This window comes from Dasypus novemcinctus, chromosome 27 (genome assembly GCF_030445035.2).
Source record: "Dasypus novemcinctus isolate mDasNov1 chromosome 27, mDasNov1.1.hap2, whole genome shotgun sequence".
Lineage (NCBI taxonomy): Eukaryota > Metazoa > Chordata > Mammalia > Cingulata > Dasypodidae > Dasypus > Dasypus novemcinctus.
Genome location: NC_080699.1, coordinates 31,127,778 through 31,199,866, shown reverse-complemented (window position 1 = coordinate 31,199,866; position 72,089 = coordinate 31,127,778). Strand labels below are relative to the sequence as shown.

The 72,089-nt window shown below is 37.1% G+C and overlaps 1 protein-coding gene and 1 pseudogene across 1 annotated transcript; both read right to left on the bottom strand.

Annotated features, from left to right (window-relative positions):
• Nucleotides 1–33,947: 33,947 nt before the first annotated feature.
• LOC101413631 (olfactory receptor 8B8-like) lies at nt 33,948–34,998 on the bottom strand. Its single transcript, XM_004475957.3, has one exon. It carries the CDS (start codon nt 34,996–34,998, stop codon nt 34,060–34,062), a length of 939 nt encoding a protein of 312 aa, XP_004476014.1. The 3' UTR covers nt 33,948–34,059.
• A 15,883-nt stretch (nt 34,999–50,881) lies between these two features.
• On the bottom strand, nt 50,882–67,246 carry LOC139437731 (olfactory receptor 8B3-like; annotated as a pseudogene).
• Nucleotides 67,247–72,089: the final 4,843 nt, after the last annotated feature.

Sequence of the window (72,089 nt, the reverse complement as noted above, 5' to 3'; positions counted from 1 at the left end):
AATGGTGGGGAACAGGTAGGGGGAAGAGAAATACAGGTATACACGAACCACAATTGCAACACTATCTACAACAACAACGAAAAAACCCCTAAATAACTGTATAAAAAAGGACTTTGGGGGACACGCTAGAAGAAAAGACTAGGGGATAATGCAATATTAGCAATCAGGGCATCAAAAAGAGTGAAAAATAAGATAAAATGAAAATAAAAACAAAACAATATGAACCAATAAAGATAAAACGCAAACGTTAAAGTCCAGGGCACTCAAGGACCCCAGGTAGACCCCAGCACATGATAGATTCAGGGGTGGAAAGTCTGAGACACTGAAGACTCAAGAGGTGTGAGTCTGGGGTGTCGACCACCAGAGTCCAGGGGACCCAGGCCTGGTAACCTCAAATCCGGTCAACAGGAAGCTTAGGAGCCCCGCAGTGCAACACAGCCCTCAGGGATCCCCGTAGCTGGGTGCCAGCCCCATGGGGGAAGCCAGATCCGCAAACTCTATATTTAATGTCTGAACCCTGCAATTCACCTACTCCTCAGGGTTTCTTTGTGTGGGTGTGTCATCAATTCAGCCTTTGGACAGCTCCCACCCTGTGCTCCCATGCAACGGCCACTTGAGTGCGCCTCTACACCACAGGCAGTTCAATGACCCAGATCCCAAGCCCCGCCGGGTGGGCTGGGCTTCAGCTGGAAACCCCGAAAACAGACTCCAAAACCGGAACTCCCAAACTTCGCAAAATATTCCCCAATCGGCTTCCAGACTTGTCCCCCTCCCTCACTGCACCCTGCAACAATCTCCCAATTGTGTCCCCTTATTGCCAAAAATCCAATTCCGTTGCAGATCAGCAGCCGGACCTGTGGGGATGGGGCTCCAGGTGGAAGCGTTACCACCCCTGTCCGCAACCAAAAATTCCCCCGCTTCACAACAAAACACCGTCTGTCTCCCTAAATCGATCTGCAAAGGAGTCCTGCCCCATCAACCCCTCACCAGCCCGCCCAGGACCCGGGAATTCCTCAGCACTGCAGAGCCTCCAAAAAAAGAAAAAAAAAAAAAACCCTTGCCACGGCGGCTCCCCGAGCTGCAGCAGCGCCCGATACCGCGCTCCACCCACCCAAGGAGGGAACTTTCCCCACCCAGCTGGGACCTCCGTTTATATATTATAGACGTATCCTCTCTGTTACCTTCCCACCAAATCGACGTCCAGACACCTTCCAACCAGCAAAAATTCCCGAAATAGCGCGGTCCCAAAAGCCTTCAATGCTGCCCAGCCGCCCCCTGCAGAGACACTACCAGGCAAGTTCACTCAGCCACCATCTTGCCCCAACTCCAAGAATTTTGTTTCTTAACTAATGGCTTGTAACCAAAATGTTCCCAATGCTCCGACACAATTCTCTTTTGTTTCAGAACTTTATATTTTACCTTAAATTTAGCAGAATTTTGAAAAGCAACAAGAATAATTCTATGTATATTCACTGAGGCTATTGGAAGCCTCAGGGGGACAAACTGGTTTCTCTCATAAATTGCCAATTCTAGGAACACTGACAGTCAAGGCAGGAGACTTCCTTTATTCCCCCAGTTCTTGGAGATAATAAAACTCCAGTGGTCGTTTAAACCCAAGGGCTAAGAATTCCACCAGGCAGCAGTCCAGTCCACACTTAGATTCATGAGCAAAAGCAGGGTTACTAATACCAGTAGGACAGGAGCTGTTATGAAACAACCACAGGTAAAGGCAAGGGGTGAGGCTAGGCTCAACGCAACCATAAATGAAGGTAAGGTTAGTTTAGAATCTACACTTAAATAATAGTTTCAGGCTAAATTCACCCAGCTATAATTTCAGTTATTATTTTTCCACTGTTTTATAATATAAATGCATTTATAAATGATTTTAACTCTTAGTTACAGGTTTTATTAATTTTTTTAACCTTACGGTGAATTGGATACCTTTATTAATTAAGCTACAAGAATTTTATTAGTAACAATTCTTTGAAGTCCTGCCTTTTCTTAGTAATGGAACAAATTCTCATCCTGCAAGTTATGCATTTAATTCACCAGCAAGAGAGTATTGGTATTTAAAGATTCATTTTAAACTACCTTTTCACCGTGAATGCTTAAGTGCCAGCAACTGACAAAAGCCAAACATAGATTTTAAAGTGGGATTTCTTTCCTTTTTTTTTTCTTTTCCCTCTGTAGTCTCACAACCCTGAAGTTCCCAGCCAGACCACTGAAAAGGCTATCAAGTGATTAGTGGTCTATTGTTTCAAGAGATAGCCTTCTTTCTTCAGACGATTTTACAGTTCTAAAACATTCCAAAGTATTTCTACAGTCTTACAGAGAGAGAGATTTTGGCCTTGACACCCTAGGGAGGGAAGTTTACTACATTTATTTTGATTCTGCTTTTCATCCCCTTCACTTCCTCCCCTTCCAGGCAGTGGGTTGCACAACAATCAAATAGGAATGTGGTTTATGAATAGAAGGTGTGGATTCACTGGAAAGGGGCAAGCCACTCCCCCCTTTCCAGCTTTCTGCTAAAATGGGCAGACAGAACTTACTCAAATTCAGCACCCCTCCCAGGGACCCAGCCACTCGGACTAGGGCAGCCCCAACAAACTTGGGTGTGTGGCGTGGACACCGATGGCCTCAAGCCCCGGCAAAGGGGCAGAACAGAGACAAGACAGCAGAGCATGCACAAACATCTAGACTCTGCAAACATCCAAATTCCTCAGTTTTGCCCCATAATCAATTTACCCCCTTGCCAATGGCAAGGGTGGGTTCCAGCTCAGTTAAATTTCACTACTTTACATAACCACACAACTCCAACACCAGCTTTGAGCTGACACAGACAGAAGCACAAAGGTCACTAATCTGACCCACAAGTTTTATATATGTATGTTTTTCAGCATGGCTGCCCCCCACAGTTATCACAAACCTTAGAACACTTAACATTAACATTTGTTATAAAGCGAATTCATTCACAATTCAGCAGCATAACAAAAGATTCCAGCTAGACCTTTTTCACTGTTTAACTTTATACCCAGACCAAACTTCACTAGAAAAGCCGATCCATTTTCCTGTAAACAAGTTTTTTTAAAAATCCAGACCAATTTCCAGGACATTGGGACTTGAACCTATAAACAACCCTTCCTATTATAATCAAGCCTTCACTCCTTCAGTGGATATAAGACCAGTACCAGATTCTAACATGCAGTTAGACAAACCTAAATCACCAGACTTTTTCCCAGTTTTCCTCCTTTTTACAGACCTAGAGAGAATGGCTTCCCCCAAATTTTCTGGGGCTACTAGGATTCTCTCGGGAGGTGATCAGCCTCCTCCTCCTAGCAATTAAAGTTAGGACTTTCCAGACTGTGCTCACCTGGGGAGTCTTACCTTATTCCATATTCAGAGTTCTTTTCTTTCCCAGAATCCTTCTCTTCAGACCTTCCATTGCTCTCAATTTTTGTCAGGAAGATTCTGGTGGAGCCCACATCTTTTCTGGATTAAATTTATTCCAGGGGCACCCAGAATTGGGGTTCACACAAGTCCTTCTGGCTTCCTCGGAGATTTGGAGGGGGCAGCAAAATGCTACCATCTCTGGCCTTCATTTGCAATCCCAGATGAGGCCCCAAAAATGTTGTAGAATTTGAGAGAGGTTCAGTTATTTGCATATAGAGAGGCCAGACTCAGGAATGATTTTGAGAAGGAAAAATGGTTTATTGATGGCCGGCCAGACTCAGGAGCTTTCTGTTTCAATCCCAAGCCCTGAAGAAGATTTTTGAGTCTCTTTTATGCAGAGAGGAAAGGCCAAATGGTCCTTTTGTTTCAGTTCTCAATAGGCTTGAATTAGCATATATCTTCCATATCCTATGTAAGCTTTTAGCATGGACTTGATACATTCAAGATAAGCATTTGCACATTTGGTTTGCATTTCCCCTGAATATTCAAAGTCTATAGATTTCCCATTGATAAACTGTTTCCTGGGACTGGAGTCGTTGCCATGGTCACCAAGGGCAGGACTGCAGCCTCTTACTGTTCCACACCCACAAGTCAAGACAGACACTCTAGGTTAAGGTTATCTCTGAAGAGACAAAGAGCCTCCTACCCATAGCCCACATCAGTTAGGGCATCTGTCTACCACATGGGAGGTCCGTGGTTCAAACCCCGGGCCTCCTTGACCCATGTGGAGCTGGCCCACACACAGTGCTGATGTGCACAAGGAGTGCCGTGCCATGCAGAGGTGCCCCCTACATAGGGGAGCCACACACACAAGGAATGCACCCCATAAGGAGAGCCGCCCAGCATGAAGGAAAGTTCAGCCTGCCAGGAATGACACCACACACACAGAGAGCTGACACAACACAATGACACAACAAAAACAGATTGCCATGTCGCTGACAACAACAGAAGTGGACAAAGCAGAACAAGCAGCAAATAGACACAGAGAAAAGACAGCTGGGGTTGGGGGGGAAAGGGAGAGAAATAAAATAAATCTTTAAAAAGAGAAAAATATAAAATAGTGTATTTTTAAAATTTTTGCATCACATGAATTACTCCTAACAAATGCTATCGCTAATAAAATTTCTAGTGCCACATTACCAAATGCTCAGTTAAAACAATTAAATAAGAGCTTATTTTTCTCACATAACAATAAATATGGAGTCAGAGTGTTGTAACATTGGTTCAGCTACTCAAAATTTTAATGAAGTTATGAAGATCTTCCACTCCACTATCCTCACTTATTTTGTCTTATACCTTAGACCTGTCACTTCATGGTCACAAAATATCAGTCATAGCCCCAAGAACTATGTCTCCACACAAACATATCCAAAGAAGAAAGCAAGAAAATTTTAAAAAAGCATGACCCTCATATGTCTTTCACTGTATATGATAAAGTTTTTACAGAAACCAATACCTGACTTCCCATTATGTGTCTTCAGTTAGAATCATGCCACCTGGGCAATATTTGCTGTAAGGAAAATTGGCAAAACCAGTATCTCCATGTCTAACTTCTATCATGAAAAGGGGATTTTGAGATAGGACAGCAACGGAAGTCACCAGCAGTATAAAGAAGCTTGTGAAATATGTTTGTAATAGAAAATTCTGTTTACTCAACTTTAGGTGTAACATACATGTTATTTAAATAAAGTAAATTTGCTCTTTAAAGCTTTAAATAAATGAACTTAACACTGGATAATCAACGCATCATAGATATATGCATGTATATATGAAACATAAATATAAACATATACATATCTATATTTATACACATACTACTAATAAACAGTGAGGAGAGGCCATCATGCTGTACTTATAAATAAAGAGTTTCCCTGTTAGTCAAAAAGCATCAGATTCGCTGAATCCTTTCAAACTGCTAAAAATAAAGAAATGCCTCCAATCACAAAACAATAATTTGTAATACAATTATGGTAACTTTTTATGAGGGGTGGGAATCCCTGAAGAGAAAGAGTTGGATCAATTGGGCACTGAATTTCTCATGCTGAAGAGTAAAGAGAAAATATTCTGGAATTTCAATTTTAGTTCTTTTTTAAGGGAGGTTCTTTTTTTGAAGCTTTTTCTTTAGCAAGTTCTCAGTATATTTTATATGGTTTTGAAAGTGTTAGACTCACTAAATTAGGAAAGAAAAGGGAAATTCATGATGCAGCTGATTGGATAAGGATCTAAAGTTAAAAGAAATGATGAAAACTGAATTTTTAAACAACCCACTTTAAAAATATTTATTTTTATTACAGAAGGTGTGAAGTTACAAAACAATCATGTACCTGCATAGAATTCCCATACAACAACCCTTCACTTACACACCATACTGCTGTGGAACATTTATTACAGATTATGAGATAATATCAGACTATTACCACTAACTACAGTTCATAGCATATATTTTGCATATTTTTCCATACCCTGTATTATTCATCTTTGCATCTTTGGCATTGAAGCAAAATGTTATAGTATTGCCATTAACAATAGTCCATCGGTTACATTAATTGTATTTTTCCCATGCTTCTCCACATTCCTACCAACCTGCAATAGTGACAAACATTCATTCTCATTCACAGAAGGACATTCTTGCCTTTGGTACTATTAACCACAATTCACATCCAACTGTGGGTTCATTGTGTTATTCAGTCCCTAGATTATTCTCTAGCTTTCTTTCAATTGACATTTGAATCCCTAGACTATGCTTTTCAGCCACAATCCCATTTATAAACCATCTTAATGATATTTAGTCTTCCAATTCATGAGCATGGAATGGTCTTCCAATTATTTAGGGCTTTTTAAAATTTCTTCTAGCCATGCCTTGCACTTTTCTGAATACAAGTGCTTTACATCCTTGGTAAAGATTATTCTTAAATATTAGTATCTTTTAGTCACTATTGAAATTGGAATTTATTTCCTGACTTCCCCCTCAGATTCACATTAATAGTGTATAGAAATAACACTGATTTTTGCATATTGATCATATATCCTGACACTACTGAAATCATTTATTAGCTCTAGAAGCTTTGTTGTAGATTTTTTCAATACTAGGAATAGGATCATATCATCTCTGAATAGCAAAATTTTTACTTCTTCCTTTCCAATTTGGAGGCCGTTTACTTCTTTTTCTTGCCTAATTGCTCTAGTTAAAACTTCCAGCACTATATTGAACAACAGTGGTGATGATGGGCATCCTTGTATTGTCCCTGATCTCAACAGCAAAGCTTTCAGACTTTCAACATGGAGTACAATGTTAGCTGTGCATTTTTCATATATGCCCTTTATCAAGTTCAGAAAGTTTCCTTCATTTCCTATCTTCTATAGTATTTTTGTAAAGAAAGGGTGCTACATTTTGTCAAATTCCTTTTTTGCATAAATTGATAGGATTATGTGATTTTTCTTTTTTGATTTGTTAATGTGGTATATTATGCTGATTTTCTTGTGTTGAACCACTCTTGTATGCCTAGTATAAGGCCCACTTGATCATGATGAATAATTCTTTTAATGTGTTGCTGGATTAGATTAGCAATTTTTTTTCTTTATTTTTTTAATATTACATGATGATGTTTGCATGCATATTCATTAGAGAAATGGGTCTGTAATTTTCTTTTTTCAAAATATCTTTACCTGGCTTTGGTATTAGGGTGATATTGGCTTCATGGAATGAGTTTGGTACTCTTCTTTCTTTTTCAATGTTTTAGAAGAGCTTGAATAAAATTGGTATTAAATCTACTTTGAATGCTTGGTAGAACTCTTCTATAAAACTATATGGTGCTGGACTTTCCATTTTGGGGAGTTGTTTGATGACCATTTCCATCTCGTTACTTGTGATTTGTTTGTTGAAGTCTTCTATTTCTTCTACAGTCAATCTAGGTTGTTTGTATGTTTCTAAGAATTTTTCCATTTCATCTACATTGTCTAATTTGTTGGTATACAGTTGTTCATTCTATCTTCTTATGATCTCTTCCATTTCCATGGGTCATGTGTGATGTCCCCTTTTCATTTTTTATTTTAATTATTTGAGTCTTCTCAAGATTTTTTCTTTGCCAGTCTAGCTAAGTGTTTGTCAATTTTATTAATCTTCTTGAAGAATAAACTTTTGTTTTTGTTAATCCTCTCTACTTTTTATTTATTTATTTATTTTTGTTCTCAGTTTCATTTATTTCTGGTCTGATCTTTGTTATTTCATTCCTTGTACTTGCTTTGGGAATAGTTTGCTGATTTTTTCCTAGTTCCTCCAGCTGTGTAGTTAGGTCATTGATTTTAGATCTTTCTTCTTTTTTAAACATTGACAGCTATGAATGTCCCTCTCAGTCTTGCCTTCACTGCATCCCATAGGTTCTGGTATATTGTGTTCTTATTTTCATTTGTCTCAATATATTTATTGATTTCTCTCGATTTCTTCTTTGACCCAATGATTATTTAAGAGTGTGTTGTTTAATCTCCATGTATTTGCGATTTTCCCCTTTTTCCACCTCCTGTTGATTACCAACTTTATTCTATTATGATCAGAGAAAGTGCTTTGTATAGCTTCAATCTTGTTGAATTTACTGATCTCTACTTTGTGACCCAAAATATGGTCTATCCTGGAAAAAGATCAATGAGCACTTGAAAAGAATGTATATCCTGCTGTTTTGGGGTACAAAGTTGTGTATATGTCTATTAAGTTTAGTCCATTTATCATTTTATTCAGCTGTGTCTTTATTGACCCTCTATGCAGATATTCTTTCCAATGCTGAGAGTGGTATGTTGAAGTCTCCCACTATTAAGGAGAAAGAGATATCTCTATAATAAGTTTTGCCAGTTAAACACCCCCTGCTTACCCCACAAGTATTGGAGATATGTCAAACAGATACTAGGCTCTGTTCATGATAATCTCTGTACTAAACCTGAATCTCCATCTAATTATGATTCCGATTGTAGACAATAATACTTCAAATCATAGTTATGGCACATTGAGAGCTGTCTACTCTGACTGTATTTATCTCTTAGAACTAATATTAGAAAAATAGAAGAGGGATCCATCAACCCATGATTTTTGTGAAAAGTATATTAAACTTCCATCACCTGTCTAATACTATGTTCTCCTTATTTGAATGTATATGTTTACCTAGCTCTCAATTGTTATAGGTTGCAATTTATAAATAGATCAAAAGTATGGAAATGCTGTGTATAAAGTAAAATCAATGACATTTCTGGACAGTTGGACCCAGAAATATGTCCTTGTAAATCCCAAAATCTGGCTATGCATATATTATTTCAAAGAGGTGCAGAAAGATTTTGGTTACACTATTGTTAGCTTTGGCTAGTCAATCAAAGATGCACTTATTGGAAAATATTCTCTGAAAGATTGCAAGATAAATTATCTGCACACCTAGAACATAAATCATGGCAGAGCAGAGGCAACTCCAGATCCTCAGGAAAGGGCCTTCTTAAAAATTGAAATTTCCCCAAAATAAAAATTTCCCTCTTCATCAAAATAACTACAATATAGAGACATTTCTGGCAAGATGGTATCAGAGTAGGTATGCAGGGCACAACTCTTTCACAAAATAGTGGAGGAAGGGCAAAAACCTTATGAGGAAGTTGCTTTGGGGATGTGCTGACCAGGGGAGTGATGCACATCATCCAGGAGGGTGAGAGATGAAGAAACCAAAGTGAAAACCTTAAGTTACTAGCCCGCTGCTGGGAACAGCATCCATCCCCTACCCTCAAGGCCAAAAAAAAAAAAAAAAACAAACCCTGAATAAAACCCATGACTCACTATAGTCAACTGAGGGAGGAATAGATATCTTCCTCCCTGTGAAGAGGGAGGGTGCAGCAGAGGGCAAAGAATGGTTTCTCTTCAGTGAGTTCAGCCAGCAGAGCTCACATTCAGTATCAGCTCTGGCCATACCAGAATTAAGGGAAAGTGGAGGTTGTAAGAGAAAGCTATGTAGAAAGATTTGTCAGCTATCTGCTGGCTGGCATGGAAACTGCAAGGAGAAAAAAACACATTTTGGAGTCTCTCATCCCAGACCCTTGGAGCAGATCTACATCCCATTATTGATTCCTGGTTCTATTTTTATAACTTAGTCTGTGAAATTTAAAAGACTTAGAATAAGTTGAACCAAAACTCAAAGAGGATTCATGAACAAAACCACTTGGCAAGAGAGAGAAATTAAATATCAGAGTAAACTCACCAACATATTTAGATGTCTAAGCATCAGAAAAAAATTACAAGCCACACACAAAAAAACAAGAAGATATGGCCCAGCCAAAGGAACAAACAAAAACACTGATAAGATAGAAGATTTAAGATTACTTATCAATGATAACTCAAATATCTAAAATCAACTCAAGAATTTGAAATAAAATATGAAAAAAAATGATAAAGGATGTTAAGAAGACACTGAGTGAGCATAAATAACAACCTGAAAGCTTGCAAAGAAAGCTAACAGAGTATGGGAATGAAAGACACAATAGACAGATTGAAAATACATTACTGGTTTATAACAGCAGATTTGAATTGGTGGAGGATAGAATAAGTGAATTGGAGGATCAAGCATATGAACTTGAAAACACAGGAGAACAGAAAGTGAAAAAAATGGAACAAATGTAACAGCATCTCAGGGAATTGAATGACAATGTAAAACACACAAACATATGTATTGTAAGTGTCCAGAAGGAGAAGTGAATGGAACAGTGGCAGAAAGAATCTTTGAAGAAATAATGACTGAAATTTTCCCAACCCTTATGAAAGAAATAAATATCAATTTCTAAGAATGACAATACAACCCAAACAGAAAACTGGAATATACCTACTCCAAGACACCTACTATTCAGAATGACAAATATCAGAGAGAAAGAGAGGATGTTTAAAGCAGCAAGATTACAAGAGGACCTCAATAAGCCTAAGTGTCAACCTCTCATCAGAAAAAATGGAGGCAAGAAAAAAGTGGTATGATATATTTGTCAAAAAACAGAGAGAGAGTTTGTTACCAAAAGACGAGATTTACGAGATACTATAGGGACTACCACAGACTGAAGGGAAAGAGTGAGAGACGTGGAGAAGAATGTAAAAATGAATATTATTAGTTAAGACAAGTAAGGGTAAGTTAAAGGATAAAAGACAGACAATAGTAAGGTATGACAATGAAAAGCCAAAGGACAAAATGGATGAAGTAAGTAATGCCTTTACAGTAATAACATTGAACACTAATGGCTTAAACTTTCCAAAGAAAAAACAAAAACTGACAGAATGGAAAAAAATATGAGCCTGCTATATGCTGTTCACAAGAGACTTACCTCAGATATAAGGAAAAATCAGGTTGAAATTAAAGGTTAGAAAAAGATATTCCATGCAAATAGTAAACAAAAAGGTGTAGAGTCGTGATACCAATAGTGGACAAAGATATTAAATGCAAAACTGTTGTAAGAGATGAAGTTGGTTATTATGTATTAATAAAATGGACAATTCAACAAGAAGAAATAACTATAATAAATATTTATCAACTAACCTGGGTGCCCCAAGACACAAGCAGCAAATTCTGGCAAAACCAAAGGGAGAAATAGATGTCTTTACAATCATAGTTGGGGACTTCAATTCACCACTCTCAGGAGTTGACAGAATCTGAATGGAGGATAAATAAGGAAGCAGAGAGCTTGAATAATATGATAAATGAACTAGACTTACTAGACATTTATACAGCTTTAAGATCATAACAACATGATATATATTTTCTCCAGTGCTCACAGAACTTTCTCCAGAATAGAGTATATAGATCACAATATAGGTCTCAATAAAATTAAAAAGTTTAAAATGATACAAAGGATTTTCTCATTTTAATGGAATGAAGCTTTAAGTAAATACCAACAAACAGGAAAACTTCAGAAATATATGGAGATTAAACAACACATGATTAATCAGTGTGTTAAAGAAGAAATTGCAAGAGGAAACATTAAATATTTTGAGATGAATGAAAATGAGAACATACAATATCAAAAGCTATGGGATACAGAAAAGAAGGTACTGAGAAGGAAATTTATAGCCCTCAATACTTACATTAAAAAAAGAAAAAGGAGCTAAAATAGAAGACCTAACTGCGCACTGGGAGGAACTAGAAAAGAACAGCAAACTAAGCCCAAAGCAAGTCAAAGGAAAGCATAACTAATTAACAGCACAGAAATAAATGAAACTAAGAAAAACAAAAATAACCAAAAGAAAAAAAAAGTTCATTCTTCAAAAATTCAATAAATGAAGAGATGAATATAAGTAAAATCTGAAATGAGAGGGGGCCATTACTATTGACCTCAGAAATAAGAGAGATTATAAGAGGATACTATGAACAACTGTATGCAAACTTAGAAAACAGATGAAATGGACAACTTTCTAGAAACACATTAATAATCTACATTGACCAAAGAAGAAATAGAAGACCTCAATTAATCACAAGTAAAGAAATGGAGACACTCATCAAACATATCACAAGAATGAAAAGCCCAGGACCAGATGGCTTCACAGGTAAATTCTACCGATAATTCAAAGATGATCTAATACCAATCTTAATCAGGCTTTTCCAAAAAATTGAGCAGGAACATTACCAAACCCATTCTATGAAGCCAATATCACCCTAATACTAAAACCAGATAAAGAAGCTACAAAAAAAAAAATTTACAAATTTCTCTAATGAATATATATCCAAAAGCACAGTAAAAGAATTATACACCACAGTCAAGTTGGTTTTATCCCAGATATACAACTTTGGTTCAACACAAGACCAAGGTGCTTGTGTAGGAGAGCTGGAGCACAGGGAGGATGTCACAGAAATAATGGTTAATGGTATTAGCATCCCAGAAGGTCAGTTTCAGCATGCATCCTGTATGGGCCATAGCACGAGAGAATGCCATCAAGTATGAACCAAAATTAAGGTTGGAACACACTTAGTCAGACATGGCAATGTTATACAAGAGTGGATTACAAATGGCCACATAGCAATCACAGGCCATTGATGTCAGCACGTAGCACTCAGAGATGGCAAAAAAGCAGAAGTAGAACTATGTTATGCAACCCTGGTAGAGGACAATTTTCTTCTTTAATATGAAGTTGACTAACATTTTGGGTGTAAAAACAGGAGAATAACAGAGGTCTATGAAGGACAAGTTAAAGAGGAAAAAGTACATGGGGGTATGAAGGTGGGAATTCAGCACAATTAGAATTATCAAGCCCTTGTTTCCCAGGACAGTAATAATATACATTGCTAGAAAAACAAAGGGAAGTTGGAGATCTGAGTCAACTGGTAATCCGACCAGTATGAACTCCATCACAAAGGAGCCATTTCCAAAAGCCATTCTGCCCTGAGACAACTGTGCAATAAGAAAATAAGAGTTACATCAGAGTGCAAGCCACAACTTCCCACAAGATCTCCTCTCACAGGAGTGGGCTAAACATTGACCCATAGTATGTGCCTTTATCCCTAATACCAAGTAATAGAAATCTCACAGTATTAGAGTCTTGAGCTACTTATTGTAATGAGCACGTACAACTTACCACAAAGGGTGAAATCCAGTTACACCAAAGGAAATCATGACAGGTGGAAAAGCAAAGGAGAAATCAGAAGAAAAGTAGACTAGTACAGATACATTCTCTCTCATGTCCTCATCATTTTATTCACCTATGGCCCCTCTAACCAGTAAAATGGAGCTAAGTCGTTAACAAAGTAGAGCTGCCCTTTCTTGCAGATTAGAATCTCCTTGGATGGAAACTATGAAAAACGTACCAGGATCCAAAGTAAGGAACCAGGCTCTAGGGGAGTTACAGTAGCTGTCCCAATAACAAAGTAAAGCCATAAATCAACATGAGTTCCCTCCATGAAGAGGCAATACACACACTGAGATATGGGAACTGTGAGGCCACTAATACCTTCTCAAACATGTTCTTCTACCATATTCATTTTAGTGTCAGAACTGCACAAAATGGGGGAGAAAGTGGCAAACTTTAATGTCTGGAATTCTCTCTCAAACTGAGGAGGGTGCAATATGAATAAAATTCAGAAACTCACCCTCCTTAGACCAGAAAACCTGAGTACTTCATAACCTCAGTTATTCTCTGTGTTATTGGAAGGAACTCTGAAGCTGTGAGACTGGTTCCTTTCATTCTAATTGGAAGACTACCAGATAATTTGCACCATGTTGTGGAAATTGTTCTAAGCTTCAGATCATAATTTCTGATTTTATTTATTTATTTATTTTTTATAAGTTAACATTTTTTTTAAAGAATTATTTATTTAATTCCCCCCCCCCCCCCCCCGGTTGTCTGTTCTCTGTGTCCATTTGCTGCGTCTTGTTTCTTTGTTCGCTTCTGTTGTCCTAAGCAGCACGGGAAGTGTGGGCGGCGCCATTCCTGGGCAGGCTGCACTCTCTTTCGTGCTGGGCGGCTCTCCTTACAGGGCGCACTCCTTGTGCACGGGGCTCCCCTACCCCCTGCATGGCAGGGCACTCCTCTCGTGCATCAGCACTGCGCATGGGCCAGCTCCACACGGGTCAAGGAGGTCCGGGGTTTGAACCGTGGACCTCCCATGTGGTAGATCGACGCCCTAACCACTGGGCCAAGTCTGTTTCCCATAATTTCTGATTTTAACTTTGAGTTGCTCTGAAGCACTACAGTAATAAATATGCGTTCTTCATTATTCACACATTTGCAAATAGATAAGCCTAGAAGATTTGATGATATAATCATTAGGTATAAAGAAGTGAAAATCCTGTTCAGTCTCTTCCCCGAGGAATAGAATCTGTGAGTAATAGTGATATAAGGGGATTGTGTTTACATCCTGGATCATATAATAGCTTTAGTTCTTCAGAGATTCCATATTTTCCTAATGATTTCAGTTCCCTTTTGGGATTGTTCCTCTCCCATTACAGAACTAAAAATGAAGTCCATATCTGTATCCTTTTGTCTGAAGGAAAATCTCTCTATTGCATTGTTCCTTTCCATATTTTTGATTGTGGGGAGAGTTTCACAACTCTGTGAATATACTAAAAATTATTCCATTATATAGTTTAAATGGGTGTCTTGTATGTGATTACATCTCAATGAAGTTGTTACCTGAAAAGATGAAAAAAGAATATAAAAAGATGAATAAAAATGCAAATAAGTATTTTGAAGTCAGTGAAACTTTAAATAAAACACCAGAAAATATATGTAAATTTGTTATTTCAGTGCTTACAGGGGAATTTATGACTCCCAAGTGCCTACTGGAAGAAAGGTCTCCAGTCAAATGCATTAAGTAAGCTTTTCTCTCATGTAACCTGTAGAAATAAATGCAGGTTAAGCCCAAAATAAGCAGAAAAATGAAATAATTCTAATTACAGCATAAAGTAATAATGTAGGAACCAAATCATTACATATAATCAATTAATTTAAAAGCTGCCCTTTTTAAGATTAAAAGAAGTAATAAAGCACTATAGAGTTTGATCAGACCAAAAAAAGAGGACAAATAATCAGAGATCTAAGGCATTAAAATGAAATTAAGGGAATGTTATGAACATATTTATGCTTATTATCCAGTCAGCAAATGAAATGGATACATTATTTGAAAGCCACTAATTGCCAAATTTCACTTAAGAAATAGGTAAACAGAATTACCATATATATATATTAAGAAATTGAACTTTCAGTTTAAAAGCTTTCACAACGAAAACTTTAGGCTCAGCGAATATTACTGGTGAGTTCCAGAAGGAATAATACCAATTCTATATAAACTTTCACAAAAAAATTAAGGAGGAAGGAAATTATTACAAGTATTTCCATGAAGCAAACATGATCCAGATACCAAATGCAGGCATAGAATTTACAAGAAATAAGAACTAAAACTAATACACTTCATGAATGTAAATTCAAAACTTATTAACACACTTTTACCAAAATGTATCAACAAATAAAAAAACAAATTTACATCATGGAAATTAAACTATATCTCAGGATTGAAAAAAATTGGCTTAATTTAGTAACATAAAAAGTGTTATTCATTTAATGAATCATATCTACAATGACATCTATAGATAATTTGACACCTAAAGGAGAAAAACTGAATCCTTTACAAAAAGTTCAAAATAAAGTATTTTCACTCCCAATAAATCACATGAAAGTTCACAATTTAACTGTACACTTTTTGTTTATATATTTTTAGGTATGACTGATGTAATTCAATGTTTTTTTAAAAAAAGAAATAACAATGGTCATGGACTATAAGTCATAATTTAAAATAATTATCTATGAATCCATACATATGGATCCATACATATTTTTTAATGAATGAATGGATATATGATTGCTAGACAAATATAGAGATGACAGTAGTTGAAAGAGACAGAAAGCTAGACAAAGAGAGCTGGAGAGATGGCCAGGCAAGCAGACAGACTGATGGCAGATAGGGAGAAGGGAAAGACTTCATTACAATAGAATTTCAATCAATATATGTAAGATGAAAGGTGAAAATAAAACATCACAATTTGAAAAACCCCTAAGTAATAATGAATCACCAGTGGATGCTAAAATTAGTGAGTGAAAATGATGAGAAAGATGTTTGTTTAGCCTCAAAATATATCCTTAGAAGATCATGTAAACTACAAAGGGAAAAATAAGTTTACAGTAAAGAAATGTGACCATGTGACCTTAACCAAGTGATCAATTTAACATTATCGATATGAACTAAGAAGATCTTTGATTTTTTTTTGCCAAAAATGCATAAACTGAATCCAAACAGAGGGATATTTACAAAGAGATTAGTTAATATTCTTTTAATGTATGAAAATTATGCAAGACAAAAGAGTCTGAAAAACTGTCACATATCGGAGGAGAATAAAAAACATCTAAAAACCAAATGCAGTATGTGATCTTGGACTGTCTTATGCCTCAAAAATGAAAGATACAATTGGATGAATTGGTAGTAGTTAAAACTGGATTGAATAATAAGCATTATTAATATTCTGGTTTTGATAATGGTACTGTGATTAAATAAGAAAGCAGGGGAAGAGCACAGAGGAATTCCGTACATTATTTCTGCAAAGTTTTTTGTAAATAAAACTAAAGTAAAAATGAATTTATTTTAAATGGTATATTTTAGTGAATTATTAGATACCAAAAATCATTAAATTCTCAATTTACCTGTGTTTAAATCATTGTTGTTAGTTGTTGCAATTATTATTATATTTTATTAAGTATTATTCCCAAAAATAAACATGTTATTGAAACAATATAATCCAATTCAACAACTATTTCTGGTTCACCTAGCATGTCTGACATTCTAAATATAGAAAGCTGTGGAAGTATTGGAGAAATAAAGGAACTATAGCCTCTAGCCTACAAATGCTTATTGGCTTACTGAGCCACAGTTAAGTAAGTTCACAAATGTTTCTAGCAACATAGCTTATTACCAATAATATATAACTATTTTTAATAATAAATCCCATTAATAAGTAAAGCAATGGCTTAACTTTTCATCTAGCTAATGTATAGTGGTTTTCTTTAAGTGACAAAGTTTATACTAAGGACTATATGCTCCTTTACAAAATATTTGATGTCATTTTAAATAGTATGGAATACAATTTTTATAAGTAAACCAACCACTACCCTTATAACCAGAGATATATATAATTTCTCTTGAGATAGATATTACTTCTGTAATCACCCTTTCTTAATGCTTTTTAGCAATAATAGGTGAAGTAATCAGTCTCCTTTTCAAATCGACTGCACTGGGATATTAGAACCTCTCAGCAGCAGGTCTCATGTGATACATTTTAAGAACTTGGTTTGTATTTAAGCAAATCATCTCCAAATTATACTTAATCCTACAAACATCTTAATTCCCATGCAAAGAACCATCAACTGTTCATGAAAATAAAAATAAAAAATAGCAAAATGGGAGAAGATGTGACTCAAGTGGTTGAGCCCGAGCTTCCCACATAGAAGGTCTCAGGTTCCAGATCCTCTGAAAGAACAGACAAAACAAGTAAACAAATGAAAAAAACCAACTCAAGGGAGCAAATGTGACTCAGGGGTTGAGCGCCAGCTTCCTACTTAGAAGGTCCTAGGTTCAGTCTCTGGCCCTGGTACCTCAAAAAATAAAATATAAAATAAAATAAATAAAAATTCCTAATAGAAATTCACGCATCCTCCTAGAACAAAGCATGGTCATTTTCAAAATAGAAATGTCTTATATTTCATGTCCATAAAAATAATGAAATAAAATAGGTCAAAAGTATATTGAAAAAACAATAGACTTGGATTCAGAAACCAATAATTTACAGTAGGATTTTCATCGAGATGCTGTGTAACACTAAATAAGTCTTTAACCTCTCTGGGTTTCATTTTCCTAACCAAGAAATAAGCATACTGACCATATATTATGAATGTATTTAGGTGTAAAGTAACAAAAATCTCTTTGAAAAGAAGCCTAATGCACAGAACTAAATTTGCACATGGTGCAGATATAATATACATGAATATATTTTTGAAATTCTTTATGATATCTTCTACCTCAGTGATGACTAATACGTGAAGGAAACATTCCTGCTCAGGGGAGGATGGAAAGACAGGAATGGTGACATATTGTTTGATTCATGCTTCCAATGACACATACAACTGGCAGCCTACAGTTCACCACCTTCAATGACAAAAATGTCACTATAATGTTACCTTATTCAATCATTGTAGAATCATTCATGTTATTCAATAGAAATAAAGAAAAGTTCAAACTGATAATGAAAAAATCAAACATAAGACATTCCTTCCTAAATGTTATTCTTAAACAGGAAAGATGTGGAAATCAGGAAAAATTGTACAAATGGTGATGAAAAGAAGAACTACTTTAACCAACATGGAAGTAAATTAGTGAGATAAATTTACTTCACCATGATGAGAAATAGGATAAAAGAGTGCCAATATATTGTAATTAGACACACAAATCTTCCTTGTCCTAAAACACTGCACAAGAGATCCTATTTATAACCAAAACATTCTTTTACTGAGGACTTTTTTTAGGGCAAATATAACATCTTTATTCCTCAAGCGATAGATAAAGGAGTTCATCATGGGAACCACATTCATGTAAAAAACAAGAGGTTTTCTTTCCCTCATTCATAGACTCTGCAGAAGATGGTTGGAGATACATAAGTGAAAAAGATCCAAGAACAGAGAAACCACAATTATGTGTGAACTGCAGGTCCTGAAGGCTTTGAATTTGCCCTCAATGGAATTGATATGGAAGATGTTGCAGAAAATGAAACCATAAGAGATAAAGATGGTGAGACTGGGCACGATGATATCGATGCCCAATATAATTAATACCACCAGCTCACTGACATAGGTTCTCATGCAGAAGAGCTGGAGCACAGGAAGGATGTCACAGAAATAATGATTGAGGTTGTTGGCATTACAGAAGGTCAGTTTCAGCAGGCATGTTGTGTGGGCCATAGTACCAGATAATGCCATCAAGTATGAACCAAAAATAAGGGTGGAGCAAACTTTAGTGAACATGGTAACATTTAATGAGTGGATTACAGATGGCTGCATAGTGATCATAGGCCATTGATGTCAACACGAAGCACTCAGAAATGGCAGAAAAGCAGTAGAACTGTGTCATGCAATCATTGTAGGAGATAATATTCTTCTTTGATAAGAAGTTCATTAGCATTTTGAGTGTAAATACAAAAGGATAACAGAGGTCTATGAAGTACAAGATACAGAGAAAAAAGTACATGGGTGTGTGAAGGTGGGAATTCAGCCCAATTAGAATTATCAAGCCCAAGTAGCCCAGCACAGTAAACATGTACATTGCTAGTAAAAGGAAGAACAGGGGAAGCTGGAAAGCTGGGTGATCTGTTAATCCCAATAGCATGAATTCAGTCATGAAAGAGCCATTTCCAGTAGCCATTTTTCCCTGGTAGGTCTGTGGGATACGAAGAAACAGGTTACCTCAGAGTGCAACCCAGAGTTCCTTCAAGATCGCATCCCCCTGGAGTGGACAGACATAGGGAGTATCTCAGAATACCCCAGCATTGACCCACAGAATCTGCCTTTACCCCAGATACTAAGTGACAGAAATTTCCCCTTATTAGAGTGAAAGCCAAATACAGGAAAGATTAGCTATAACTTACCCACAGAGTGAAGTCCAGTGCTGCAATAAGTGATTGTAAGGGGTGGAAAAACAAAGGAAAGAGAGAAGAAAAATGGACCAGGAAAAATTCATTGTCTCCCATGTCCTCATCTTTTTATTCACCCTAAACAGTAAAATTGGAGGCAGACTCTAGCAAACTTTTGCTTGTTTCTAATGCAGATTTGACTCTTGCAGAGTGGGAAACATGAAAAATGCATCAGGATCTAAACTAAGAACGAGACTCTAGCTGAGATTCAGTAGCTGCCCCAAGTCAGAGAGTTAATAAAGTCATAAATCTCCAAGAGTAAGAGTTGCCTCCATGGCAAGGCAGCTTACACACTGAGTCATAGAACTCTGAGGCACCTAATATTTCTGAACATTCTCTGCTCCTTCTCAGATTCTTCCACCATATTTATTTCAGTGTCAGGACTGCATAAAATAGGGGAGAAAGAGGCATGTCTTAAAACCTGGTCTTCTATCTCAATATAAGGAGGACATGATATGAATAAATTTCAGAAACTCACACTTCTTATACCAGAAAACCTCCATACTTCCTGATCTGTTATTCTCTCCTGTGTTCCTGGAAGGGCAATTTGAAGCTCTGAAACCGTTACCTTTGTATCTAGTTAGATGTACATCATGTAATTTGCATCACGATGTAGAAACTGTCCTGAGATACAGATCATAATTTCTGATTTCAACTTTGAGTTCTCTGAAGTATCACAGAAATAAATATGCATTTTTTATTATTAACACATTTGCAATTCAATAAACCCAGAGATTTAATGAGAGTTTAATTATATAAACAATTGCTGATAAAGAAGTGAAAACCATGTTCAATCTCTTCCCGAGGGAAAAAAATCTGTGTGTAATATAGAAGGGGATTATATTTAAATCCTGAATCATATAATGGACTTATTTTTTAAGAGACTCAGTATTTTCTTCACAGTGTCAGTTCACTTGAATGATTGTACCTCCCCTATTGCAGAGTTAAAGGAAATTCCAAATCTGTACCATCTTGGCTTGTAGCAGCTTGACATAGTTATGAGTTCCAAAAGTAGATATTGGATTATGTTTGTAATCTGGTCTGAACCTGGGTATGATTAAGTTATGATTAGGGCTTTGATTGGGCCACATCATTAGGATATTGACTCACAGATAAATACATTGCAAAGGAGAGCATTGAGCATTTTTGATGTTTGAGTTTTGATTTTGGAAGTTGACTCTGAAGTCTCAAGCTGGAGCCCCAGGAAGTAAGCTCACAGAGGAAACAGAAGAAAGCCCCAGGAAGAGAGGAATGCTGAACCCAGAGAGAAGCAAGACCCTGGAAGAGAGGAACCCAGGAAGCTGGAAGCCTCACAGAGATTGGCAGCCATCTTCCTCCAACACATGAAAATAGACTATATTGAGGGAAGTAATTTATGCTTTATGGCCTGGTATCTGTAAGCTCCTATGCCAAATAAATAACCTTTAGGAAAATCAAACAATTTTTGGTATTCTGCATCAGGACCTCTTTAGCTGGCTAATACAGAATTTGGTACCAAGGAGTGGGGAAGTGCTTTTGCAATTACTGAAATGAGGGAATGGTTTTATCAATGGGTAAAGGGTATTTTTTGGAGGAATTATGAGATGCTTGGAAGAAAAGGTCTACAGTGCTTTGAAGAGACTGTTGATAGCAATATGGATGCTAAGGAAACTTTTTATGATGCCTTAGAAGTAAATGATGCAACTATAATTGGAATCTGGAGGAAAGGCAATCCAGGGAGTGGGAAGAAGAGATGTGATGTGGGGGCATTTTCAGGGCTTGGAGTTGTCCTGGGTGGTACTGCAGGGACAGTTACCAGACATTGTATGTCCTCCCATGGCCCACTGGGTGGACTTGGAGAGAGTGTAAACTATAATGTGGACCATTGACCATGTGGTACAGCAGTGCTCAGAGAGGTATTCATCAAGTGCAATGAATGTCCTATGATGATGGAGGAGGTTGTTGTTACGGGAGGAGTGGGCTGAGGGGGTGGGGGATATATGGGGACCTCATATTTTTTTTAATGTAACATTAAAAAAAATAAAGACAAAAAACAAACAAAAAAGATTGTCACTGTGGGCCCTTAGAGGAAGGGGAGAGACATACAGACTAGATGGAAGCAGGGTAAATGGGGGGCAATGGAATTGTTCCACAAGATCATGCAATGATGGATATAGGACATGTGAAATTACACCAAAAATGTATAAAAGTCTATAGGCTAAAATGTAAACTATAATGTAAAACATAAGGTAACTAGAAATTTAGAAAATTGTACAGTCTATAATATAAACCATAATGTAAACCAAAATGGAACCATGTTTGATAGCTATATTTCAATATCTGTACATCAGCTGCAGCAAATATAACATGAACATGTAAAAAGATCATTGCTGGGTAAGGGGGAAAAGGGTTTGATGTTGGATACATGGGAGTCCCCTACATTAAATATGTGAAATGCTGTGAACTAAAACTTTTTTGAAGACAAAATTAAAAATCAGGAAAAAAAAAAAGGATGTAGACACTGAGGAAGAAATGAAAGAAATTGCCTTGCCACTGTACATACAGGGAAATACCTATCACGGTGATGAAAGGCAAAACATCAAAAACAAAGTTTTACAATATTTTTCACTTTTTTAATACCCCAATTTACTTTTACTTTATTTTAGTTTTCCTATATTAGTTTGTATTCTATTTCTAATCTTTAAACCTATCACTACTAGTTCATTTTTCTATTAATTGAATTTGGCAATATATCCAGCTTCATTTTTGAAGGGTTTTAGATCACAAAGAGTTTCAGCCATGGCAGGGAAGGAACGCTGGTGTGGGGTGTTATTGATGCGGGAAACATGGTTGGGAGGGAGTTCTCCAGGGCATGTATATAGGGTACATAAAAATATTTGGATATATGTTGGTTGTTTTCATAGTAGTTACAAAAGACAACTGAGGGAGTGCTGAGTTCCTACTCAGGGGAACTCTGTCACATTCCCCAATGGAACAGCAACAATCACCCAAATGCAACAGCAAAGACCAATGAATAAAGATTGTGCAATGATGAGCCCTTGACGCTGATGACTATGCCTATGAGCCTGTGTGCCTGAAATATGAACTAGGCCTAGAGATGCAGGATGCCTAAGAGTTACCTCCTGAGACCCTCCATATTGCTCAAATGTGGCCATTCTCTTAGTCAAACTCAGCATGTAAATGCATTACCTTCCCCCCAGCATGGGACATGACCCCTGTGGGTAAGCCTCCCTGTTGCCAAGGGATTACTACAAAGCACTAACTGGTGATGCAACTAGAAAGAGACCTTGAATAAAAGGGTCAACTCAGACAAGCAGAATATCTCAGCCTACATGTAGGATCCTGTGTTAAAAACTGCTTTTTGACCTTGAATAAAAGAGGGAAACGGCAAAGGCAAATGAGTTTATATGGCTAAGAGTCTTCAAAAAAGAGTTGGGAGATCATCAGAGGGGTCGTGCTTATGCACGCCTCAGCAGGATTCCAGATCCCAGAGACAACCATAGTATATACAAGCCCAGGTACTGGTGCTTCTGAAGGCTATAAAAACACAGGTTCTATGGACATGGCAGATGGCTGTGAAGTTCAGTGCCATGTCAGTGGATCCTACTTTGGAATCTGTGTTCCTGAGTGTGATGGATTTGGAATCAGATGTGACCTTTCTATACATACCTCTTCTGTCACTTTTACTGAAACTGTGGTTGGAGCTGGGGTCGGTGTATACTCAAGAGACTTGAATCTCTGGACTCTCCATATGCCAGTTGGGCCCTGAGCCTCAGCAGAGTTGCAACTCCTACTCTCTGGTTCATTGGACTAACCCAATTCATCTAACAGGGAGGTGAAGATGGTCAATCACACCAGAGAACTGAGAATGCCTACAACGCCAAGCAGGAGAACTACATCTATCATCCATGTGGGATCTAAGGCCCCTCTTGATAGAGAGGTGGAGTGTACATCATCACCCCAGGGTGCACAAGATGGAGGAATAAAATATGGATTAGAGTGGATTTACTGATATTCTACTAGAGAACTATTGTGACTAGTAATGGTAGAAATTGTAGCATTGATGTGGAGAAAGTGACCAAGGTAATGTTGAGGGCAGGGAGAGGGAAGAAGAGATGTAATGTTAGGGCTTTTTTGGGACTTGGAGTTGTCCTAAATGATATTGCAGGGACAGACACTGAACATTATATATCCTGCCATGTTGGAGTCGATGGACCCGAGGGTATCGGGAATGAAAGATAAAGAAAGATTGGGTTCAGGGGATCTGCAAGCATTGAAGCCTCAAGCTCATCAGACAAGTTTATTAATCTCAGGGGCTTCTTTATATACCCCAAGCAATTGTGAGAACCAGCAACTATTCTAGCTAACTATTCCCATTACCTCATTCTAAATAACACAGTGCACAGTGGATAAGATAGTTACCAAAGCTCATGTTCTATTATATTATTGAAACAAATATACTCATTAATCTTGTTGCCCGGGTTACCTGAGATATCAAGTCTGGGTTCTGCTGGAATGTTGTTTCCCAGAGAGATTAGCCACCTGCACGTATATCTCTACGGACAGCATGACCCAGTGGTCAGAAAGTAACTTGCTTCCATGGAAACAACATGCCTTTGTTTCCCACACTGCCATAACCTATTGAATGTACTGGTGGGGAGGGTAAAATACAATGTAAACTATAATCCATGTGGTGCAGCAGTGCTCCAGAATGTATTCACCAAATGCAATGAATGTGCCACAATGTTAATTTGGGCAGAGTGGGGTAGGATGTGTGGGGTATATGGGAACCTCTTACATTTTTTAATGTAACATTTTTTTGTAATTCATATATCTTCAAAAATACAATTTAAAAATGGGGTGGGGGTGGAGAGTGGGTATATGGGAAACTCTTTTTTTAAATTATTTGTTTTTATTTATTTCTCTCCCCTTCCACCCCCCCCCCCCCCGGGTTGTCTGTTCTCTGTGTCTATTTGAAGCTTGTTCTTCTTTGTCCACTTCTGTTATTGTCAGCGACGTGGGAATCTGTGTTTCTTTTTGTTGTGCCAGTTCTCCATGTGTGCAGCGCCATTCTTGGGCAGGCTGCACTTTCTTTCATGCTGGACGGCTCTCCTTATGGGGTGTCCTCCTTGTGCATGGGGCTTCCTTATGCAGGGACGCCTCTGTGTGGCACAGCACTCCTTGCATACATCAGCACGGTGAATGGGCCAGCTCCACGTGGGTCAAGGAGGCCCGGGGTTTGAACTGCAGACTTCTCATGTGGTAGACGGACCCCCTAACCACTGGGCCAAGTCCGCTTCCCTATGGGAAACTCTTATGTGCTTTTTTTGTTTTTTTAGTTTAACTAATTTTTTAAAATTTATTGAAGTATATCACTCATACATAAACATACATAAACAATAAGTGAAGAGTAATATTTGTGAGCTTACAGAACAAACATATATAACATCATGCAGGAATCTCATAACTCACAAATAACATGCATTGCTGTTAAAACTTTTTTAAAAAAATTTAACTGCTTTTATTGTTTTTCTCTATTTTTTTTTAAATGTTACATTCAAACAATATAAGAGGTCCCCATATACTCTCCACCCCTCTCACCCCACTCCTCCCACATCAACAAACTCTTTCATCATCTTGGGACATTGCATTTGGTGAATACATTTTTGAGCACTGCTGCACTACACGGATAGTGGTTTACATTGTAGTTTACACTCTCCCCCAGTCCACCCAGTGGGCCATGGCAGGACATAACAATGTCCAGCATCTGTCCCTGCAGTACCACCCAGGACAACTCCAAGTCCTGAAATGCCCCCACATCACATCCTTTTTCCCTGTCCCTACCCTCAGCAGTTATCATGGTCACTTTCTCCACATCAATGCTACAATTTCTTCCATTACTAATCACAACAGTTCCATAGTAGAATATCAGTAAGTCCACTCTAATCCATTCTCTATTCCTCCATCCTGTAGACCCTGGGAAGGTTATGTCACTCCACCTCTATATTGAGAGGGGACTTAGATTCCACATGGATGATGGAAGTAATCCTCCTGCTTGCAGTTGACTCATGCTTTTTAATGTAATGTTTTGTGTGATCTCTTGACTTTGAAAAAAGATAATTAAAAAATTTTTTTTTAAATATTTTAAGAAGAGAAAAAAAAATTTCAACAGCTGGCAGCCATCTCCAGAGAGGGTAAGATCATTTCATTACTTAAAGGCCCTGCCAAAGTTATCCTAAAGCAGAGCCAGGTGGGGCCCTGAGGCCTTGTTACAATGGGCGTTTATGGCCTGGCACATGGTTTATCCCTACAGGAGCTCACTTATGTGTGACTAGTGAAAGACTGAAGAAGGACAGGAGTGTCCGTCAGGACTGAGTTGAGATATACTCCAGTGGATCTACTCAGATGCCACCCTTACAGAAACTGACACCTCTGGCTGAGTCCCAAACAAGCCACTCTGGACCCAGTGCCTTAGTTATTTTTGAGGGAAGCCCTAAACACAAGTCAAATCTATTAGCCCTGTTGGCAACAGCCCCCAGTGTAAATCAAGCCTTGTAGGCACTCACCACCTTAAAAAATACAAAACGCAATTCTCCACTTGGTATTCAAGACAACAGCCTGCCTTTCCTACTCAGAACAACTTGGCAATATGTTTCTTAGTGAAATTCATTCCCTGAGAGCCCCAGCTGAGCTGCCTACAACTGAATTAGGGCAACTGTACTGGCAGCTGTGCCAAGGAGGGCCTCTTAATTGAATCATCTCTGACAAGCCTCTTAAGTTTTTCAGACTCTCTTTGAGGCTGAAATGGCACAGCAGTATACCTGCTAGGACAAACAAGCTCCAGATCTTCATCAATGGCCAATCCCCTGCTGGCCTTAGGAAACTAACATTGTTTTAGCTTGCAAAATGCTGCTGGGAGCAAAATATCACAAGTGTCTTGGCTTTTCCAGTGGGAATTTATTGGGTTAAAAGCTTATAGTTCTGAGGCTATGAAAGAATCCAAATCAAAGCATCATCAGAGGTGCTTTCTCACCAAACTACAGCTGTGGGCAATCAGGCACATGGCAGGTTACAATGGCAGCTTCTAGCTCCAAGCTCACTTTCTCCCCAGGCTGAAGCTGTGGGTGATCAGGCACATGTGGGCATCCACTCATCTACCCCCTTTCCTCTGGGTCTCCTTGCTTCTGGCTAAAGTAATTAGGGTATGTTAATGATTCTCAGCAGAGTTGTAACACCTACTCTCCATTGGACTTGCCCAGGACAACTAACAAAAGGATGATGATGGACAACGCCCATCCCCCAAAGCAGAGTATCTGCAATGGCAAGCAAGACAGTTCAATCCATTTGCCTCATGGGATCTAAGTAACCTCATATTCAGAAACAGTGTGGGCATTACCATCCCAAAATCCTCAAGACTGAGTAGTGAACAAACCAAAGGTGGAAATGCAATTATGAACTAAAGTAGAGTTATGATTATTCTAACAATGAAAGAACATGTGCCACTGATATAAAGGCAGTGGTCACAAAAAGTTCTGAGCATAGGAAGAGGGAAGAATAGGTGTAACATGGGGCATTTCTGAGCATTGGAATTGTCGTGCATGACATTGCAATGATGAATACAGGCCATTATACATTTTATCAAAAGCTATAAAATTGTACAGTGCAAAATGTAAACTGTAATGTTAACTATAGACCATGCTTATTAGCAGTGCTTCAATATATGTTCATCAATTGTAACAAATGTAGCACACTAATGAAAGATGTTAATGGGGTAAAGTGTGGGAGGGGAAAGAGGTGGGGTATATGGGAATCCAATATATATATACTTTTTATTATTTCTTCCCCCCCCCCAACCCCCCAGTTCTCTGCTCTCTTTGTCCATTTGCTGTGCGTTCTTCTGTGTCTGCTTATATTCTTGTCAGTAGCACCAGGAATCTATGTCTCTTTTTGTTGCGTCATCTTGCTGCATCAGCTCTCATATGTGTGGCACCACTCCTAGGCAGGCTGCACTTTTTTTGTGCTCGGTGGCTCTCCTTACAGGGCACACTCCTTGCGTGTGGGGCTCCCTATACTCCTTGAGCGCATCAGCACTACACATGGGCCAGCTCATCACCCGGGTCAGGAGGACCTGGGTTTGAACGCTGGACCTCCCATGTGGTAGGCGGACACTCTATCCATTGAGCCAATCCACTATATATTTGATGTAACATTTATGCAATCTAAAGTTTTCTTAAAAATTAAAAAATATGTAAATTTAAAGGAAGTTTAAAGGATAGAGTAGACTAGTGCCCTCAAGAAGCATTGTAACTACAGTACCAAAAGAAGGTACAATTTTAATATTATAATGTTTTATTATTAAGAATTTATATTTGCTTGCTTGAATATTTTAGTCATTCTAAATAAGATTTTTTGCTTATCATCTATTTCCAGGCAAATTTATTTTGTAAGTGTAAAACATAAACCATTGATTTTGCTGAATAATTATATATAAGCAAAAAGATTCCAGTAGATGCACATTAAATAGCCACAGTTAGAGAATCAGTCAAATAACTGTGAATAAAATTGACATTTGGAGAAAAAAAGCTTACATAATACAATGAATGTATTTCTTCATTAAGTAGAAAGTTCAGATGCTTTCCAGGATTCACATCAAGCCTGACTAAGCATTTCCAATGATGCTACCAAATCCTTATTTCTCTCAAATGTCTTCTTGGCTCTGCTTCATCAATGCAGTTTCCAATCTAAACAGATTTCCACTATGGTCACAGGATGAGCATTGATAGGTCCAATGGCTGCCAGCCTCTCTCAGGCAAGGATGAACACCTAAAAAGCATCATCACCAGATGCCTCAGTTTGGTAGGCCTTATTACTACAACCGGAAAGTTCCAATTTGTCACAAAGATTCAAAAGCACCACTGTGACTGTCCTTCAAAATCTGTGGTTAAGATTGTGAACTTTGTGGACTTACTGATATTCTATTCATGAACTATTGTGATTAGTAATTGAAGAAAATGTGGCATTGGTGTGGAGAAAGTGGCCATGGTGGCTGCTGGGTGTGGGGAATGGAAGGAAGAGATGAGATGTGGAAGCGTTTTCGGGACTTGGAGTTGTCCTGGGTGGTGCTGCAGGGACAATTACCGGACATTGTAGGGCCTCCCATGGCCCACTGGATGGAACGTGGGAGAGAGTGGGCTATGATGTGAACCACTGACCATGAGGCGCAGTGATGCTCAGAGATGTATTCACCAAATGCAATGCATGTATCATGATGATGGAGGAGAATGTTGCTATGGGGGGAGTAGTGGGGTGAGGGGGGTGAGGGGTATATGGGGACCTCATATTTTTTTAATGTAATATTAAAAAATGAATTAAAAAAACAGAAAAATAAAAAATAGAAAAATAAAAAATTTAAGATAGTGAAGTTTGCAATATGTGTGTTATGTTCGGCAGTAAGAAAATTAAAATTTTTCGATATATACCATATTGTGAATTTAAAGTACATTCTTGAAACAGATTTGTTATTATTTTATTTTTTCTTAGAAAATATTAGCAAATACAGTGCCATCTTAATTCTTAATAAAAATTGTTGCTTGCTTCTATGGCAATCTTTTCAGATTTATTCAAATAAATAGCAAAGGGATGAGAATTCTTAATATTATAACCACAACACTTTAAAACTCACCAACAATAAGAGATATTGGGAGCAAAGGTAATATAATTAAATATTTTGAAAATAACTCAAATGTTTATAACAATTGAGATTATATTTAAATCATACAGAAACCCTTCCCCTTGATGAAAAATTTAATGTTTAACCAATTTGGAACCAAATTTAACTTTTTAATTTTAGATATTTCAAAATTACAAAGAAGTCCTAGTTTGCAGGAACCATGTGCAATAATAGAGCAATCACATTGCAATTAGCCTAGATGCCACAAAAAGGACACATCAGCTGGAAACAGAGAAATGTTTGATATGGGGAGACTGAGACTGGGGCTTCTGCCTGGAGCAGGGACCATCAGCATCCCTATCCTGGCTGGATCACTAGACTACAGCACGTAAGACCGCACACTGCTGAAAATCACACCTTCAGCAGACCAATGGGTTATTGTCCATGATGGGTGCTGTCCTACTCTGCATGTGACTGTTGTAGTTGACATTAAATTGTTGGAGCATATTTTTGGTTTGGCTATTGATAGGGCAAAGTGCCTTGTTTTCTCATTGTTCTTGCTGCCTTCTGAAGCATTATAAATGCTGGCATATCAGATTTCCCCTACTCTTGACCTCCCAGAAAACCTTTTCTGGGCGACAGCCTGTCAGAGCAATCAGACTAGAATTCATATGTACCTGGCAAAACTGGCCCAGATTCAGTACCTCAACTTCAGTCCCATTTGCCCTGCAGCTCCTAATTAGGGGTGAAGAATGAAGGAGGAAGAATGACAACTTTGAGTAGAAGAACCTAAAATCTTTTAAAGTAATAAGGTAACCCGGTATATGTAAAATCAAAGGTTCAATAATATTTCAGTTCCTTGATTTTGGAATTAACTTGCTTAATAAACTGGCACCATTCCATAATCACCAATGTAATAGGTGCCAGAGTTTGCTAACTTGATGTTTCCCTGAAAGTTAAACTTGGAGATATTTCTTAAGTTAATGTTACTTAATCTCCTTAAAACAAAGTCATAATCAATGTAATTCATTTCACATATAAAACATTTATATGCCTTGACATATGTTAATATGGAGTTGAATTTAAGTAAAACAAAGCTTTTCCAATTTAAATTGTTTATTGAATACATAGACCATACCAAGAGGATAAAATATATATATATATGGTAAATATCAATATCTTTATATATACCAATTTATAAATAAAATAGTTCCAAACATCCACTAGTTATAATTAAGCTTATATAGTCAAATTTTTTATATCTACTTTTCTTATTACATTAACTTCAACAATACTAATTTTGAAGTCAAATGATTTTATTTATTAATATTATAAGTTGCAATTTAATGTAAAACAATGTAAGTGATAATATTTGCAAGGTCAATAAAGAATGTAAGTTCAACCTGTAAAATAAACCTGTTGACTTAACAGACCTGAGCCAGGCTATTTGCTGATTTACACTCCACTAGGGAGTGCTAGTCAATACAATATAGTACTCAATGACAAGATGTATTCTATGTGTGCCATTCAAAAGACATTTTTAGTTCATTTCCAATAATTTAAGATGATGATTATAGACCTTAGTTTGTCATTTTGTAAACATGTGAAATTTTAAAATATGTGCTTTTTAGCAAAATCCAAATCAAACAATTTTAAACTGTCCCCCAGGCATTTTAATGGGTGTAGACAAAAAGTATAGTAGATATTATGCATCAAATTCTGATTTGAGAATTTGTATATCATACAAAATAAAAAGATGTAGAAATCAAATGTACATTTTAAAAGTATATATCCCCATAGGACAAGGTTACTTTCATAATATATTTGTTTGGTATTGAACAGACATTCTTCCTTTGCAAAGAGGAACCCTTGTTATATGGCTGGGATAACAGAGAACTTTGATATTTTATCTGGCACTGTGGTCTATAGCCAAGTATATATATCACTGTGCAATATTTCATCACAAGCCTTATGAATTCCAGAATATTTATGAAGAAAAAGGAAAATATTACTTGTAAAATAATACTTTCAGAGATACATGGAGAAGTTGATAAAATTTAAATTCTTGACATGACAAAACATCAGCTGAATAATGCAATAAAACATCGGCATTCACAAAAACTATCTAAATCTTCATTATTGGTGGGGTTTGAAGAAGGTGGGCAGAGCAGTGACCTTCACTTGCTCTCATATATCCTCAAAAACAAACTAGTCCGAAAAGGGAGGCTATTCCTTTACAGATTTGAAACAAAAAACCCAGCATGAGAACCATTACTAAAAGACCGCTCACAAAATCTAGAGTTGTTATGATTGTACCATGTATACGTTTGTCAACTCCTTCCGTGTTTTAATGAATTTTAAGTAATACAACACTTGAGAGAAGAGTCTTTTGTAAGTTTTTTCAGAGAAAGCCAAGAAGGGATGAACTGGTCAGACAGCATCCCAGTCTTACCTTGGCTGGGAGAGACAGACGTATAGAAAAAGAAATTGGAAGGGAGCACTATCTTTAGACAGGATATGAGGAATACAGGTCAGGTTGGGGCCTCCTTGAAATGAAGATGAGTTTGGAGTTGAGAACGGGGCCTGCCAGGTTACACTGAAATGTGAAAAAAGTCATTAGAGTGAATATATTAGAAAGAAAGATGAAAGATGCAAAAGAAGACTAGGGTGAAGTGATGAGCTGCTGCAGAAAGAGCAGCAAAGACATGACAATGAAAGCAGCACTACAGCAGCACCACTGGTTCTTTAACTGACTGAATCCAAATTTCCACAGCTTGGAAGGACACCAGTCAGGTAGATTAAGGGAAACCTTGACTCAGTTCTCTCAACTTCAGAGATTCTACTCATAAACGAGTCCAAACCAAATAATAGCATCTTCAAAGATCCTATTTACAAATTGGTTTGCACCCAGAGCAACGTTGATTAAGACTGGTATACGTATTTACAGGAGGTCAGGAATCAATTCCCAACAGACCAGATTAAGGATCATTAGGGTAGTCATTGTATGACCGTATTTTCCAAAGAAAAATAATGTTGGATAGAATAGAGAAGATGTCAAAATTTTGTTTGAAAAATGTTTCTTTCACATTATAATTGCTACTCCAGGTGCGTTTGTACTTTTATCACTTAAAATCCATATGGGAATAATAGATGAAAGCTAACAAAACCAGGTGTTATTTAGTTGTCTTTGAAGTCCTCCAGCAGTGTGGATTAAACATTTCCTTAACATCCAATAACCAAAACCATCATCCTACTCAAAGAAATCCTGCAATCTCCATAATCTTTCTAGGGGACTCTATAAGGAAGAGGGCAGGAGTGGTAGGGGGCTTTAATTTCCCATCATTTTAAGTTTTAAATTCTATGTTCAGTTGTGTTAACTACTCACTATTTGAGTAATTTGAGTATTATAGTTGCTATATCTTTTTACCTGATTCTCAATAATGTAACCAGAGCTTTATCTCCTTCATTCTGTAAAACACTACTGATGATGTATACCCATTGTGAACTATAAGTTTTATCAAAGCTTTATGAACAATTGTAATATAATGACAGCATGATGCAACAGAGGATGCAAATTCAGACTGAAATGTTTCTCTAACCCCACAATGACTGTTGCAACCCAAGGACTTCTCATTATTGACCATCTGTCTCTTTGGGTCCTGGCCTAAATTCATGTTGCTGGTTGCCCGTTTCTCTCATCCCCATATTCTCAGAAATACAAGCAGCATGAAACATTCAAATTTTTTTTTTATATTACTTTGAAGAAAAAGCCAGTTTCTGTTTGAGCAGATAGTCTCTAAACTATACTAACCCTATAAGTCTCTTTATTTCCACAAAAGGAAATATCAAACTGCTTTCATGAACAAAAGTAGCAAAACTCGTTAAAGAAATTCATGACTCCTACTTGAACAAAGCATATTCAACTTTCAAAATAGAAATAATTCCTCATATTTTATGTCTAATTATATAAAAATAATAAAATTAAATTAGAAGCAATGTACCCAAGAAAGCACATTACACTTGAATTCAGGACCCTAGAGTTTACAGTAGGATTTTCCTTGAGAAGCTGTGTAACATTGTAAAAATCATTAACCTCTATGGGTTTCACTTTCCTATCCAAGCAATAAACAAGATTAAGCATCTATTATGGATTTATATAGTATAAATAAATAATAATTTTCAAAAGACGCTTACTTCATAGTATTCCATCAGTAAAGGAGGGGTACTGTTCACAGTCTCTATGGAATCAACTATCTCTGTATAACACTGTCATTTGAAGGAGACATACATCTGCTTAGTGAGCAAGGAAAGACAGGAGTGGAAACCTACTGTTTGAGTCATGCATCCAATGACAAATTCCAACTTCCAGTCCTCTCCAGTGATAAAATGTCACCCTAGTATTACTTTATTCAGTCATTGTAGAACCATTCATCATATTCCAGGGGAAATAAATTCCAACTGGCAATGAAAAAAACATATAATAAACTCCTTCATTAAAGATATTGTCAAGTAGGGAAACAGAAGGAGAACAAATTGGGGAAATGGTGAGGAAAATAAGAAGATATCCTCCAGCAGTATGAGAAATAATTTTATTAAAAGAAGGCTCAAATTCATTTCTTCATAACAATAAAGAAATAGGACAAGAAGGCTGCCACCAAATATGTTGTGGATAAGCATACTGAAACTGCCTGTCCCAAAAAAAAGTGCAGAGGGGATCCTCTTTATGATTGAAAATATTTCCTACACAGAGTTTTTCTCAGGGCAAGCTTAACATCTTTATTCCTCAAGCTGTAGATTAAGGGATTCATCATGGGAACCACAATGGTGTAAAAGACAGAAGAGATTTTTCCTTCATTCATAGACCTGGAAGAAGATGGCTGGAGATACATAAATGAACATGATCCAAAGAATAGAGAAATAGCAATTATGTGGGAACTGCAGGTGCTGAATGCTTTGGACCTGCCCTCAGTGGAACTGATGTGAAGGATGCTACAGAGAATGAAACCATAAGAGATAAAGATGGTGACACTGGGTATGACGACGTTGATCCCACCCACAATGAACACCACCAGCTCATTGATGTAGGTGCTCGTGCAGGAGAGCTGGAGTATGGGGAGGATGTCACAGAAATAATGATTGATGGTGTTGGCATCACAGAAGGTCAGTCTCAGCATGCATCCTGTGTGGGCCATAGCACCAGAAAATGCTACAAAGTATGAACCAAAAATAAGTTTGACACAGACTTTAGGGGACATGGCAATGTTGTACAAGAGTGGATTACAGATGGCCACGTAACGATCATAGGCCATTGATGTCAGCACATAGCACTCTGAGATGACAAAAAAACAGAAAAAGAATAGCTGGGCCATACATCCGTGATAGGAGATAGTATTCTTCTTTGATAAGAAGTTGATCAGCATTTTGGGTGTAAAAACAGAAGAATAACAGAGGTCAGTGAAAGACAAGTTAAAAAGGAAAAAGTACATGGGTGTGTGAAGGTGGGAATTCAGCCCAATTAGAGTTATCAAGCCTAGGTTTCCCAGCATGGTGAACATATACAGTGAAAGAAATAGGAAGAAGAGTGGGAGTTGGAGATCTGGTTGTTCTGTTAGTCCCACCAGAATGAATTCAGTCACAACAGAGCCATTTCCAGGAGACATTCTGGTCTGGGGGATCTGTGGGATAAGAAAAAAGGGTTACATCAGAGGGCAACCCAGATCTTCCCACAAGGAAGGCATATAAATTGGGACTGTATGACTAGCTCATCCTGGACAACAGAATATGTCTTTACCACTATCATGATACTGAGTGACAATTACTTCTTCTGACTACAGTCTTAAACCAAATATAGCCAAGAGCAACACCAAGTTAGCCTATAGATTAAGGCCAGCTCTGCCAGGCAAAAACATGACTGATGGAAAAAAATAAGGGAGAAGGACCAGACAGAATCTTTTTCCCTCATACCATCATCTCTTCATTCACCTGAGCCCTACTCTCACCAGTGTATCAGGTGGCACAGGCCCTGGCACCCTGGATCTGGCCTATCATGCAGGTTAGATCCTGCCAGGGTGTGAGCCATAAACAATGTCAGATACAAATTAAGGGAGCAAAGTCTAGTAGAGGTCTGAACCTGCCCCGTGTCCTAGTAAAAACAATAAATAAATCTACAAGAGTGAGTTTGCCTCCATAAAGATGGATCTTACACAATGAGAAAGGGAAATCCTGAGTCCCTTTATGTCTTCTAACATTGTCTACTGGCCCTAAAACAATTTCTTCCAACATTTTTACTTGAGTGACAGGATCATAAAATGGGGGGGGGGGGGGGGCAGCATGTTTCAATCCCTAGATGTCCTTCTCAAAGTAAGGTGAATTTAATATAAATAAAATTCAGGAACTCACCTTTTTAAGCCAGAACAGCTCTGAGCTTCATCTTCAGTTTTATTTACCCCTGTAGTCATGGAAGGGAAAATTCTAACCCTGAGACTTTGATATCTTTGATTCTAAGAATATGCAGAACAGACTTTATTTCCAACATGCCCTGGAAATTTTTCTGATACAGTACACAATTTCTGATTTTAACTTTGAGCTCCCTGAAGTGCCGGAGAAAAAATAATGAACATTCTTTAGTAAAGGTGCAGAAGATTTAATGTTGGTTTAATAATTTCATGCAATTGGTTATAAACAGGTTAGGAATTTGCTCAGACTTTTCCCCAGAGAAAAGATTCTTGTGAAATGATGGGATTGTAATTAAACCCTAGACCATGATATGTCTTCAGTTCTTTAGGGATGCAATATTTTACTTCACACTAGGGACTTTACTTCCCTCACTTTGGAGCTAAAATGGGACTCTCATATCTCTAACATTTTCATCTCGCAAGGGAAATCCGTCTGTTGCATTGTTTTCTTTGCTTCATTATTCCCATTTCCTAAGGAGTTTGTCCACGTGCTTCTGTCAACAGGCTCCTATTGTTTATTTTTTGAAAAAAATAATTTTCATTTAAATGAAAAGACATTTAGTTTTAAGCATTACCAATACCACAGATCATTTCAAGGATGATAAGAATCTCTGAACTGGAATCTAATGGGAAGATCTGCATTATTATAAGGGCATCCTTGGAACAGTTGTATTTTAAAAAACAGCAAGAAATTTGTTCTCCAAACATAATTTAAATGAACATATCCTTAAACCTGCATGCATAGTTTTGTGGTTTTTCACATTTTTTTATCAATTTTATTGAAATGTATTCATAAACCATACAACCCATCTAAAATATACAGTCAATGACATTTGGTATAATAAGAGTTGTACATTCATCTCTGTAAGTAAAATTAGAATACTTTCATTACTCAAAAAAGAAAAACACTGTACACATCTCAATCCTTTTTCCACAAACCAATAACTAATTTCCTTTAAAGTTCCTTCAGTCAGAATTTTGTCAATTGGCCAATATTAGCTACAGGAAAGGTGGCAAAATGAGCATTTCTCATTTTTAACCTCCACTATGAAAAGGGGAATCTGGCATAGTGCAGTAGTGGGAGTACGAGCACTGTCTGTAACAACAAAACAGGTGGTGAGATATGTTTGTAATAGAAAATTATGTTTACTCACTTTAGGTGTTTAATATATTTAATATTTGTTGTAAGGCAAATTTGAAATTTTAAGCATTAAATCAACTAATCTACCTTGAGGTCAATTCATCATATAAATATATGCATGTGTACATGAGCAATGAATATATGCATGTATCTGTATGTATTTACAAACACATTGTTTATATACTTATTTATAAATAGTGGGGGGGCATCAGGGTACACTTATAGAGAAGGTTTCCTTATTAGTAAAAAAAAAAAAAGCATTATTCTCTCTTAATCTTTTCAAACTGCCCATAAAAAGGAATACCTCCAAACACAAAATAATGACTTGTTCTACCATAGTGATGATTTTGTTGTTGGTAGTGGCAACCCTTAACAGAAAGAGATAGAACAGACAATTTGGGCACAGAATTTCTGATGTGTAAGAATAAAGATTAAGCATTCTGAAATTTCAATTTTAGGTTTCATTTGGAAGCTTCTTTGCTATCTTTCTCATTTACAATCTTCTCAATATATCATATACCCTGCTAGATTCATTGAATTAGGTAAGAAAATGGAAATTCATGTTGCAGCCTATTGGATAAGACTATAAAGTCAAGGGAAATCAATTGTATTAATTACATTTCTAAATCACCCTGTTAACTCCAAAACTGCCTGTGGCATTAAAAAAAAAAAAGACAACTAAGCTCCCTTCATGGGTATCCTTGCACCAATCCTGTCTCTCCATCTCAATGAGATATTGACTGTAGGCATGCAAAGAAGTGGAAAAATTTAGCTCATAATTAGGAAAAATCATTCTGTAGACATGTACCCAGAAATTACACATATGCTACAGTTAGTGTCAAGGAAAATAAAACAACTATTCACAATCAATCCCATTTGGTTAAGGATATAGAGGAATGAAAGAGCATGCTGGGCAGAGAAATGAAAGAGGTAAAAAGAACACAATTAGAATTTCAGGAGATGAAAACTATCATATCTGAAAAAAATTCACTGAATGGAATTAAAGGTAGTTTGCATGATGCAAAAAATATTATAAAAAATGAATAGAGCTGTGAGAAAACCTCAAGTGGTGTAGTATATGTATTCTTGGAATCTCAAAAGAAGGGGGTAAGTAAAAATACCTTAATAGTAAGAATTTTAAAGATTTGATGAAAATTATAAACTTACAGATTCAAGAATATCAAAGAACACCATGCAGAAGAAACATAAGGAAACCTTCTCCAAAATACATGACATTAAATTATTTAAAATCAGCAATAAAGGTAATATATATATATATAGCTACCAGAGGAAAATAAGACACTTCCCTTACAGAAAAAAAAAGACTAGGATAACAAGGGACGTTTTATAAAAAATGTAATTCAGTGGTCAATGGAGAAATAGAATTAACTTACCAAAAGAAAAAGAAACTTTCGATTGTTAACCTAGGTTACTATACACAGTGAATTTATCTTGAACAATTAAAAATAAACATTTTTATATACATTAAAACTAAAAATTATAACTAGTCCCTATAGCATAGACAAAATATAATTATTTAGAGAGAAATGGAATATTTTCCTTGCATCGACTGTCAAATTTTCAAAAATCCTGAGGTGATAACATTTGAATGAGTGAATTCCATGATACTTAGATATGTTTTAAATATAAATCTGAGAGAAGCGTAAAGAGTAGAATAAACTGGTGCCCTTAAATAACCATACAATTAGAATACCAAAAGGACATGTAGTTTTAAAATTATAAATCGTTTTTCTTTTTTAAATAATTTGTTCCCTATTTTGACATTTTCGTTAGTTGTAAATTAGAATTTTTGCTTATTAACTTTTCCAGTCAAAACATAATTTGTCGGTATAAGCCATTGTTCATGCTAAGTAATGCAACATAATAGAAGCAAATACTTATACATAGCGGCACATTTCACCATCACACTTAGAAAGCTGTCAAATTATTCTTAACAAAGCTGACATTTTAAGAAATATAACTTAGATAAAAAAATGAAAAATTATGTTCTTTGATTTAAATGGAAATTTCAAATGTTGCCTTGGTTTCAAATGAAGAAGCCCGACCCAGCATTTAAGATAATGTGATAAAGGCCTAATCTCTTGTGATCCATTTCTTGCCCTACTTGCTCAGTGCAAAATCTATTCTAACCAGATTTTCCACTTGTTTTCATAGATGCCACTGACAGGACATTAGCTGCCAGCTTCTTTCAGGCAAGGGCGAACAAGTGAAAAGCATTGTCACTAAAGGCCACAATTTCAGTGGGCCCGATTATTAAGATCAGAAAGGGCCACTTGGGGAGCAGACTTGGCCCAATGGATAGGGCGTCCATCCATGGTTCAAACCCTGGGTCTCCTTGACCCATGTGGACCTGGCCCATGTGCAGTGCTGATGTGCACAAGGAGTGCCCTGCCATGCAGGGGTGCCCTGTAAGGAGAGCTGCCCAGTGCGAAAGAAAGTGCAGCCTGCCCAAGAATGGCACCGCACACACGGAGTGCGGACATAGCAAGAAGACACAACAAACAGAAACACAGATTCCCGTGCCACTGACAACAACAGAAGTGGACAAAGAAGAACACGCAGAAAATGGACACAGAGAACAGACAACTGTCGGGGGCGGGGAGAGAAATAAATAAAAATAAATCTTAAAAAAAAAAGGGCCACTTCACTAAGACTCAAGAAGCACCAGTGTGAGTGTCCTACAAAATATTCAGTTAAGTAGAGAAATCTGTATCAGCAGGACCTGAGAACTGAGAAGTGAGAGTGGATGGCTTCTGTTTAGAAATAGGAAAATTTTAGTTTAGATGAGAAGGACAAATGGATTTTTTAAAAGGAAATAGACAAACTGAGATGATTAATTTTAAGGAATTATGATGGAATGTGTTGATACTCTATGAGATAGAAAAACAATAGGACACATTGAGGAAATTTGAGAAGAAAAGAATCTTTCTTATGTTGGAAAATTATTTCCCCAGTTTCCATTTGAAAAGTCAAGTATGAAAAAGCTGTTGTGTAGTGAAGAAGTAATAGTAAAATAGGTTTAGGTCCTGGACAGAGAAAAATGGTTAAAAGTGTGTATTCTTGGTGCCAATGTAAAATGGTTCAAGTAAAGGAAAAAAAGGAAGGAAAATACAAAAAACATGAGAAAATTCAGAGGGAAAAAATAGAGACTCCGTACTGCTATATCACCTCATATAGGGAATTTTATCCCCCAAATATTTTATGTACACTATTTAAACGAGTCTGTGTTAAGCTAAAATAGGCTATAAAAATATCATGGTAGAAAACCCTTGAAAGCATGGAAACATTTAGTATATAATTTTTCACACTAAATATGTCTTTTGATAAAAATTTCTCAAAAATGAAGAGTTTCACCAAAAATTGAAAAATATAGTGAGTACACCCAGACTACTTACCCTAATTTGGAGCAAACTGGATAAGTAACAACTTACTTATTTGGTATTGTTGGTCTAGATTATTGGGACCTAAACATCCACTGGTAAAGATAAAAATCCTGAATAAAGTATTCTATCAATATGTTACTTTATGACCTAGGTGAAGATGGCTTTGCTTTTTGCATTATTCTTTAAAATGTAAATATCTTTTTCATGAATTTTTCAATGTTTACATTATATGTGAAGTAAAACATGAAATTGAATATTTGTTACATACCATGTTAATGTAAATTACTTAAAACTCAGAAATACACCTCTTGTACTTAAATTTATTTTACATGACTTACATGATTATTTTTATTACATTAGATTTCCAAATAAAAATCTTCATATTCTTAATGAAAATTTGTGCTTGCTTCTAGAACATAAATTTTTTTTCATGTAATAAACTATTTTTAGAGATGTTTTAGATTACAGAAAAGTTCGAGCAAAAATATAGGGGGTTCCCACATACCCCACCCCCTCCCTTACTCTCATTTTCTCCAATTAATAACATAGTGCATTAGTGTAGTACATTTATTACAATTGATGAGCAAATATCGAAGCAATGCTGCAAAGCAAGGTCTATAGTTTACATCATGATTTATACTTTGCAATTATGGTTTTATGGATTTTGAAACAATGTATAATGGTCTGTATCCTTCATCGCAATATCATGTAGAACAACTCAAAAACCCTAAAAATGCCCTATGTTCCACCTATATTTCCTACCTTCCCCTCTCAGAATCTCTAGTAACCATTTTCTTTATATCAATGTTACAAGCTCTCCTATTACCACAATAATAAGGAGTCTGCTTTACTCCATGATTGCATTCCCCTCTTATGTTTGTTCACTCCTTAGTCTTGAGGATTTGGGGATGGTGATGCCCACTCTTCTTCAGACAGAGAGGAACTTAGATCTTATGAGGCAGATGGAAGGAACTGTTTTGCTTGCAGTTGTAGATATTCTTTGCTTTTCAGGATGGGGGTTGCCAACATCATCATTTCATTAGTTATCCTGGGCAAGTCCAATGAACTAGAGACAAGTTGGCTGCAACTCTGCTGAGATTCAGGCTCAACCAGCATATGAACAGATTAAAGACATATATTTAATGGGTATAGAGCTAAGAGCACCATGTACTGGCAGACGAAGGAGGTACAGGCAGTGGACTTGGCCCAATGGTTAGGGCATTCGTCTACCACATGGGAGGTCTGCGGTTCAAACCCTGGGCTTCCTTGACCCATGTGGAGCTGGCCCACATGCAGTGCTGATGAGTGCAAGGAGTGCCATGCCACACAGGGGTGTCTCCATGTAGGGGAGCCCCATGCACAAGAAGTGCGCCCTGTCAGGAAAGCCACCCAGTGCAAAAGAAAGTGCAGCCTGCCAAGGGATGGCACCACACACACGGAGAACTGAAACAAGATGATGCAACAAAAAGAAACACAGAGTCCCATGCTGCTGACAACAACAGAAGCGGACAAAGAAGACACAGCAAATAGACAGACAACCAGGGTGGGGTGTGTGGGGGGGGAGAGAACAGACAACCAGGGTGGGGTGGCGGGGGGGGAGAGAAGGGGAGAGAAATAAATAAATAAACAAATCTTTTTAAAAAATAAAAGTAAATACACAAGAGAGGCATTTTCAAGGCTTTACAACATCCTTCACCAAGGCTCTTGGACGCTAGGCCAAAACCCATTATTTGGTACAGGGACAAGATTTGAGCAACTAACAGGGACAGTCCTAAAGACCCATAACAGGCTGAACCAAGAATGAATGGACAGCAGTAACACACAACCTCCTGTCACTAAATCCCTATGAAAGTGAGAGAACTTGAGCATCTGAGTAAACTCGCCATCATAATCCAATGCCTAGACATCAGCAAAAAATTACAAGCTGTACCAAGAAAATGGAAGACATGGCCCAAGCAAAGGAATATATGAAAGTCCCAGATTAGACAAAGGATTTGAGACAACTAATCAAGGAAATTCATACAAATTTTCAAAATCAAATTAATGAGTTGAAAGACAATATGGCTAAATAAATAAAGGACATCAAAAAGACACAGAAGAGGCACAAAGAAAAATTTGAAAACTTGAAGAGAAACAGAGCTCACAGGAATGAAAGACATCATAGGTGAGATAAAAAAATTTTAAAACCACATTAGAGGCATAAAACAGCAGAAGCAAAATGATAGAAGAGAGAATAAGTGATGCAGAAGATAGAAACAGAGAGAGAAAAAATGGTAAAAGAAACTGAGAAGGGGATCAGGGAGTTGAATGATAACATGAAACACAAAATCATACATATCATGGAAGCTCCAGAAGGGGAAGAGAAGGGAAAAGGGTTACAAAGAATATTTGAGGAAATAATGTGGAATATTTCCCAATGCTCATGAAAGAAATAAACTTGTATGTCCAAGAAGTGCAGCCTACCCCTATCAGATTAAATCCAAATAGACATAGTCTATGCTATTCAGAATGTCAAATGCCAAAGACAAAGAGAAAATTCTGAGAGCATCAAGGAAGAAGCAAATCATCACATACAAGGCATGCCCAGGAAGACTTAGTGTAGATTTCTCATCAGAAACGATGGAGGTGAGAAGACATTGGTATGATACAGATAGGATGCTGAAAGAGAAAAACTGCCAGCCAAAAATTCTTTATCCAGCAAAATTATCCTTCAAATATGAAGGTGAGTTTAAAATATTCAAAATCAAATAGAAACAAAGAGAGTTCTTAATAAAGAGTTCACCTATGCAGAAAATATAAAAGGAAGCCTTACAACCTGAAAGAAAAACACAGGACAGAGAGGCTTGGAGGAGAGTATAGAAGACAAGAATAGCAGATAGCTAGCCAAAAGAGTGAAAATACTGATGAAAATAAGGTATGATTTATGAAAACCAAGGAATACATTGCAGAAGTAAACAATATATTTATAGTAATATCATTAAAGGTAAATGGATTAAAATTCCCAATCAAAAGTTAAAGGCCAACAGGATGGATAAAAACAACATAAGCCATCCATATGCTGCCTACAAGAGATTCAACTGAGACACAGGGATACAAACCAGCTGAAAAGTTGGTTTGAAAAAGATAATCCATGTAAACAGTAACCAAAAAAAGAACATAGGTAGCTATACTAATATCAGACAAAAGAGTTTTTAAATGCATACTGATATTCTATTCTGGAACTATTGTGATTAGTAATGGAAGAAAATGTAGCACTGATGTGGAGAAAGTGGCCATGGTAGCTGCTGAGGGTAGGGAGAAGGAAGAAGAGATATGATATGGGGGCATTTTCAGGACTTGGAGTTGTCCTGAGTGGTACTGCAGGGACAGATGCTAGACATTGTTATGTCCTGCCATGACTCACTGGGTGGACTGGGGGAGAGTGTAACCTACAATGTAAACCACTATCCATGTGGTGCAGCAGTGTTCCAAAATGTATTTACCAAATGCAGTGAATGTGCCACAATGATAAAAGAGGTTGTTGATATGGGACGAGTGGGGTGAGGAGGGTGGGTGGTATATGGGGACCTCATTTTTTAAATGTAACAAAAAAAAAGGCAAAAAAAAGGAATAAAGCTACTGGATATATTAAGCAAAAAAAAAAAAGTTATAAGATATACAGATATACAGAAGGCCATTATATATTAATAAAAAGGAATGTCTACCAGGAAAAATTAATAGTCATAAATATCTATACACCTAACCAGGTGCCCCAAAATATATGAGGCAAACCCTGGCAAAAATGAAGGAAGAAACAGACATCTCTACAATAGTAGATGGAGACTTCAACACACCACTCACATAATTAGATAGAACAATGAGATAGAAGATCAACAAGGAAAATGAGAAGTTGAACAATATGATAAATGAGCTAGACCTAACAGACATATACAGAATGATCCACCCAAACTCAGTGTGTTATACAGTACTTGAAAGTGCTCATGGCTCATGGCCATAAAGCATAAGTTACTTCCCTCACCACAGTCTATTTTCACATGTTGGAGTGGGATGGCTGCTGACGTCTGTGAGGCTTCAGGCTTCCTGGGTTCCTCCCGTCCTGGGGCTTGCTTCTCTTTCCCCTGTGTGCTTACTTTTTGGGGCTCCAGCATCAAACTCCATCATGAAAACACCAACATCAAAACCGCTCAACTCTGTCTATGCCATGCCTTTTATCTGTGAGTCCCCACTGACCAAAGGGTGGGGACTCAATGCCCTGCTGGCACAAGAGGTTTACATCATTACTTAATCAAGTAAACCTATGAATCCAATACAATCTAATATGTCCAGAGGAAAAGATCAGTTTACAAACATAATCCAATGTTTCTTTTTGGAATTCATCGATAATATCAAACTGCTACACTCCATCCTCTGAATTCCAAAAAGACATTACAATAGTAAAAGGAAAAACTTAAATCAGCTACAATGTAAGTACTTAATCATATCACAATCAATTTAAAGAAATACAATTTGTGCTGCGCAAAGTCCCATTTGCTATAGACCTCTGAAACTTACAAAACAATTCATCTTCTTCCAGTACACAAATGGACAGATAAAAGATAAACATTTTCATTACAATAAGGAGAAATTTGGAGGGAAACATGAGTCATAGTTTCTCTACACTTCAGTAGACCTGCAGGGAATCCCCTGTTTGATTTCAAAGTCTGGGAGTCATTCTTAAGATAATGGTTTCTTCTCCTTGGTGTCTTAAGGGAACCCACCCTCTACACATGCTTGCCCAATGGTCATTTTCTTGGTTCCACCCTCATCAAGCATCTGGGTGTTGACCAAGCTCCAGAACTCACCCTCCAAGAGTGTTGGGGTGATTGCAACACCTTACCCAATCTTTGGGTTAGAGTCCTATACCCCCCTAGTACAGTGAGGTGGAGAAAATATTTCCCTTAACCTTTGGCAAACCGGCTCAACCCAGTCAGAGCAACGAGTTGACCACCTGGCTTTCCCTACTTCTTGGGGGATAGGACCACCCCTCTCAGACCTATGGGGTGCTGACCTTAACTGCCATAATCCTTGGGGGATGTGCTCCACCCTCCTTTACCCTGGGGAGGCAAAACTTTCCCAGAACATTGGGTGAGAACATCCACTGTCTTCAACTGCTGATGTAAACTCACCCTCACGGTACACATGGGTGGGGCTCCTCTCTTGGCCCAAGGTGATGTCCTAATTCCAGATATCAGCTTCCATGGTTTTCCTCTTAAAGGTGTTTCTCCTTCAATCTCTCTTTTCCATGTCCTTTTTATTCCAGACAGTGTTTTTGTTCATACAGCTCTCTTAAATAACTTGTTGGTTTAGCATGCAAGAAACAGGGTTCCAAGCATCAGACAGTAAGATTTTCCACAAGTCTTTCTGAGATAACTGAATCTTCAATCCTGATTTACAAGTTCCAAGTTTAGTTAAGTCCTCCAATAGGGCACTTTCATCTGGGAACTTGATTTCCAGAAGCTTGGAATTTCCAGAATCAGTCTCTGTTTCATTTGTGCCTGACAGTTCAGTCCTCAGCATCTCTCTCTCATCTAGCATTTTGCTTTAAGCTGCAAGCAGAAGCCAAACTGCATTCTCTGAGTTCACTTTGGAAATTTCTTCAGCTAAATGCCTAGGCTCACCATTTTCAAATTCTTCCCTCCATAAAACACCATGAGTTAATCTTGCTAAGTTCTCTGCAACTTTAAAACGCAGATCACCTTTCCTCCAGTTTCCAATAATAGTTGCATCATTTACTTTTAAGGCATCATAAAAAGTCTCCTTAGTATCCATATTGCTATCAACAGTCTCTTCAAAGTGATCTAGGCCTTTTCCATCACTCATCTCACAATTTCTCCAAAAAATACCCCTTACCCATTTATAAAACCATTCCAGCATTTTGGTAATTGCAAAAGCACTTCCCCATTCCTGGTACCAAATTCTGTATTAGTCAGCAAAAGGGGTGCTGATGCAAAATACTGAAAGTGGTTAGTTTTTTATAAAGGGTATTTATTTGGGGTAGACGTTTACAGGCCATAAAGCATGTTACTTCTCTCATCAAAATCTATTTTCAAGTGTTGGAGCAAGATGGCTGCCAATGTCTGTTAGGATTCAGGCTTCCTAAGTTCTTCCCTTCCTGAGGCGTGTTTCTCTTTCCTCTATGTGGTTACTTCCTGGGGCTCCAGCGTCAAACTCCATCTCAAAACCCCAATATCAAAATCCCTCAGCTCTGTCCTGTGCCATGCCTTTGGTGGGTGGGGACTCAATGCCCTGCTGGCACTAGAGGTTTACATAATTACTTAATCAAGTAAACCTATGAATCCAGTATAATCTATATGTCCAGAGGAAAAGATCAGTTTACAAACATAATCCAATATTTCTTTTTGGAATTTATCAATCATATCAAACTCTTACCGGGGCCAAGCAAATGACCTGTGAAATGTTACAGTTCAACTTCACCAAGCACAGATGATTTCACAGAGGAATTCAATCAAATTCTCAAATTCTAGATAGGCCCAATGATCTACAAATTGTTTCAGAGTATAGACATGAAGCAAACTTACCAATTTCTTTTTATAGAGCAAGTGTTGCATTAATATGCAAACTTGAAAACAAACAGTACAAAAAACAAAACTATAGACCACTACTCCTTATCAATACAAATGCAAGACTACTAAATACCATATTAGCAAACAAAAACTCACACAAAACAATAAAATAATATAACTTGATTACGTAGGATTTATACCAGTAATTCAATATTGATTCAGTGTTAGGAAATTCACTAATATTATATATCAATTTAATAGGTCTAGGGAAAATACATGATTATCTTCATAGATAATAGATTAAAAAATGTTGAAAAGGCTTTTGACAAATTCAGACATATTCTTTTATTTCTTTCTTCATTAGTGAAACTGTAGGTTTAGAGAAAAATCATACAGAAAATACAGTTCCCATGCACCAGTCCTAATATTAACACCATTAATTAGTGTGATATATTTTTGAACATTGATGAAAGAAAATTATAATTATGCTTTTAAATATAGTCCATGATTTACATTAGAATTTACTTCTCTTACATAGCCCTATGTGTTTTTTTATCATTTTTATTCTAGTTACATATATACAATCAAAAATTTCCTCTTTTAACCACATTCATATATATATATATATATATATATATATATATGTATGTATGTATGTCAGAGTTGTTAGTTAGATTCACCGTGTTGTACTATCATCAAGACCATCCTTTACCAAACTCTTCCATAATCTCAACTAGGAATTCTGTACAATTTAAGCATAAACTCCCTTTTCCCTACCCTCAGCCTAGTTATCTACCTTCTACTTTCTGACTCTGTGAGTTTGTTCACAGACATGAAATAATTAGAACAATCAAGCATATTATTGATTAAAAAAACTTTCAAGAAAATAGAATTTTACAGAGTTTATGGATACTTTCCTAATATGATAAAATTAATACACTTTCATCCTAAAGCCAGACACTTACTTGATGGAGCAGCAGTAGAAGCATTTCTTTTAAAGTCAGGAGGAAGGCAAAGCTGTCTACTGCCTCCATTACGATCCATCATGCTAGAAGCATTATGCCATAAAATTATACAAGCAGTAATTAGACATTGTTGGGGGAATGTAAAATAAAGGAGCCATTTTGGAAAACCGTTTAGAAATTCCTCTAAAAGTTAAATGCAGAGATGAGCTATTTCATTCCTAGGTATAAACCCAAAAGAACTGAAAACATCTTCACAGAAAAACACATGCACACATATTCACAGTAGCATTATTCATAATAGTCAAAAAGCAGAAACATCTCAAAAGTCCATCAACTGATGTATGGATAAAAAGAATGTGCTATATCCATGCAAAGGAATAATATTCAGCCATTAAAAAGAATGAAGTGCTGAGACATGCTAAACACAGATGAACCTTGACAACATGCTCTGTGAAACAAGTCATGCAGAAAAGGCCACTTATCATCTTTTTACATTTATATGAAATGCCCATGGTAAGAATTAGTGGGTGACAAGAGCAGGGAGGCATGGGAATGAGGAAAGATAACTAATGGGCCCAGGGATTCTGATGGGGATGATGAAAATATTCTGTAATTATATAGTGATGATGGTTGAATATAGTAAAACTGAATCATATACATTAAAACTGTGCTTTTCATGGTTTATGAATATATCTTAATAAAATTGGTATCTATAGCATGCCACCCTTTACATGTGAAGAAAGGAAAATTAAATATTTGTGCTTTTTAAAAAAATTGTACAAAAAGAATTACAAAAAAGATAAAGCAGTACCTGGTGAAACTGGTTACTGTAAAGAATGGATGAAAATTGAAAATAAGGAGAAAAACTGGAATTGAGACTGGGTAAATTTCTGACTATGGCTTTCCGTACAATTCTGAAATCTAGAATCATTTTAAGTTTCATGAATTCAATCAATGCATGAATAATTAAAATCAACAAGCATCTTGGAAAACTGAAAATTAAATATGAACAGTTTCAAATAAACAACTTTATTATAAATAAATAGCTTAACCACACTGAAAGTAATGAAGAAAAGAGAGCTAAGCTAAGTAACTTGGGAAAACTTAATATTGACATATATTCTGAGGCAAAAGACAAAAAGTATATGCCACTATTATATTATAGATATTAAATTTATTTCTCAGGGAAGTATGATTTAGCAATTCTGAAACTTCTTTAAAAGATTTAAGAAAAACATTAAATTTTCAAATATTGTAGAAAGTAAATGGATACATTGTAAATATTTGGTTAATAATAAAAAGTAAGATTTTCTCACAAATAAGTAAGGGGTGGTTACAATAAACATAATGGTCTTGGATTAGAGTCAAAGGTATCAACATAAACTCAAAAAATCTTCAAATATATCCACATAAATTGATACGGAAATAGGTATACCTAAATTCACTTCCTTGCTCTGTTTGCTGAAATCCTAGAAGCAATACCACCTAGCAGCATTAAGCATATCTGCTTTGCAGATTATGGCTTCTAAATAGCATTTTCCAATAAATAGAACCAGTGTTGCTGGTTCAAAACTGAGGGACATTTTTCAAAATACTGGTTAGTATCCCTAAAAAAATAATTATCATGTAGCACAAATAATCAATTATTTGATCAATTATCACAAACCAGTTGTTACAAAATAAAGAGATAAAGCAACTATACAACATGTGAAACCCTGGATTGGTTCATGGATTAAAAAAAGAAGACATAGTTGGAACAACTTGTGGTAATTGAATATTAATTATGAATTAATAGTACAAATATTTAGCAACATAGTTTTCTGGTTTTGAAAATGGTACTGTGGTTATATAAGGAAGTTGGCAGAAGAGCACAGAGATATTTTGTATACTATACAAAATGCTTTGCAAATATAAAATTAAAAAGAAAATTTAAAAAGGTATTATTTTGTTGACATATTGGAAAGTAAAAATTTTAAACCCATGAATTACCTTTGTTTCATTTATCATTGCTGTGGTTATTTTTATTATATTTAATTATTATGTGTAAATCTGTCAAACTTCCTTTTACCTACAAAAGAAACCATCAAACTATATTCATATACAAAAATAGCAAATCCCCTGAGAGAAATTACTATATTCACCTGGAAAAAAAAGCACATAAAACTTTCAAAATGGATATACTTTCTCATATTTCAGGTTGAATGAAATAAAAACAATAAAATAAAACAGAAGCTAAGTATATTAGAAAGACCAATAAACTTAAATTTAAGACCTTAGTGTTTGCTCTAGGCTTTTTCAATGAGATACTGTGTGATTAAATACATTATTAACATCTCTAGGTTCCACTTTCAAACTAATAAAATAAATGTACATTGAACATCTATTATATATATTTGTAAGGATGTAAATTTTAAAAACTTTGATATAAATCGTAGTGCAAATGGTTTATATTTGCATGTGTGTAATTCTTCATAGGTTTTCAGGAATTGTCTATCATTTGAAACCCTAATATTTGAAAGAGACATACTCCTGCCAGTTGAAGATGAAGCTAGGAATAGAGACATATTGTTTTATTAATGCTGGCACTGGAACAAAAGAATGGGCAAACAAGGATGCCTCACCTCCAATAACAAAATTTAACCCTGTTACTATATTCATCCATGCAGGCCTCATCTTATTTCAGAAGATAATTTTTAAAAATGAAAGTTCAAACAGACAATGAAAACAACATATGTAACACATTCCTTCTTTAATGTTATTCTCAAATAGGAAAAAGAAGGAGTAGAATAAAAAATTGTACAGTTAGGAAAAGGATACTCACTCTAACAAAAGTGGAAATTATTTATTGAGAGAAGGTTCAACTTTCCTTTACCACACCATGATAAGAAAGGAATAGATTAAGAAGGTTGCTACCAACTATACTGTAAATAAACACATTTATACTCCTTGTTCTGAAACTAACTTCAAGGAGATCCCATTTCTGAATTTTTAAAAAATTTCCTACTCAAGGTTTTTTCAGGCAAGTTTAACATCTTTATTCCTCAAGCTGTAGGTTAAGGGGTTCATCATGGGAACTACATTGGTATAAAAACCCTCATCTACAGACTCAACAGAAGATGGCTGAAGATACGTAAGTGAACCTGATTCAAAGAAGAGAAACAGGAACTATGTGGGAACTGCAGGTGCTGAAGGCAAAACCTGCCTTCAGTGGAACTGATGTGGAGAATGCTACAGAGAATGAAACCATAAGAGACAAAGACAGTGAGACTGGGCACAAAGATGTCAATGCCACCAACAATGAACATTACGAGCTCACTGACATGGGTGCTCACACAGGAGAGCTGGAGCGGAGGGAGGATGTTACAGAAATAATGGTTGATGATGTTGCCATTACAGAAGGTCGGGCTCAGCATGCAACCAGTGTGGGCCATAGCACCAGAAAATGCCATCAAGTATGGCACAAAAATAAGATAGGAGCACACTTGAAGGGACATGGCAATGTTACACAAGAGTGGATTATACTCTAGGGCAGAGGGGAAAGCAGATCTGAGACATTACTCAGGCCTCAGGTTCCATGGATGGGACAGTCTATCTGGGTGCTCACTCAGGACCCTCATCTTCATTCTCTTTCTCTTCGAGTGTTTGTTCACAGTTCTATGGTTGTTAATACCATGCTAGTCACTGTAAATCATGACTGACAGGTTGGCCTTGCCTGTTGTTGACTTCACAATCCCAGATGGAAAACTGTGATGCAAATAGATACAGAAAGAGCTTAGCAATGATTTTAAGTGGTGACTGTTAATGTAGAAAGTCATTGAATAAACACCAAGTAGCACAAAAAAAAAGCATGGATTACAGATGGCCACATAGTGATCATAAGCCACTGATGTCAATACATAGCACTCAGAGATGGCAAAAAGCAGAAGAAGTAGAGCTGAGCCATGCACCCCTGATAGGAGATAATTTTCTTATTTAACAAGAAGTGAATCAGCATTTTGGGTGTAAAAACAGAAGAGTAACAGAGGTCTATGAGGGACAAGCTAAAGAGGAAAAAGTACATGGGGGTGTGAAGGTGGGAATTCAGCCCAATTAGAGTTACGAAGCCCAAGTTTTCCAGCACAGTGAACATACACAAAGTCAGAAAAGTCAGAAACAGGTAAAACAGGGGGAGCTGGAGTTCCAGGTGGTCTGTTAATCCCAACAGAATGAATTCATCACAAAAAAGCCATTTACAGGATCCATTCTTCTCTAAATCTTCTCTAAATCTTCAGATTTACCTACAGGTAAACTGTAGGATAAGATAAAAGGGTTATATTAGAGAGCAACCCAGATATTCTCACAATTCCTCTTCCTAGAAGTGTGATTTAGAAGCTGGGTTTATCTAAGTTCAGTTCAACATATCCTATGGAATCTGCCTTTGTCATTATCATGATACTGAGGGGGACAGACTTCTCCTTAGTAGAGTCCTAAGCTAAGTAGGGACAAGAGCACATCTAACTTAGTCTACAGAGCAAAAGACAGTGCTGTCACACAAAAACATGACTGCTGGGAAGAAAAACTAAGAAGGGAGTAGAGGGACAAGGACAGAATTTTCTTTCTCATCTTGTCATCTCTTTGTCACCTGAGATTTCCCCTCACCAATGAAATTGGAGGCAGAGGTCTTATTTTCCTAGAGATGGCCTCTAATGCAGATTGGACCTTCATGGGGTGGGAACCATAAACAATATCTCAGGACTCAAACTAAGAGAAAGAACTCTAAGAGAGGGTCAGCCCCAAGTCACAGAAACAAAGCCCTAAATCTCCAAGAGTTAAATTTTCCTCTATGAACAAGGAACTCATCCAGTGAGATACGGGAACCCTTGAGGGCCCTAATGTCTCTGAACATTTCTGCTTCTTCCACCTTATTCACCAGAGCGTCAAGACTGCACAAAATAGGAAAGAGAGTGGCATGGCTTAATCTCTTGACTTCCACTTCAAAATAAGGAGGACATAATATGAATAAAATTCAGAAACTCACATTCTTTAGATAAGAAAACACCTGTACTTCCTGATCTGTTATTCTCCCCTGTGGTCCTGGAAGGGCAGTTTGAAGGTCTGAGCTGGATCCTTTGATTCTACTTGGATGGAGACCAGACAACTTCTGATATGCCTTGGAAGTCATTCTTAGCACATAATTTCTGATTTTGAGTTGTCTCAAGCAGCAGAGGAAAAAAAAAAAAAAAGCCATTATTATTATCACATTGGCAACATGATAACTCCAGAAGACTTAATGTGAATTTAATTATATAATGCATTTGGTTATAAAGAAGTGAACAACTTGCTCAGTCTCTTCCCATGGAAGAGATCCTTTGCATCATAGGAAATAAGGTTACTTACACCCAGGACCACATCATGTTTAGTTACAAACTCAATATTTTTCCAAGTTTTCACTTCTCTCTAGGGTTTGTATATCACCCATTTAAAAAAAGAAACTCAATAGCCATGCCATCTTCATCTCTGGAGGGAAATCTGCCTATTGAATTGTTTCTTTTGATTTCTTTGGTTGTGAGGATACTTACACATGTCTGAGAATTCTTTAAAAATCATTGTATTACGCATTTTAAATGTGTTGATTCAATGTATGGCATGTGAATTATATTTCAGTGAAGTTGTTATCTGAAAACAATAAGAAAACAGTCTTTATAAAAGAATGAAATGAAAGGGGAAATAGGAAATTATTTTGAAGTCAGTGGACCTGCAAATATAACATGAAAAGATGCAAAATATCATTAGCAGAAATATGAGAGGGCATTTCTACAGATATTATGATATTCAAAGGAAAGTAAGGGAATTGTCAAAAAATTATGTTGGTGGGGTGATATATGAGAGTCTTTATAATGTTATGCATATTTGTTTTGTAATGTTTACATATTTGTAATGTTTACATATTTGTTTACTATACACTTATTGTTTATATATGTTTATATATGAATGATATATATCAGTAGGTTTTTAAATGAAAAAAGTAAGGAATATTATGAAGAAATTTATGATAATCCTTTTAACCAATGATATGTATAAATATTGGAAAGACACAAACAGTATGTACATTTAAGAAATAGTATTTAGAATGGTCATATAGCTATTAAAGAAACTGGATTTCCTATTAAAAATCTTTTCAGAAAGAAAACTTAAGAGCAAAAGAATATTACTGTTGACTCTACCAAACACTTACAGAAGAAATAACAGCAATTCTACACAGTGTCCTTCTAAGAGGGAAGTATCTCATACCAAAACATTTTTTTTCAACATATGCTGGTAGGAAAATCAAGTATCCCTATGCAAAAAAAGGAAAGGTAGAACCCTTCCTACATCACATAGAAAACTTAATTCAAAATCAATCCAAGACCTAAATATAAGAACCATAACTTAAAATTCTTAGAAGAAAATATAGGCAAGCATCTTCAGGAAATGCTATCTTAGACTTTACGTCAATGGCAAGAGGAAAAACAACAAAAGTAGATTAATTGAATCTTATAAAAATTTAAACCTTTTGTGCAAAGGACTTTCTCATGAAAGTAGAAGAGAAAACCTACAGAATGGGGGAAAATATGGTTTGGGCCAAATCATGTCTAGGAATGTGTAGGCTCACCTCAAAGAAATTGCTAACTTACACATATTTTTAAAAATATTTGTATTATATTTATGTAATGTTTAAATTGTTTTTATATCAATAAATTCTTTTTAAAATAAAACTTAAAATATTTAAAATCTCATATTTTCTCCATCCATTGGGAAATATTATAGAAAACTATCACATTTATTTTTGTAACCCATCTCTAATCTCTAAAATTGACATCAGAGGGAAACTACCCACTCTTCTATGCCACCATTAGAGATATAAACCAGGCTAGTTGGAGCAATAGTTTTTATATAGCATAGGACTCTGATGTATCCACAGAAAAAATTCTGACTTCTGTCTTCTTTACTTATACAACTTACAGAATGCTAGTTGTAGCAGTTTGAAATTATTTTATGAATCCCAAAAAGAGGAAATTCTATGTTTATGAACTAACTTATTCCTCTGGGTGTTATACCTTAGATGGCATTAAATTCAGTAGAGGGTCTTTGAATACATTACTTGATAAGATAGTTTTAGGGCTTTTGATTGAACTAACTACATCAGTGAGACCTGACTCAGGTTGAGTCCCCACCCTCTTTCTGGGTCTCATATAAAGGAACTCACACAGACAGGCATAGGATAAAAGGGAACTACAATTTGTGATTCTGCCAGGTGAAAGGATATATTCCAGTTTTGTCTAGAGCTGAGCTACAAGGAGAGAAGCCCTAAGAGACAAGTCCTATGCCAGAAGAAAGAGTACTAGAGAATTGCTTAAACAAAAAGCCCTGAACAGGCTGAGCCCACTGAGCAGCACAAGAAGACATGAAGAGTTGGGAGGGGAAGACTGAAACCTTGGCAATGACCATGGGCCATTTTTCTTTATGTAACAACACACAAGGATCAAAAGAGCTGACATTTGTGAGAAAGCATCTCTTATGGTGTCCTAGTTTGTACTTTTTGTGGACTTGGAACAGTAAATAAATAAATTCCCTTAATAAAAGCCAACATACATTGGTAGTTTGCATCAGTAGCCTTTTAACAAACTAAAACACCAGTGAATCTGAGGAAAACACATAGAGGGAATGCAGTAGAGAAACAGCAGATGAACTGCAGACAATCATTTCTTCCCTCTAAGCTTGTTGCCCATAAAAGTCACCAATTATTATCATGAACTTGTGTTTCTTTCATCAACAGTAATGGCCAAGCATCAATCTGTATGCTTTATTTAATAGCAGGGGTATGCTTACGGACTCGTTATTGCTATAAAATTAATAGAAGATAAAAGATCCAATAAATTGTCTCCCAGGGCTGATGCCATGTGTCACCTAATAGTCTGCTGTAATCTTAGCAGGAAGATTTCATTAGTTGGGTCTAGAAAACTAGATCTAATTTTGAAAATATTTTACAGGATTGTTTTTGTAAAAGTAGTTTATAATCTTGTTTTATAAAACACCTGTTTATTGACCCAGACAAAATATAATTATTAGAGAAGGGAAACCTACCCCAAATTTTGGAAGTCCTCTCTGGGCATAGATCCTTTCAGTCAGTTGCAAGACCCGTTAGTCTACAAGGTGCCCAGATACTATGTTCTGACTGTTATTTTTGTAAGGGGCTGTTTAAATATGGTTGTTAAAATATTAAATGATGTCTTAGTCTTTTATGCGATGTAGATTTAGGCAAGGGGCAATATTCCCTGGGAACCATGTCACCCAAAGCCCTGAATGTGACAACTGGCAACAAGGATGGGGCCTGTGTGCCAAGTGAGGAATGGCACATATGACTACAGGAAAATCTTTCTGGGGACAGTGAATTGAGAATAACACTCCTCAACCTAAAGGAGTGTAAAACCCTGTGAGCCCTCAGTGGGTTTGGAGGGTGTTGTTCTACTTCTGGTATGTTGCTGTAAAAGTTGCCATAAGACAATACCATAATTATTTTTAAAACAACTCTGCTCCCCAAGTAAGGATAGACAGATTCCCAGGAATAGGATAGTACAGACCAAAGCAACAACCCAGGCTTGGGGAGCTGATAGTCGACTGGAGGGTCTTCAGCCCCTTCTGGGTCAGAGAAGAGCCTCCATCATGGGTACAGGCACTATGAGGCCATTAACCAATAAGCCAAGGTAAAAATAATCATTAAAAAGCTTATCTTCCTTCCAGCATGGGACAGGACTCCCAGGGATGAGCCTCCCTGGCACCAAGGGATTATTACCAAGTGTCAACCAGGATTGCATTCAGGAAGAGATCTTGACCAAAAAGGGGAAATATTAAACACAAATTAGTTTTTAAGGCTTAGAGATTTCAAAGTGAGTTGGGAGTTCATTCCAGAGGTTATACTTATGCACATCTCAGGAGGATCTCATTGACTGCCACAGTAAACAGTGCTCAAGCAGGGGTGCTACTGAGGGCTCTAGAAACATCTAGACACTATAGGAAGGGCAAACAATCTCTGATAATCTCAGGATTTGGCACTCTGTCAGTGGGCCTTATCTTGGAATATATGATCCCCAATGTAAAAGAGTTAGCTCATTCATAATTTCCCTATACATGGCTTTTCTGACCCTTTAATTTGAACCTATAATTGGCACTAATTATGCTCATTAAGTATATGTACCAGAGACTTAAAATTTGATCTGTTCATATTCCAGTTGAATTAATCTCAGCAGGAATTGCAACACCTACACTCTGGTTCATCAGACTCACCCAGGACAACTAACAAAAGGATGATGGTGGAGTATGCTTATCCCAGAAACAGAGTATCTACAACTGTAAGCAAGACCAGTCCATCCATCTGCACCATAGTATCTAAGCTCCATCTCAATCAGAAACAGAATGGGCATGGCCATCCTAATATCTTCAAGACTGAGGAATGAACAAACATAAGGGGGGAATGCAACTATAGACTAAAGTAGACTAATTATTATTCTGGCAATGGAATATAACACTGACATAAAGTTAGAGATCACCAGGGGCTCTGAGGGGAGGGAGAGGAAAGAATAAGTGGGGCATTTTTAAGATACTGGAATTGTTTTGAACAACATTGCAATGGTGGGTACAGGCCATTATACATTTGTCACAACCTATAAAAATGTGCAGTGCAAAGTGTAAACTATAATGTAAACAACTGGGAGAGACTGGCCTCTTCAAAAAATGGTGTTTGGAAAATTGGATATCCATATGCAAAAAAATGAGAGAGGATTACCACCTAACACCTTATACAAAAATCAACTCAAGATGGATCAAAGACCTAAATAAAAGAGCCAAGATCATAAAGACCATGGAAGACAATGTAGGGAAACATCTACATGATCATGTAATAGGAAATGGCTTCATGAATTTCACACTCAAATCATGAGCAGTGAAAGAAAAAATAGATAAACGGGACCTCTTCAAAATTAAAGCCTTTTGCACCTCAAAGGAGTTTGTCAAGAAAGGGAAAAAACAGCCTACCCAATGGGGAAAATATCTGGTAACCATATATCTGATAGGAGCCTAATATCCAGCATATAAAAAGAAATCCTACATCTCAAAAATAAAAAGACAAACAACCCACTCAAAAAATGGGCAAGAGATTTAAACAGATGCTTCTCCAAAGAAAAAATGCAAATGACTAAAAAGCACATGAAAAGATGCTCAATAACACTAGTGATTAGGAAAATGCAAATTGAAACTACAATGAGATACTATCTTATATCCATTAGTCTGGCAGGCTATTAAATAATCAGAAGACTACAAGTGTGAGAGAGGAGATGGAGGAATGGGAATCCCTTATCCACTGCTAGTGGGAATGTAGAGGGATCCAGCCGTTCTGAGGACAGTTTGGCAGTTCCTCAAAAAACTAGCTATAGATTTGACATATGACCCAGAAATTCCACTGCTGGGTATATATCCAGAAGATCTGAAAACAAGGACATAAACTGATATACGCACACCAATGTTCACAGTGGCTTTATTCACTGTTGCCAAAATTTGGAATCAACTCAAAGGCCCATCAACATATGAATGGATAAGCAAAATGTGGTATATACATACAATGAAATACTACTCAGCTGTAAGAAAGAATGCAGTACTAACATATGGGATAACATGGATGAATCTTGAGGACCTTATGTGGAGTGAAGCAAGCCAGGCATTGAAGGACAAATACTACATGGACTCTCTGATATGAATTAGGCAAATCAAGCTTTCTCAGAGAGCTAGAGACTGGATGATAGGCTTACAGGTCAATGGGGGGGAGAGGAAAGTTGTGAGCTGATGTCTACATGGGCGAAATCGATGATAAAGTGGAAGTGAGTAGTCATTCAGTGAAGGATAAGATGGGGGCATATGGATACTTTAGGTAGGGCTTTGCAGGTTTGAGCAGGACTAGGTATGGGAAGAAGGGTCAGATGGTCCATGGAATTGGGGGGAGTGTTTGCAGAGAGCAGGTGAACATGGGAGATTTTCCAGTACATGGTTAAAACTATAATGTTGAGAAAACTCTTTAGAAAATATAATAAGGAAGGGTTACTGGTTGAAGGTGTTTGCGGGGGGACATCAGGCACAGAGTGCACCTGGGGCAGGCTTGAAGGCAGTGTGTAGTGCTCATCTTGTCATAGTTTGTTAAATCAGTGTGTGGAAACCCATATAACGAGCAGGAATATGTTTTACCCCCATCCTGGGGAGGCCTGATGTTCTCAAACAGCAGAGAGGGGGTCTGTGGAGAGCATGAGTGACTCCCAATGGGGGAGGACAGATTAGTGTGTCAAGCCCTCACCATTGTTGCAAGTATCTATGAATCTTGTCCTTCAAGCAGTGGGGATTGGTTATTGCTGTGGGCCCCAGGGGGATGAGGAGAGAGGAATAGAATAGATGGAAGAGGGGGTAACTGGGGGACAATGGAAGTGTTCCACAAGATCGTACAACAATGGATATAGGCCATATTAAATTTCACCAAAATTTTGTAAAAGTGTATAGTCTAAAATGCAAACCATAATGTAACCAAAAATTTATAAAAGTGTACAGTCTAAAATATAAACCATAATGTAAAACATAATGAAACCATGGTCACTAGCTATGTTTCAGTATCTATATATAAGCTGTAGCAAAGATAAGATCCACATGTAAAAAGATTATTGCTGGGGCGGGGGAAAAAGGGTTTGATGTTGGGCATATGGGAGTACCCTATATTGTATATGTGACTTTATTGTGATCTAAAACTTTTTTGAAGACAAAATTAAATTAAAAAAATAAAGAATGTAGTCACTGTGGAAGGAATGGAAGAGATTGCCTTGCCACTGTACATACAGGGCAACACCTATTACAGTGATGAAAGGCAAAATGTCAGAAAAACGTTTTATGATATTTTTCATTTTTTAAAACCCCAATTTATTTTTTACTTTATCTCAGTTTTTCTAAATTATTATGTATCCTATTTCTAATCTTTAAAACTGTCATTACTATTTCATTTTCCTACTAATTGAATTTGGCACTATATTAGGCTTCATTTTTGAATAAGTATTTTTTATAGTTATTTTTAAATGTTCTTTTTTTTTAAAGATACATAGATCACAAAAAGTGATACATTAAAAAATATAAGAGGTTCCAATCCTCTCACATCAACAACCTCTTTCATCTTTGTTGCACATTCATTGCATTTGGTGAATACATTTTGAAGCACTGATGCACTGCATGGATTATAGTTTACATTATAGTTTATACTCTCCTCCAGTGCATTCAGTGAGTTATGGCAGAATATACAATGTCCAGCATCTGCCCTTGTAATATCATTTAAGATAACTCCTAAATGAAGGTGCCCCAACATCACATCTCTTCTTCATTTTCCCTGCCCTCAGCAACTCCCATGGCCACTGTCTCCACATCAATGATACAATTTCTTCCATTAATTCCATTCTAATCCATATTTAATTATTCCATCCTGTGGACCCTGGGATGGTGATGTCTGCTCCACCTCTAAATAGAGAGGGGGCTTAGATCCCACATGGCTGATGGATGCAATTTTCCTGCTTGCAGTTGTAGAACCTATGTGTCTCTGATATCACAGAGGGGTTGAACTATGGCAGGGGAGGAGAACTGCTGTGGGGTGTCATTGATGGGATGCATGGGTGGGAGGGAGTTCTCCAGGGCACATATAAAGGGTATATAAATATGTTCAGATATTCGTTGGGTATTGTCATAGTAGATGGAGTTACACACAACAACTAAGGGAGTGCTGAGTTCCCAGCTGGGAGAACTCTGTTGCATTCCCCAATGGAACAACAACAACTGGCAAAGACCAGTGAAGAAGGATGGTCCAATGATGGGCCCTTGTTACTGATGACTATGCTTATGAGCCTATGTGCTTGAAATTTCAACTGGGCCTAGAGTTTCAGGGTGCCTAAGAGTTACCTCCTGAGAGCTCCATGTTGCTCAAACGTTGCTCAAACGTGGCCACTCTGTAAGCCAGCCTCAGCATGTAAATGCATTACTTTCCCTGCAGCATGAGCCTCCCTAGTGCTGAGGGATTACTAACAGTCATCAGCTGGTGATACAACTAGAAAAAGACCTTGAACAAAAGGGGGAAATGGTAAAGACAAATGAGTTTATATGCCTAAGAGACTTAAAAAAGAGTTGGGAAGTCATCAGAGGGTCTGTGCTTACACAAGTCTGAGCAGGATCCCAGAAACAGCCAAAGTAGACACAACCCAGGTAGTGGTGCTCCTGAGGGTTATGGAGACACACAGATTCTACAGTCATGTCGGATGGCTCTGGAATTCAGTGCCTTGCAAGTGGGCCCTACTTTGGAATTTGAACTCCTGAGTGTGATGGAGTTGTACTCAGATATGACCTCTCTACCCATGCCTCTTCTGCCACTTTTACTGAACCTGTGCTAGGCACTGGAGTTGGTATATGCGCAGAAGATTTGAATCTCTGGATTATCCATGTGCCAGGTGGGTCTTGAGCCTCAGAAGAGTTGTAACACCTACTCTCCAGTTCTTTGGATTTACCCAGGTCAGCTAACAGGAAGGTGAGGATGGTCAACCACCAAACCAGGGAACCAAGAGAGTCTACAACTGCATGCAGGAGAATTGCATCAATCAGCCATGTGGGATCTAAGCACCCTCTCAATTTAGAGGTGGAGTGGACATCACATCCCAGGGCCCAAATGATGGAGTAATAAAATATGGATTAGAGTGAACTTACTGGCGTTCTGCTATAGAACTACAGTGACTCTAGCAATGGAAGAAATTGTATCATTGATGTGGAGACAGTGGCCATGGGAATTTGCTTGGAGGGTAAGGAAAGAAGAGGTATGATATGGGGGCATTTTCAGGACTTGGAGTTGTCCTGGATGATATTGCAGGGCCAGTTTCAGGACATTATATATCCTGCAATAACCACAGAATGGACTGGAGGAGAGTGTAAACTACAATATAAACTATAATCCATGTTGTGTATCAGTGCTCCAAAATATATTCACCAAATTCAATGAATGTGTCACATTGATGAAAGAGGTTGTTGACATGGAAGGAGTGGGTATGTGTGTGGGGGGAGTGGGGTATATGGGAACCTCATAATTTTTAATGTAACATTTTGTGTGATCTATGTATCTTTTTAAAAAGAGACAATGAAAAATTTGCTGAAAATAAACCGTGATGTTGCCAACACTTTATATACAATGGGTCATAAAACCTAGTGACAGAGGGCTTTTGTCCCTGTAAATACAGGTAGACTAAATACAGGTATAAGAGAGGGAAGAGAGTCCCCAAATTCTAAGCATCATCTCCAAATGGAGTCTCTTCTACTCAATCAGTTGCATTACACACTGACTGTAAAGTGCACGAGACATGAACATGCTCTCATGATTACTTTTTTAAAAGCACTGCTTTAAAAAACCTGCATAAGCATTAAATGGTGCCTAAGACTCATCTTGGTGCCAATCACTCCAAGAGGGAAAAATTGTCCCTAGGAACTCTGCAACCCAAAATCACAAACATAACAGTAGCAAATTCTTAAAGAGTGATTTCAATGTAACTGAAAGGCAAATTTGTTGAGTCAAATTACAACAACAAGAAAAAACCTTGAACTTATGTTAAACAAACTATGCAAAGAAGCAGGAAAATTAAACTCATATATGCAAAGAAGCAGGAAAATTAAACTCATAATAAAGAAACTATTAATTCATAGAAACATTACTCAAAATAACACACATACTATATTTAGGAGACCAAGATAATAAATCACCAATCAATATATCTCATATATTTTAGGAAGAAAAGGCAAGATGTAGCATCCAGAAAAGAGATAAAAATGAAAAATCCACATAGAATTTCATAAATTATAAAATTATATGTCTTAAATAAAAAATACAGTAAGTGGGAATAAGAGAAAATTAGATACAGGAGAAAAATTATTAGTAAACTTGAATAACAATCAAAACAAAGAAAAAAGAGTAAAAAATGAACATAACATTACTGAACTATGATACAAATTCAGGTGCTCAAAGTCATGGGTATTTAGAATCCAAAAGGAGGAGGAAACCAGGAAAAACATTTGAATGTATAACAGCCAATTCTTCCCCCAAATTAGTTAAAAGTACAAATCTAAAGATTCAAGAAGTTCAAAGGACTCTATGCAGACAAGACATTGGGAAAACTTGTCCAAGGTAGATGATCTTCAAATTGCTTAAAACCAGTGATAAAGAAGATACCTTAAAAAAAAAAAAAAAGAAGATAAGATATCTTAAAGTCAGCCTGAGGGAAGAAATAAAAAAAGATGCAACATACTGAAAAATGAAAGTAAGAATGACAACACATTTTTCATCAAAACATTGTAAATCAGTGTAGAAAGTGTAGTAACACCTTTAAATTATCAAAAGAGAAAAGGCATATCATCCTAGATTTCTATACCCAGTATAAATATCCTTCAACAAGAAAAAAATAAACATTCTTAGAAATATAATATGTGAAAATTATAGTAATTAGCTACTATAATATATGCAAAGTATAACGGCACAGATTAAAGAATTGTTTTTCTTTGCATCCAGTGTCAACATGTTTAAAAAAACAGGATGTTATTAAACTGACATTTTATGTTACTTGGCCATGTAAAACTGAAAATTTGAAGGAAATATAAAGAACAGAGTGAGGAGGCAAAATGGCATTTCTGTACACCAATAATGAGCAATCTGAGGTGGAAATTTTTAAAAAATCCCTTGTACAATAGCAACTAAAACAGTCAAATACCTAGGAATAAATTTAAATAAATATGTAAATGACTTATACACAAAAACTACACAACATTGTTAAAGGAAATCAAAGAATACTTAAATAAATGGAAGAATATTCCCTGTTCATGATGAGAAGACTAAACATCATTAAGATGTCTATCCTACCCAAACTGACCTACAGATTTAATGGCAATCCCATTTTTTAAAAATTGGAACTGCTATAAAATTTATTTGGAAGGGTAAGAGGCCCCAAATAGCCAAAAAATATATTGAAAAAGACAAATGAAATTGGAGGAATTACACTACCTGACTTTAAAACATACTACAAAGTTACAGTGGTCAAAACTGCATGGTATTCCCACAAGGGAAAACATACTGACAAATGGAACCAAACTGAGAGTTCTGAAATAGATCCTCACATACACAGTCATCTGATATACAACAAGGCAACCAAACCCAATCAACTGGGAGAGAATGGCCTCTTCCACAAATGGTGCTTGGAGAACTAGATATCCATATGCAAAACAATGAGAGGGGAACACTTTCTCATACCTTATACAAAAAATCAACTCAAGATGGATCAAAGATGTAAATATAAGAGCCTAGACAATAAAGACCCTGGAAGATAATGTAGGCAAGCATATACAGGACCTTGTAATAGGAAATGGTTTCAAGAACTTCACACCCAAAGCACAAGCAGCAAAAGGAAAAATAGATAACTGGGAACTCCTCAAAATTAAAGACTTTTGCACCTTCAGAGGATTTGTCAAAAAAGTAAAAAGACTGCCTACCCAGTTGGAGAAAATATTTGGTAATTATATATCTGATGGGAACCTAATATCCAGCATATATAAAGAAATATTATATCTCAAAAATAAAAAGACAAACAACCCATTTAAAAAGTGGGTAAGTGATATGAACAGACACTTCTCCAAAGAAGAAACATACATGGCTAAAAAGCAAAGGAAAAGATGCTGAACATCACTAGCTATTAGGGAAATGCAAATCAAAACAACATTGAGATATCATCTTACATCCATTAGACTGATGGCCATTAAAAAAACAGAAGACTACAAGTATTGGAGAGGATGTAGAGGAATGAGAACCCTCATCCACTGCTGGTGGGAATGTAGAATGGTCCAGCCATTGTGGAGGACAGTTTGGAAGTTTCCTCAAAGAACTATAGATCTGCCATATGATCTTGCAATTCTACTGCTAGGTATATACCCAGGAGAATTGAAAGCAGGAACATGAACAGATATATGCACACCAGTGTTCAATGCAGCATTACTCACTATTGCCAAAAGGTGGTCAACACAAATGCCCATCAACTGATGAATAGATAAACAAAATGTGGTATATACATATAATAGAATACTATTCAGCCATAAGAAGGAATATAGTATAACACACAGGAAAACATGGATGAATCTTGAGGACTTTAGGCTGAGTGAAGCAAGCTAGGTATTGAAGAACAAATATTACATGACCTTGCTAATATGAATTAAAGAAATAGAGCAGACTCAGAGAGCTAGAGTCTGGAAGATAGGTTTACAGGAAATAGAAAAGGAGAAGAAAGCTGTGATCCAATGTCCATATGGGTGAAATCTATGATAAGGTGGAAGCGAGTAGTTGTGCAGTGAAAAGATATGACAGGGGTGGGAAACGGACTTTGGCCCAGTGATTAGGGCGTCCGTCTACCATATGGGAGGTCCGCGGTTCAAACCCCGGGCCTCCTTGACCCGTGTGGAGCTGGCCATGCGCAGTGCTGATGCGCGCAAGGAGTGCAGTGCCACGCAAGGGTGTCCCCCGCGTGGGGGAGCCCCCACGCACAAGGAGTGCACCCGTGAGGAAAGCCGCCCAGCGTGAAAAGAAAGTGCAGCCTGCCCAGGAATGGCGCCGCCCACACTTCCCGTGCCGCTGATGACAACAGAAGCGGACAAAGAAACAAAAAGCAGACAAAGAAACAAGACGCAGCAAATAGACACCAAGAACAGACAACCAGGGGAGGGGGGAAATTAAATAAATAAATAAATCTTTAAAAAAAAAAAAAAAAAAAGATATGACAGGGGTGTAGTGATACAATTGGGTTGTGTGGTGCAATTGACAGGGGTGTAGGATAGAGAGGGTGGGTTGGATGGTCCGTGGAACTAGGGTAGGGTTGGGGGAGGAAGAAGGTGAATACTGGAGATTGGCAGGTATGTGGTTGAAACTACAATGTTGGGAAAGCTCTTTTGACTATATAACAAGGAGGGGTTACTGGTTTAGGGTTTTGTATGGGGAAGCAATCAGGAAAGGGTACACCTAGGGCAGTCTTCTAGAGAATGTGCGAGTGATCATTTCGTCAGTGTGTTGAATCAGTGGGTGGAGATCCACATAATGAATGGGAAGAAGTGGGACTCCTATCCCGGGGAGGTCAGATATGTTCTCAAACTAAGGGGCAGGTGTCTCTTGAGAGCATGGGCAGTTCCTATTAGGGGAGGACAGACCACCGTGTCAAGCCCTCAGTATTGTTGCAAGTAATTATGTATCTTTTCCTTCAAGGAGTGAAGCCTGATGGTCCTTGTGGGCTCTGATGGGAGGGGGAAGAAAGAACAGAGTAGATTGAAGAGAGGGTATTTAGGGGACAATGGAAGGGTTCTGCATGATCTTGCCATGATGAATATAGTCCATGTTGAATTTCATCAAACATTTATAAATGTGTATGTTCTAGAGTTTAGACTGTAATGTAAGCCATTGACCATGGTCAGTGGTTATGTTTCAGTATTTGTACATCAATTGTAACAAATGTACCAAGCGCATATAAAAAGGTTTTTGATATGGGAAGGGGGAAAGGGAGAGGATGTATGGTATATGGGAGTCCTCTGTGTTCTGTATGTGACTTTATTGTGAGCTAAAACTTCTTTCAAGACAAAAAAAAAAAAAAGTAAGACATTGGGGAATAAATGGAAGAAAATATCACTGTACATACAGGACAACAGGTATGACAGTGATGAAAAGCAAAACATCAAAAACTTCTAAAAATATTTTTAAATATTTTTTAATATTCCAAGTCTTAAAATTTTATTTTAGTTTTAGTATTTCTAAACTTTGGTGTATTTTATTTATTATGTTTAAACCTATCATTGTTATTTCATTTTCCTATTAATTGTATTTGATGATATTCTTGGCTTTATTTTTTAAGAAGTTTGGGATCACAGTAGGGTTACAGCTTTGGCAGGGGAGGATCATTTGTGTGGGATGTCAGTGACGGGGATACATGGGAGGAAGTTAAACTGGGCAAACATATAAGGTACATAAATGTGTTCAAATTGTTCATGGGGCATTTTCACAGTGGGTGGAGATTCACACAATAACCAAAAGAATATTGAATTCCCATTCTGGGGAACTCTGCCACATTCTCTAATGGAAGAGCAACAATCCCTCAACTGCAGGACAATGACTAGTGACAAAAGATGGTCCATGGATGGGCTCTTGATATTGACCATTATGCTTATGAGCCTTTGCTCTTGAAATTGCAACTTAGCCCAGTGCTGTAGAGTGCCTAAGAGTTACCTCCTCAGAGCCTCCATGTTGCACAAATTCGGCCTCTCCCTAAGTCAAATGCAGCTTATAAATGCATTATCTTCCACCCAGCATGGGACATGACCTCTGGGGATGGTCCACCCTGGCACGGAAGGATTACTACCAAGCACTAATTAGTAATGCAACTGGAAAAAGACCTTGAATAAAAGCGGGAAAGGGTAAAGACAAATAATTTCATATGGCTAAGAGACTTCAAAGTGAGTTGGGAGGTCATCCCAGATGTAAGCCTTATGCATGTCTCAGTAGGATCCCATAGACTACCAAAGTAGATGCTACCTCAAATACTGGGGCTCCTGAGGGCTCTGGAGACATGCAGGTCCCACAATCATAGCAGATAGCCCTGGAGTTTGGTACCTTACTTGTGGGCCCTATTTTGGAGTTTGTGCTCCTGTGTGTGACAGAATTGGACTCAGATGTGACTTCTCTACACATGCCTCTTCTGTTCCTCCTATTTGAACCTATAGTTGGTGCCGGAGTTGGGAGGCACATGTCCAAGAGTCTTGAATCTTTGGGCTGTCCATGTGCCAGCTGGGCCCTGAAGTTTAGGTGAGTTGCAAAACTTACTCTCCAGTTCTTTGGACTCACCCTGGACAACTAACAAGGAGGTGAGGATGGACAACCACCATACCAAGGAATCAAGAGAGTCTACACCTGCAAGCAAGAGAGTCCCATTCATCGGCTGTATGGGATCAAGTGCCCCTCTCAATTAGAGGTGGAGTGGGCATTGCCATCCCAGAATCCTCAGGATTGGAGGATAAAATATGGACCAGAGTGGACCTACTGGTATTCTACTACAGACTTATTGGTATTCTAGCAATGGAAGAAATTTTATCATTGATGGGGAGACAGTGGTCAACTGGAGGTGCTGAGGCAAGGAGAGGGAAAAAAAAAAGGTATAATATGGGGACATTTTTGGACTTGGAATTGTTCTGAATGACATTGCAATGACAGATACAGGCTATTATATATTCTGCCATAACCTACAAAATTAAGTGGATGAGAGTGTAAACTACAAGGTAAGCTATCATTCATGCTTAGTAGCAATGCTTCAAATGTGTTCATCAATGGCAATTAATGTACCACACTAATGAAAGAAGTTTTTAATGTGGGGAAGGTTGGGAGGTTTGGGAATGGGGCATATGGGAATCCCTTATATTTTTATGTGTAACATTTTGTGTAATCTGAGTATCTTTTTAAAAAATTTAAAAAAAAATATTTAAAAAAAAGAATAAAGTAGGGCCCTCAAGAAAACTTGCTATAGAGTACCAAAACAGGTGTAGCTTTAACATTATAAAAATCATGTTTCATTCATAACAACTTAAAATTGCTTGCTTGAATATTTTACTGATTTTAAATAAGAATGTTTGCTTATTATCGATTTCCAGACAAAAGGTATTTTAAGTTTAAATTTAAGCCACCTTTTTTTCTGAGTAATGATATATAATATAAGCAAATACATTCACTTGGTATACATTTCATAGTCACAGAGAACCATTCAAATTATAGTGAATAAAATTGGCATTTGGCAGAATAAATAGCTTATATAATAAAATGAAGTTATTTCTTCATTGGTAGAGAGTTCAAAGGATTTACCAGGTTTGGATGAACCCTGAGTAGAATGATGTGACCAATACCTTGTTCCTCTCAATCCTTTCTTGGTCCTCCTACCTCAATGCAAGGTCCAGTCTGAACAGGATTTCCCACTTATGGTCACAAGATGGCCACTGATAGCATTTCTCAGGCAAAGGTGAATAAGTGAAAGACATAATCACCAAATGCTTCAGATGTAATGGGTCTAATGACAAAAGCCAGGAAGAACCACTTCATTCACAAAGACTCAAGAAGTATCAGTGTGAAAAAAAAAAAAAAAAAGAAGCATCATTATGACTGTTTCAAAATCAGTGGGTAATAAGACAATTCCATCAGGCAGAATATCAGAAATGTGAGTCAATGGTGGGGGACGGCATGGTGGGATATTTCAGAAAAGAAAAATTTCAGTCTAGGAAAGAGATAACTAGAGTTTGTCCTTAAATACACAAGTTGAAAGAATTAATGGATTAATTCTAGGCAAATAAGATGAAACCAGATCAGCACTGAGAGAGAGAGAAACAACAGGACATGTGGAGGGAATTTGTGAAGAAAAGATCTTACTATGTGCTTACTCAGGTGTATGAGCCCAAAAAGGGCTGAAAAAAATTTGCAGATTGGGAAAATTTGATTTAAGTTATGTTGAGTATATTTTTCTTTGTTTCTCTATTTTTCCAATATTACTTAAAAATTCAATATTAAAAATACTGTTGTATATTGTAAATAATAATAATAAAAGTAGGGCAGTGGACAGACTAAAATGGTTAATAGTGTTTTCTAGGTATAAAGGTTCAGGTACAGGAATCAAAGGGATCCAAAGGATGTGAAAAAATTCAGAAGGAAAGAATATAAACTATCTATACAGCTATTTCATTTCACCTATGTATTTTCTACATGTAAAAAAGTATATACATTATTTAAATGATTATGTGTAAAGGTAAAATAATCTATCAAATATTTTATTGAGGTAAACACAAAAAAGACTGACAAAACTACAATATCGGGCATCCCACATTTTAAATATTAAAAGTCTGATTACAAAAATATTTATCCAACTATAAAGTCAGTCACAAAATTGAAATTTCGGTGACTGCACCCAGCCCACTTACCCTAATTTGGGGTAATAATGACTACATAAATTATTTACTTACCTGTCAGGAATTGCTGGGCTAGGTTATTGGGCCATTAAAAGCACACCACAGCAAGAAACAGGTAGAAGTGCTTGATATGGGGAGACAGAGGCTTGGGCTAGTGCCTGGAGCAGAGACCATCAAGATACCCAGCCCGGCTCCCATCACTAAGACTGCAGCACCTAAGGCTGCACACTCTGTTCTTTGGGTCCCTTAGCTGCCCCATAGGCCCTTGCCTGCTTGGGTGCTGCCCACCTCTGCATGTGGTCGCAGCAGCTGGTGCTCAGGTGATTGAGCAGCTTTTTGGTTTAGTTGAATGGGGCAGTGAGTGCCTTGTTGTCTTAATGATTTTCCTGACTTCCAAAGACATTGTGTTGTCATATCAGAACCCCTCCTGACTTCACCTGCCGTTTTATGTTTCAGAAGCCGTTTTATGGGCTACAGTCTTCCAGAGCAATATGGCTAGAAGTCCACCCTTACCTGGCAAAAACGTATTGGCTTAGGAACAAATTATAATTAATGGTAAGCTTTTACGTAAAAAAAATTCTGTGCCCTTGACATATGTGAATAAGGGGATGAATGTAAGCAAAAAAAATTTTTTACAGGTTAAAAATTTCACAAGAGTGTCTGTGATATAACGAAAGGACAAGAAAAATACATATAGCAATATTCATAGCTTTAAGAAATTCATCATTTTACAGATACAAAACTTCTAAGCACACAATAGCTATAAATGAACTTATATATTCTACATTTTTTGTATACAATTTTTTATTATATTGACTTCAAAAATGAGTTTTGAATTAAACAATTTTAGTTATAAATATCATAAAATGCTATTTAATTTAAAAATTAAAGTGATTATATTTACTAGATCAATACAAGGATATAAATTCAACCTCTGAAATGAAACTGTTGACTTCACAGAACTGAGCCAGTCTGTTTCCTGAATCACAATCTACCAGGGAGTGCTAGAGAATATGATATAATGCTCAGATTACAACAAATGTGCTACATCTGTGATTCACATGATATTTTCAGCTAAGTACCAAGAATATAGATTTTGATGATATATGCCTTAATTTATGTCTTTATTAAAATGTGAAATTTAAAAATATGTGCTCTAGAGCAAAATTTAAGCCAAACAATGTTAAGCTATTTAGCCAGACAATTTAACAGATACAGGCAAAGAAGGGTAGAAGTACATGATATGTGTTCAAATTTTGCTTGGGAAGAAAGAATTTAAAAAGAATTATGATGGCAAGACAAATACCATATTACATATAAATGTTTGATAAATACCTTATTACATGTAAATACTTGATGTTTTGTTCTCACGGGAATAACTGTAATTAAATTTAAGTAACGTTTTAACAGGCATTATTATATTTTAACGGCATTTTTAAACACCAGTGTGTTTAAAGGATACCTATTGGAATTAGAGACATACCTAACTATGCTCCCTGATAGATAATTACTATGAGGGGCAACTTTCCCCAATCTTGTTGGAAGTAACAGTGAACAGTTTCTTTTCTACATATCACTCAAAACAACGAGATATCATAAAGTCTTTATTTATGAAATACTGTAGTATTTCATTGCAACAACATATAAATAGTATGATATTGAATAGGTTTTTTAAAGTACACATACTGGGAAGCGGACTTGGCCTAATGGATAGGGAATCCGCCTACCACATGGGAGGTCCTGAGGTTCAAACCCCGGGCCTCCTTGACCATTGTGGAGCTGGCCCATGCGCAGTGCTGATGTGCTCAAGGAGTGCCATGCCACACAGGGGTGTTCCCCGCGTAGGGGAGCCCCATGCTCAAGGAGTGCGCCCCGTAAGGAGAGCTGCCCAGCGCGAAAGAAATGGCAGCCTGCCCAATAATGGCACTGCACACACAGAGAGCTGACACAACAAGATGATGCAACAAAAAGACACAGATTCCTGTTGCCACTGATAAGGATAGAAGCAGTCACAGAAGAACACACAGCGAATGGACAGAGAGAACAGACAACTGGGGGGGGGGGGGGAAGGGGAGAGAAATAAATAAGAAATAAATCTTTAAAAAAATAATAAAGTAAACATACTGCCATGAAAATTGTGACATGC

Coding starts and splice junctions, on each gene's coding strand:
- LOC101413631 (XM_004475957.3), bottom strand. CDS start 34,998: ATGTCTCCTGGAAATGGCTCTGTTGTGACTGAATTCATTCTGGTGGGA.